This window comes from Suncus etruscus, chromosome 3 (genome assembly GCF_024139225.1).
Source record: "Suncus etruscus isolate mSunEtr1 chromosome 3, mSunEtr1.pri.cur, whole genome shotgun sequence".
Taxonomy (NCBI): domain Eukaryota; kingdom Metazoa; phylum Chordata; class Mammalia; order Eulipotyphla; family Soricidae; genus Suncus; species Suncus etruscus.
This window is the reverse complement of record NC_064850.1, coordinates 92,482,693-92,554,781: the sequence shown is the minus strand read 5'-3', so window position 1 is coordinate 92,554,781 and position 72,089 is coordinate 92,482,693. Positions and strand designations below refer to the sequence as shown.

The window sequence follows — 72,089 nt, the reverse complement described above, 5'->3', positions numbered from 1 at the left end:
TTTATAGACGTCAAAGAAAACACCCATAAAATGTTGAAAACATATAAGTGTCTTTTTTATGCCTTTTAAAATAGTTGGGTGGGTGTTAATTCCAGGGCACCACTTTGGTCTGAGACTTAGGACTCTACAGTACTTAAGTTAGAAAGGGTAAATGAGGAGTAATGATGATAGGAATTAAAGAAGTTAAAGAGAAATATGAACTTATGAAGGGGTATGCAAAAGGGCAGAGTACAAAATGGACATTCTGCATACATAAAAACATAATTCAATGATAGTGAGTACTATTAATATTTCTTGTGTGAGTACTATTAATGTTTCTTGTGCGCGTGGGGGCAATAGCCCCCGTGAGATTCTGAAAATATAGACTGGACAGAGATTACCAGTGACTTCAAGAAGCTGGGAGGCCAGAAGTTCAGAGCCCCACCCAGACCCTTCCTAAGTAGCTGAATGGATAATGGGGGAAGGCCTAGGGTACCTTCAAGCTCCACCAAGGGACCCAACTCACCGGCTTGCCCAGGCATGTGGCCCGGGAAAGCCCTGGAGATCTGGAGCAAGGCGGTAGAGGGGTGCTGGGGTTACCCAAGTCCCGCACCCCCACTAGGCCTGATCAAGCAGACCTCCGGCATGGCGGGGGCCTGCCAGACCTCCTCCTGCTAGACTCCCGGCTCCAAGAAAGGCTCCAATTTACTTTTAAGACAAGGAGAACATACACAAGTTGTGACTTGCCTACGGTTTGGAAATTAATAATGCTTCAGGACTTGGCAGTCTAGGCTGAGGGTTTTACTCAGAGTTTATCACTGCAGCTAGGATTTTATGTCTGATTAACTCCTATTCTGACTAAAACATTTTACCCTCCTCTGAGTGTTACTTCTAATCCCCCTATCTCTTCTTTTGAGTGTCTCTCAACAGCCATAAATGCCTATGTGATTTTCCTGACCTGTTTACTAATTTCTTGCTTTCATTCTGTATGGTTACTTTTTAATTCTTCTCTCTCTAGCTGTGCCTTTCCAGTCCTCCCCTGGTCCTTTATCACAAGGTATTGCAAACACAAGCATGCATCAAGTCACCTGGAGGGCTAGATAAAGTCAGTTACTGGGGCAACATCCCAGATTTTCTAGTGCACATAAAGTGGCCCAGTACAGGGAATTTGGATTTCTAGCGAAGTTTCCAGGTAGGACAGATGCTGTTGACTTTTGTGTTCTCTTTCCAGAATCCCTATTCTTGGATGGGGGTGCAGAAAGACTTCTATTTGATTGTTTTGTCTTGTTAACTGTCTAACTAAATTCTTCCCAATGTTTTGTTTATTTATTGGCCATACTGGGCTGTGCTCAGGGCTTACTCCTCCTGGCTCAGGAGACCATATGGAGTGTCAGATATTGAATCCAAGCTGGCCACATGCAGGTGAACAGCTTACGTACTGCACTAGCTCTCTGGCTATTCTCTTCCCAGTGTTATAGGTAAGAGAATCTGGCTTTCCATGGAAGACCCTCTTCTCAGATTTCTTAGACCTCTGTTGTCAGGCATGAGTAGTTCCCACATGTCTCATATACTTGACTCAGAGATTTCTTATTCCTTCACTCCAATAACCATTTAGAAATGATATGGCAGCACAAAGCAATGTCTTGGCTGTATCTTGTCATTCACCCCCCAATAATAAATAAGATAGGAGTCCCCAGACCACCTTACAGATTATCACCCCACAGCCTATTCATTCCTTCCTGACTTCTAGGCTGCCCAAAATATTCACAAAACCAGGATTAGGTTCATTATACATTCAGACTTGCTGAGCTCAGCTTCACAACTGCTCTATTACCTTTAAAATCCATCCCAGGTTCACTCATATCAAATATCATCTGACTCCTGTTTTAACCCTGCCAGTTCCCACCTGCTCCTACCTCCTCCATACACTCCTCTCTGGGACTTATTTTTTCCTCAAAAATAGTTTATAGACTTGCTTTTCAGATATGTTTTTCTCTTGCACTTTTTTCTATATATATCTTTGCTTGCTTATTTACACTTTAAAGAAGCCTGTGTTCTCTCTTGAACTCATACATCTTCACAATTTCTCCCCTCACATCATTATAAATAAGTTTAATTCAATAAAACTATTTCGCTATACTAAAAAAAAAACCTGACAAAATGGAAATGAATTACCTTAGTCACTTCAAATTTTGCTTCTTAATCCTATTTTTTACCCTCTCTTAATTCAAAAGAAAAGTCTTTCAATACTCTTGGCAAAGAAAATAGAAGAAGAAATAAATAAACAAATATCCATATCAAATTAAGAAGCTTCTGCATGGTGATAGAAACAAGAATACCTGATGACTCAGAGAAAATATTCACTTGTTACACATCTGACAAAGAGTTAAATCAAAGTTCTTTAAAGCATTCATAAAACTTGACAATAGAAAAATGAATAAAACAAAGAACTTCATCCTAAAAATGAAGAGAAGAGCTAAACTTTCTGAAAGAAGACACACAACTCGCCAACAGGTATATGAAAATGTACTATTCATCAGTTGTCATAGAGAAATACAAATCAAAACACTGAGATTTTACCTCACACCAATGAGACTAGCACACATTAAAAAGAAAACAGGACCAGAGGAGTAGTACAGCAGATATCGAGCACTTGCCTTTATGTGGACAAACTATGTTTGATGCCTGGCACCCCATACATAGCCCAAGCACCTCTAGGAGTGATCTCTGAATGAAGAGCCAGGAGTAAGCTCTTAGCACCACCAGATCTGGCTGGCAAGGAAGGAAGGAAGGAAGGAAGGAAGGAAGGAAGGAAGGAAGGAAGGAAGGAAGGAAGGAAGGAAGGAAGGAAGGAAGGGAGGGAGGGAGGGAGGGAGGGAGGGAGGGAGGGAGGGAGGGAGGGGAGGGAGGGAGGGAGGGAGGGAAGGAAAGAAGGAAGGAAGGAGAGAAAGAAAGAAAGAGAGGAAGGAAGGAAGGAAGGAAGAGAGGAAGAAAGAGAGGAAGGAAGAGAGGAAGGAAGGGACAGAGAAGGAAGGAAGTGAGAAAGGAAGAAAGTGAGAAAGAAAGAAGAAAGAAGAAAGAAAGAAAGACAGTCTGTAAGAAAGAAAGAATGAAAGAAAGAAAGAAAGAAAGAAAGAAAGAAAGAAAAGAGAAAGAAAGAAAGAAAGAAAGAAAGAAATACAGAAAGAAAGAAAGAAAGAAAGAAAGAAAGAAAGAAAGAAAGAGGGAGGTAAGGGGACAAGTAGAGAGGAAAGGGAGGAGAGAGGAGCAGAAGGGAGAGGAGGGAAGAGGAGGGGAAGGGAGAAGTGAGGATGAGAGGGGAGAGGAGAGGGAGGGAAGGGGAGGGGAGGGGGAAGGGAGAGGGGAGAGGAGATGATAAGAAAAACGTCTGGAGCAATAGCACAGTGGGTAGGGTGTTTACCTTGCATGTGGCTGAGCCAGGACAGACCCAGGTTCTATCCTTGGTATCCCATAATGGTGCCAAGAGTGATTTCTGAGTGATATTCTAAGCAATAATCTGAAATGTTGCCTGCCAGTTCTTGGCATCTAACCCAAGAATGCAAAACAACATTGAAAATTCTGTACAAAATTATTCTTGCACTCCCCTGTTCATTGTAACACTATTCATAATAGCCAATATCTGGAAACAACCCAAGTACCAAGAACAGCTGACTGAATTAAGAAACTTTGCGTATAAAGACAATAGAATACTACTCAGCTATAAGGGGAAAATGAAGTCCTGTGGTTTTCTGCTACATGGATAAAATTGGAGAGTATCATATTGAGTCATGTCAGAGCGAGAGGGACAAACACAGAATGATGGCTCTATGGGAGGCATTACTTTCCCCAATTTTAAACTGTAGTACAAAGCAATAGTTATCAAAACAGCATGGTATTGGGGCTGGAGAGATAGCATGAAGGTAAGGCGTTTGTCTTGCATGTATAAGGATGGTGGTTTAAATCCTGGCATCCCATATGGTCCCCCGAGCCTGGCAGGGGTGATTTCTGAGTGTAGAGCCAGGAGTAGCCCCTGAGCGCTGCCAGGTGTGACTCCAAAACCAAAAAGAACTAAAACAAAAACAAAAACAGCATGGATGGTATTGGAATGAAGACAGATCCTCAAATCAGTGGAATAAACGTTAGTATTCAGAGAATGTTCCCCAGACACGCAATCAACTAGTCTTTGATAAAGGAGCAAGAAATCCAAAATGGAGCAAGGAAAGCCTCTTCAGCAAGTGGTGTTGGCACAACTGGCTAGTCACTTGCAAAAAAGTGAACAATATCCCCTTCTAACACATAAAGATCAAATCCAAATGGATCATATGCATAAAGATCAAATGCATAAAGATCAAATCCAAATGGATTAAAGACCTTGGTATCAGGCCTGAAACCATAAGGTATATAGAACAACATGTAGATAAAACACTATATGATATTGATACTAAAGGCATCTTCAAGGAGGAAACAGCACTCTCCAAACAAGTGGAAGCAGAGATAAACAGATGGTAATATATTAAGTTGAGAAGCTTCTGCACCTCAAAGAAAATTGTGCCTAAGATACAAAAGCCACCCACAGAATGGGAGAAACTATTCATCCAATACCCATCAGACAAGGGACTAAATCAAAAATATACAAGGTGCTGACAGAACTTAATAAGAAAAAAACATCTAACCCCATCAAGAAATGGGGAGAAGAAATGAACAGACATTTCCTCAAAGAAGAAATACAAATGCCCAAAAGACACATGAAAAAATGCTCCACATCACTAATCATCAGGGAGCTGCAAACCAAAACTGCAATGAGGTACCATCTCAGGAGTAACCTCTGAGCGCTGCTGGGTGTGACCCAAAAAATAAAAATAAAAAAGATTTAGATATAAAAAAGATACATAGTAAGGGAATTAAAAACTATCAATGCTAATAGCCCCTGAGAGTTTATCTACAGAGCTGACTCTGTCAAGGGAATGCAGTAGAGGAGGACCTGGGGATATTGGTTGGGGGATGTTGGCACTCTGGGGGTGTGGAAACAACTTGTGCCTGAAACTACTGATAGTCTATGGTACATAAATACAAAATGGAAAAAAATTTTAAAACAGAGCATTTCTAAAGAATGTTCAAAACAATCTCATACCCAAATGGTTGCTATTAAATTAGAAATAGGCACAAAAGTAATGAGTGAGGGGCCAGAGCGATAGCACAGCGAGTAGGGCGTTTACCTTGCATGCAGCCAATCCAGGTTTGAACCCCAGCTTCTCATATGATGCCCTGAGCCTGCCAGGAGTAATTAGTAAATGTAGAACCAGGATTAATCCCTGAATTCCATCAGGTTTGGCTCAACCCCCCACCACTCAAAAAATAAGTAATGTGTCAGCAATGAGGAGAAATTAGGAATCTCACCTTCTCTTGGTAGGAGCATAAAGTAGGAGGCTGGGCTGGAAAAAATAAGGCCTTCCTCAAGAAGAAAACATCAACTTCCTATCTGTTCCAGTAACTCATCTGAGGCTACACCCAAAAGAACTGAAAATAAGGCCCTAAAGGGATTTCTGTAGCCTCACATTCATATTCACAATAGCAAAACATGAAACCCAAGTATATCAACTGTTAAATGTATAAATGAAATGTTATATATCCAAAAATATATTCATATTATTCAACTTTTAAAAAGAAAATTCTGGCTTGAACTACAAATTAGATGAATCATTAAGAACACTACTTGAATGAGACAAGAATATCAACAAAAGACTAAGGCCATTTGATTTCTTTTATAGGAAATGCTCAGGGGCAGAAAATAGAATAACAGTTGCCAGGGGCTGGAGGGAGGGAAAGCAGGGTTATTTTATTGACACAGAGTTTTGATTTACAAGTTGTAAATGTTCTGGAGACTGGTTTTACAACAATGTGATGATAAACCACTGAACTATGAAGGGAAGATATGATTAAGATGGCAAGTGTTTTTGCTGTGTATATTTTACTACAATAAAAAGAAAAACAAAAGATCATCTGCCTTTATATCTTATCTCATGCCACCTCTTTCAAGAGGATTAGTCCTTCCATTTTCCCCTCTTTAGAATTATTGGAAACTTTTATGAAGGAGGTGTGAAGGGCAGTAAATCCATGTGTAGGTTTCAAGATTTTATAATAAACTCAGATAAAATGCAAGTGGTTTTATGTCTCACTTGGAAATGTACATCCATAGCAACTAAATAAAAGAGAATAAAGCGATACCTGGATTTCGGTGTCTTTGCCTGGTATGTTGGGGGCACTGGGCAGGACAGCTAGCCACAGGCCCCCTGGGCTGAACTAGTCCAGGGGACCAAGATCCCCCCAAACCTGGTGGGTCTTCAGGGCCACGCCTGGTTCATCGGGCCCGGGGGGGGGAGGGGGGAGAAATCCCTTCTTATGCATCCAAAAACTACAGGGGCAGGGCTGGGCTCAGAGCACTCGCATACCTGGATTTCGGTGTCTTTGCCTGGTATGTTGGGGGCACTGGGCAGGACAGCTAGCCACAGGCCCCCTGGGCTGAACTAGTCCAGGGGACCAAGATCCCCCCAAACCTGGTGGGTCTTCAGGGCCACGCCTGGTTCATCGGGCCCTGGGGGGGAGGGGGGAGAAATCCCTTCTTATGCATCCAAAAACTACAGGGGCAGGGCTGGGCTCAGAGCACTCGCATACCTGGATTTCGGTGTCTTTGCCTGGTATGTTGGGGGCACTGGGCAGGACAGCTAGCCACAGGCCCCCTGGGCTGAACTAGTCCAGGGGACCAAGATCCCCCCAAACCTGGTGGGTCTTCAGGGCCACGCCTGGTTCATCGGGCCCTGGGGGGGAGGGGGGAGAAATCCCTTCTTATGCATCCAAAAACTACAGGGGCAGGGCTGGGCTCAGAGCACTCGCATACCTGGATTTCGGTGTCTTTGCCTGGTATGTTGGGGGCACTGGGCAGGACAGCTAGCCACAGGCCCCCTGGGCTGAACTAGTCCAGGGGACCAAGATCCCCCCAAACCTGGTGGGTCTTCAGGGCCACGCCTGGTTCATCGGGCCCTGGGGGGGAGGGGGGAGAAATCCCTTCTTATGCATCCAAAAACTACAGGGGCAGGGCTGGGCTCAGAGCACTCGCATACCTGGATTTCGGTGTCTTTGCCTGGTATGTTGGGGGCACTGGGCAGGACAGCTAGCCACAGGCCCCCTGGGCTGAACTAGTCCAGGGGACCAAGATCCCCCCAAACCTGGTGGGTCTTCAGGGCCACGCCTGGTTCATCGGGCCCTGGGGGGGAGGGGGGAGAAATCCCTTCTTATGCATCCAAAAACTACAGGGGCAGGGCTGGGCTCAGAGCACTCGCATACCTGGATTTCGGTGTCTTTGCCTGGTATGTTGGGGGCACTGGGCAGGACAGCTAGCCACAGGCCCCCTGGGCTGAACTAGTCCAGGGGACCAAGATCCCCCCAAACCTGGTGGGTCTTCAGGGCCACGCCTGGTTCATCGGGCCCTGGGGGGGAGGGGGGAGAAATCCCTTCTTATGCATCCAAAAACTACAGGGGCAGGGCTGGGCTCAGAGCACTCGCATACCTGGATTTCGGTGTCTTTGCCTGGTATGTTGGGGGCACTGGGCAGGACAGCTAGCCACAGGCCCCCTGGGCTGAACTAGTCCAGGGGACCAAGATCCCCCCAAACCTGGTGGGTCTTCAGGGCCACGCCTGGTTCATCGGGCCCTGGGGGGGAGGGGGGAGAAATCCCTTCTTATGCATCCAAAAACTACAGGGGCAGGGCTGGGCTCAGAGCACTCGCATACCTGGATTTCGGTGTCTTTGCCTGGTATGTTGGGGGCACTGGGCAGGACAGCTAGCCACAGGCCCCCTGGGCTGAACTAGTCCAGGGGACCAAGATCCCCCCAAACCTGGTGGGTCTTCAGGGCCACGCCTGGTTCATCGGGCCCTGGGGGGGAGGGGGGAGAAATCCCTTCTTATGCATCCAAAAACTACAGGGGCAGGGCTGGGCTCAGAGCACTCGCATACCTGGATTTCGGTGTCTTTGCCTGGTATGTTGGGGGCACTGGGCAGGACAGCTAGCCACAGGCCCCCTGGGCTGAACTAGTCCAGGGGACCAAGATCCCCCCAAACCTGGTGGGTCTTCAGGGCCACGCCTGGTTCATCGGGCCCTGGGGGGGAGGGGGGAGAAATCCCTTCTTATGCATCCAAAAACTACAGGGGCAGGGCTGGGCTCAGAGCACTCGCATACCTGGATTTCGGTGTCTTTGCCTGGTATGTTGGGGGCACTGGGCAGGACAGCTAGCCACAGGCCCCCTGGGCTGAACTAGTCCAGGGGACCAAGATCCCCCCAAACCTGGTGGGTCTTCAGGGCCACGCCTGGTTCATCGGGCCCTGGGGGGGAGGGGGGAGAAATCCCTTCTTATGCATCCAAAAACTACAGGGGCAGGGCTGGGCTCAGAGCACTCGCATACCTGGATTTCGGTGTCTTTGCCTGGTATGTTGGGGGCACTGGGCAGGACAGCTAGCCACAGGCCCCCTGGGCTGAACTAGTCCAGGGGACCAAGATCCCCCCAAACCTGGTGGGTCTTCAGGGCCACGCCTGGTTCATCGGGCCCTGGGGGGGAGGGGGGAGAAATCCCTTCTTATGCATCCAAAAACTACAGGGGCAGGGCTGGGCTCAGAGCACTCGCATACCTGGATTTCGGTGTCTTTGCCTGGTATGTTGGGGGCACTGGGCAGGACAGCTAGCCACAGGCCCCCTGGGCTGAACTAGTCCAGGGGACCAAGATCCCCCCAAACCTGGTGGGTCTTCAGGGCCACGCCTGGTTCATCGGGCCCTGGGGGGGAGGGGGGAGAAATCCCTTCTTATGCATCCAAAAACTACAGGGGCAGGGCTGGGCTCAGAGCACTCGCATACCTGGATTTCGGTGTCTTTGCCTGGTATGTTGGGGGCACTGGGCAGGACAGCTAGCCACAGGCCCCCTGGGCTGAACTAGTCCAGGGGACCAAGATCCCCCCAAACCTGGTGGGTCTTCAGGGCCACGCCTGGTTCATCGGGCCCTGGGGGGGAGGGGGGAGAAATCCCTTCTTATGCATCCAAAAACTACAGGGGCAGGGCTGGGCTCAGAGCACTCGCATACCTGGATTTCGGTGTCTTTGCCTGGTATGTTGGGGGCACTGGGCAGGACAGCTAGCCACAGGCCCCCTGGGCTGAACTAGTCCAGGGGACCAAGATCCCCCCAAACCTGGTGGGTCTTCAGGGCCACGCCTGGTTCATCGGGCCCTGGGGGGGAGGGGGGAGAAATCCCTTCTTATGCATCCAAAAACTACAGGGGCAGGGCTGGGCTCAGAGCACTCGCATACCTGGATTTCGGTGTCTTTGCCTGGTATGTTGGGGGCACTGGGCAGGACAGCTAGCCACAGGCCCCCTGGGCTGAACTAGTCCAGGGGACCAAGATCCCCCCAAACCTGGTGGGTCTTCAGGGCCACGCCTGGTTCATCGGGCCCTGGGGGGGAGGGGGGAGAAATCCCTTCTTATGCATCCAAAAACTACAGGGGCAGGGCTGGGCTCAGAGCACTCGCATACCTGGATTTCGGTGTCTTTGCCTGGTATGTTGGGGGCACTGGGCAGGACAGCTAGCCACAGGCCCCCTGGGCTGAACTAGTCCAGGGGACCAAGATCCCCCCAAACCTGGTGGGTCTTCAGGGCCACGCCTGGTTCATCGGGCCCTGGGGGGGAGGGGGGAGAAATCCCTTCTTATGCATCCAAAAACTACAGGGGCAGGGCTGGGCTCAGAGCACTCGCATACCTGGATTTCGGTGTCTTTGCCTGGTATGTTGGGGGCACTGGGCAGGACAGCTAGCCACAGGCCCCCTGGGCTGAACTAGTCCAGGGGACCAAGATCCCCCCAAACCTGGTGGGTCTTCAGGGCCACGCCTGGTTCATCGGGCCCTGGGGGGGAGGGGGGAGAAATCCCTTCTTATGCATCCAAAAACTACAGGGGCAGGGCTGGGCTCAGAGCACTCGCATACCTGGATTTCGGTGTCTTTGCCTGGTATGTTGGGGGCACTGGGCAGGACAGCTAGCCACAGGCCCCCTGGGCTGAACTAGTCCAGGGGACCAAGATCCCCCCAAACCTGGTGGGTCTTCAGGGCCACGCCTGGTTCATCGGGCCCTGGGGGGGAGGGGGGAGAAATCCCTTCTTATGCATCCAAAAACTACAGGGGCAGGGCTGGGCTCAGAGCACTCGCATACCTGGATTTCGGTGTCTTTGCCTGGTATGTTGGGGGCACTGGGCAGGACAGCTAGCCACAGGCCCCCTGGGCTGAACTAGTCCAGGGGACCAAGATCCCCCCAAACCTGGTGGGTCTTCAGGGCCACGCCTGGTTCATCGGGCCCTGGGGGGGAGGGGGGAGAAATCCCTTCTTATGCATCCAAAAACTACAGGGGCAGGGCTGGGCTCAGAGCACTCGCATACCTGGATTTCGGTGTCTTTGCCTGGTATGTTGGGGGCACTGGGCAGGACAGCTAGCCACAGGCCCCCTGGGCTGAACTAGTCCAGGGGACCAAGATCCCCCCAAACCTGGTGGGTCTTCAGGGCCACGCCTGGTTCATCGGGCCCTGGGGGGGAGGGGGGAGAAATCCCTTCTTATGCATCCAAAAACTACAGGGGCAGGGCTGGGCTCAGAGCACTCGCATACCTGGATTTCGGTGTCTTTGCCTGGTATGTTGGGGGCACTGGGCAGGACAGCTAGCCACAGGCCCCCTGGGCTGAACTAGTCCAGGGGACCAAGATCCCCCCAAACCTGGTGGGTCTTCAGGGCCACGCCTGGTTCATCGGGCCCTGGGGGGGAGGGGGGAGAAATCCCTTCTTATGCATCCAAAAACTACAGGGGCAGGGCTGGGCTCAGAGCACTCGCATACCTGGATTTCGGTGTCTTTGCCTGGTATGTTGGGGGCACTGGGCAGGACAGCTAGCCACAGGCCCCCTGGGCTGAACTAGTCCAGGGGACCAAGATCCCCCCAAACCTGGTGGGTCTTCAGGGCCACGCCTGGTTCATCGGGCCCTGGGGGGGAGGGGGGAGAAATCCCTTCTTATGCATCCAAAAACTACAGGGGCAGGGCTGGGCTCAGAGCACTCGCATACCTGGATTTCGGTGTCTTTGCCTGGTATGTTGGGGGCACTGGGCAGGACAGCTAGCCACAGGCCCCCTGGGCTGAACTAGTCCAGGGGACCAAGATCCCCCCAAACCTGGTGGGTCTTCAGGGCCACGCCTGGTTCATCGGGCCCTGGGGGGGAGGGGGGAGAAATCCCTTCTTATGCATCCAAAAACTACAGGGGCAGGGCTGGGCTCAGAGCACTCGCATACCTGGATTTCGGTGTCTTTGCCTGGTATGTTGGGGGCACTGGGCAGGACAGCTAGCCACAGGCCCCCTGGGCTGAACTAGTCCAGGGGACCAAGATCCCCCCAAACCTGGTGGGTCTTCAGGGCCACGCCTGGTTCATCGGGCCCTGGGGGGGAGGGGGGAGAAATCCCTTCTTATGCATCCAAAAACTACAGGGGCAGGGCTGGGCTCAGAGCACTCGCATACCTGGATTTCGGTGTCTTTGCCTGGTATGTTGGGGGCACTGGGCAGGACAGCTAGCCACAGGCCCCCTGGGCTGAACTAGTCCAGGGGACCAAGATCCCCCCAAACCTGGTGGGTCTTCAGGGCCACGCCTGGTTCATCGGGCCCTGGGGGGGAGGGGGGAGAAATCCCTTCTTATGCATCCAAAAACTACAGGGGCAGGGCTGGGCTCAGAGCACTCGCATACCTGGATTTCGGTGTCTTTGCCTGGTATGTTGGGGGCACTGGGCAGGACAGCTAGCCACAGGCCCCCTGGGCTGAACTAGTCCAGGGGACCAAGATCCCCCCAAACCTGGTGGGTCTTCAGGGCCACGCCTGGTTCATCGGGCCCTGGGGGGGAGGGGGGAGAAATCCCTTCTTATGCATCCAAAAACTACAGGGGCAGGGCTGGGCTCAGAGCACTCGCATACCTGGATTTCGGTGTCTTTGCCTGGTATGTTGGGGGCACTGGGCAGGACAGCTAGCCACAGGCCCCCTGGGCTGAACTAGTCCAGGGGACCAAGATCCCCCCAAACCTGGTGGGTCTTCAGGGCCACGCCTGGTTCATCGGGCCCTGGGGGGGAGGGGGGAGAAATCCCTTCTTATGCATCCAAAAACTACAGGGGCAGGGCTGGGCTCAGAGCACTCGCATACCTGGATTTCGGTGTCTTTGCCTGGTATGTTGGGGGCACTGGGCAGGACAGCTAGCCACAGGCCCCCTGGGCTGAACTAGTCCAGGGGACCAAGATCCCCCCAAACCTGGTGGGTCTTCAGGGCCACGCCTGGTTCATCGGGCCCTGGGGGGGAGGGGGGAGAAATCCCTTCTTATGCATCCAAAAACTACAGGGGCAGGGCTGGGCTCAGAGCACTCGCATACCTGGATTTCGGTGTCTTTGCCTGGTATGTTGGGGGCACTGGGCAGGACAGCTAGCCACAGGCCCCCTGGGCTGAACTAGTCCAGGGGACCAAGATCCCCCCAAACCTGGTGGGTCTTCAGGGCCACGCCTGGTTCATCGGGCCCTGGGGGGGAGGGGGGAGAAATCCCTTCTTATGCATCCAAAAACTACAGGGGCAGGGCTGGGCTCAGAGCACTCGCATACCTGGATTTCGGTGTCTTTGCCTGGTATGTTGGGGGCACTGGGCAGGACAGCTAGCCACAGGCCCCCTGGGCTGAACTAGTCCAGGGGACCAAGATCCCCCCAAACCTGGTGGGTCTTCAGGGCCACGCCTGGTTCATCGGGCCCTGGGGGGGAGGGGGGAGAAATCCCTTCTTATGCATCCAAAAACTACAGGGGCAGGGCTGGGCTCAGAGCACTCGCATACCTGGATTTCGGTGTCTTTGCCTGGTATGTTGGGGGCACTGGGCAGGACAGCTAGCCACAGGCCCCCTGGGCTGAACTAGTCCAGGGGACCAAGATCCCCCCAAACCTGGTGGGTCTTCAGGGCCACGCCTGGTTCATCGGGCCCTGGGGGGGAGGGGGGAGAAATCCCTTCTTATGCATCCAAAAACTACAGGGGCAGGGCTGGGCTCAGAGCACTCGCATACCTGGATTTCGGTGTCTTTGCCTGGTATGTTGGGGGCACTGGGCAGGACAGCTAGCCACAGGCCCCCTGGGCTGAACTAGTCCAGGGGACCAAGATCCCCCCAAACCTGGTGGGTCTTCAGGGCCACGCCTGGTTCATCGGGCCCTGGGGGGGAGGGGGGAGAAATCCCTTCTTATGCATCCAAAAACTACAGGGGCAGGGCTGGGCTCAGAGCACTCGCATACCTGGATTTCGGTGTCTTTGCCTGGTATGTTGGGGGCACTGGGCAGGACAGCTAGCCACAGGCCCCCTGGGCTGAACTAGTCCAGGGGACCAAGATCCCCCCAAACCTGGTGGGTCTTCAGGGCCACGCCTGGTTCATCGGGCCCTGGGGGGGAGGGGGGAGAAATCCCTTCTTATGCATCCAAAAACTACAGGGGCAGGGCTGGGCTCAGAGCACTCGCATACCTGGATTTCGGTGTCTTTGCCTGGTATGTTGGGGGCACTGGGCAGGACAGCTAGCCACAGGCCCCCTGGGCTGAACTAGTCCAGGGGACCAAGATCCCCCCAAACCTGGTGGGTCTTCAGGGCCACGCCTGGTTCATCGGGCCCTGGGGGGGAGGGGGGAGAAATCCCTTCTTATGCATCCAAAAACTACAGGGGCAGGGCTGGGCTCAGAGCACTCGCATACCTGGATTTCGGTGTCTTTGCCTGGTATGTTGGGGGCACTGGGCAGGACAGCTAGCCACAGGCCCCCTGGGCTGAACTAGTCCAGGGGACCAAGATCCCCCCAAACCTGGTGGGTCTTCAGGGCCACGCCTGGTTCATCGGGCCCTGGGGGGGAGGGGGGAGAAATCCCTTCTTATGCATCCAAAAACTACAGGGGCAGGGCTGGGCTCAGAGCACTCGCATACCTGGATTTCGGTGTCTTTGCCTGGTATGTTGGGGGCACTGGGCAGGACAGCTAGCCACAGGCCCCCTGGGCTGAACTAGTCCAGGGGACCAAGATCCCCCCAAACCTGGTGGGTCTTCAGGGCCACGCCTGGTTCATCGGGCCCTGGGGGGGAGGGGGGAGAAATCCCTTCTTATGCATCCAAAAACTACAGGGGCAGGGCTGGGCTCAGAGCACTCGCATACCTGGATTTCGGTGTCTTTGCCTGGTATGTTGGGGGCACTGGGCAGGACAGCTAGCCACAGGCCCCCTGGGCTGAACTAGTCCAGGGGACCAAGATCCCCCCAAACCTGGTGGGTCTTCAGGGCCACGCCTGGTTCATCGGGCCCTGGGGGGGAGGGGGGAGAAATCCCTTCTTATGCATCCAAAAACTACAGGGGCAGGGCTGGGCTCAGAGCACTCGCATACCTGGATTTCGGTGTCTTTGCCTGGTATGTTGGGGGCACTGGGCAGGACAGCTAGCCACAGGCCCCCTGGGCTGAACTAGTCCAGGGGACCAAGATCCCCCCAAACCTGGTGGGTCTTCAGGGCCACGCCTGGTTCATCGGGCCCTGGGGGGGAGGGGGGAGAAATCCCTTCTTATGCATCCAAAAACTACAGGGGCAGGGCTGGGCTCAGAGCACTCGCATACCTGGATTTCGGTGTCTTTGCCTGGTATGTTGGGGGCACTGGGCAGGACAGCTAGCCACAGGCCCCCTGGGCTGAACTAGTCCAGGGGACCAAGATCCCCCCAAACCTGGTGGGTCTTCAGGGCCACGCCTGGTTCATCGGGCCCTGGGGGGGAGGGGGGAGAAATCCCTTCTTATGCATCCAAAAACTACAGGGGCAGGGCTGGGCTCAGAGCACTCGCATACCTGGATTTCGGTGTCTTTGCCTGGTATGTTGGGGGCACTGGGCAGGACAGCTAGCCACAGGCCCCCTGGGCTGAACTAGTCCAGGGGACCAAGATCCCCCCAAACCTGGTGGGTCTTCAGGGCCACGCCTGGTTCATCGGGCCCTGGGGGGGAGGGGGGAGAAATCCCTTCTTATGCATCCAAAAACTACAGGGGCAGGGCTGGGCTCAGAGCACTCGCATACCTGGATTTCGGTGTCTTTGCCTGGTATGTTGGGGGCACTGGGCAGGACAGCTAGCCACAGGCCCCCTGGGCTGAACTAGTCCAGGGGACCAAGATCCCCCCAAACCTGGTGGGTCTTCAGGGCCACGCCTGGTTCATCGGGCCCTGGGGGGGAGGGGGGAGAAATCCCTTCTTATGCATCCAAAAACTACAGGGGCAGGGCTGGGCTCAGAGCACTCGCATACCTGGATTTCGGTGTCTTTGCCTGGTATGTTGGGGGCACTGGGCAGGACAGCTAGCCACAGGCCCCCTGGGCTGAACTAGTCCAGGGGACCAAGATCCCCCCAAACCTGGTGGGTCTTCAGGGCCACGCCTGGTTCATCGGGCCCTGGGGGGGAGGGGGGAGAAATCCCTTCTTATGCATCCAAAAACTACAGGGGCAGGGCTGGGCTCAGAGCACTCGCATACCTGGATTTCGGTGTCTTTGCCTGGTATGTTGGGGGCACTGGGCAGGACAGCTAGCCACAGGCCCCCTGGGCTGAACTAGTCCAGGGGACCAAGATCCCCCCAAACCTGGTGGGTCTTCAGGGCCACGCCTGGTTCATCGGGCCCTGGGGGGGAGGGGGGAGAAATCCCTTCTTATGCATCCAAAAACTACAGGGGCAGGGCTGGGCTCAGAGCACTCGCATACCTGGATTTCGGTGTCTTTGCCTGGTATGTTGGGGGCACTGGGCAGGACAGCTAGCCACAGGCCCCCTGGGCTGAACTAGTCCAGGGGACCAAGATCCCCCCAAACCTGGTGGGTCTTCAGGGCCACGCCTGGTTCATCGGGCCCTGGGGGGGAGGGGGGAGAAATCCCTTCTTATGCATCCAAAAACTACAGGGGCAGGGCTGGGCTCAGAGCACTCGCATACCTGGATTTCGGTGTCTTTGCCTGGTATGTTGGGGGCACTGGGCAGGACAGCTAGCCACAGGCCCCCTGGGCTGAACTAGTCCAGGGGACCAAGATCCCCCCAAACCTGGTGGGTCTTCAGGGCCACGCCTGGTTCATCGGGCCCTGGGGGGGAGGGGGGAGAAATCCCTTCTTATGCATCCAAAAACTACAGGGGCAGGGCTGGGCTCAGAGCACTCGCATACCTGGATTTCGGTGTCTTTGCCTGGTATGTTGGGGGCACTGGGCAGGACAGCTAGCCACAGGCCCCCTGGGCTGAACTAGTCCAGGGGACCAAGATCCCCCCAAACCTGGTGGGTCTTCAGGGCCACGCCTGGTTCATCGGGCCCTGGGGGGGAGGGGGGAGAAATCCCTTCTTATGCATCCAAAAACTACAGGGGCAGGGCTGGGCTCAGAGCACTCGCATACCTGGATTTCGGTGTCTTTGCCTGGTATGTTGGGGGCACTGGGCAGGACAGCTAGCCACAGGCCCCCTGGGCTGAACTAGTCCAGGGGACCAAGATCCCCCCAAACCTGGTGGGTCTTCAGGGCCACGCCTGGTTCATCGGGCCCTGGGGGGGAGGGGGGAGAAATCCCTTCTTATGCATCCAAAAACTACAGGGGCAGGGCTGGGCTCAGAGCACTCGCATACCTGGATTTCGGTGTCTTTGCCTGGTATGTTGGGGGCACTGGGCAGGACAGCTAGCCACAGGCCCCCTGGGCTGAACTAGTCCAGGGGACCAAGATCCCCCCAAACCTGGTGGGTCTTCAGGGCCACGCCTGGTTCATCGGGCCCTGGGGGGGAGGGGGGAGAAATCCCTTCTTATGCATCCAAAAACTACAGGGGCAGGGCTGGGCTCAGAGCACTCGCATACCTGGATTTCGGTGTCTTTGCCTGGTATGTTGGGGGCACTGGGCAGGACAGCTAGCCACAGGCCCCCTGGGCTGAACTAGTCCAGGGGACCAAGATCCCCCCAAACCTGGTGGGTCTTCAGGGCCACGCCTGGTTCATCGGGCCCTGGGGGGGAGGGGGGAGAAATCCCTTCTTATGCATCCAAAAACTACAGGGGCAGGGCTGGGCTCAGAGCACTCGCATACCTGGATTTCGGTGTCTTTGCCTGGTATGTTGGGGGCACTGGGCAGGACAGCTAGCCACAGGCCCCCTGGGCTGAACTAGTCCAGGGGACCAAGATCCCCCCAAACCTGGTGGGTCTTCAGGGCCACGCCTGGTTCATCGGGCCCTGGGGGGGAGGGGGGAGAAATCCCTTCTTATGCATCCAAAAACTACAGGGGCAGGGCTGGGCTCAGAGCACTCGCATACCTGGATTTCGGTGTCTTTGCCTGGTATGTTGGGGGCACTGGGCAGGACAGCTAGCCACAGGCCCCCTGGGCTGAACTAGTCCAGGGGACCAAGATCCCCCCAAACCTGGTGGGTCTTCAGGGCCACGCCTGGTTCATCGGGCCCTGGGGGGGAGGGGGGAGAAATCCCTTCTTATGCATCCAAAAACTACAGGGGCAGGGCTGGGCTCAGAGCACTCGCATACCTGGATTTCGGTGTCTTTGCCTGGTATGTTGGGGGCACTGGGCAGGACAGCTAGCCACAGGCCCCCTGGGCTGAACTAGTCCAGGGGACCAAGATCCCCCCAAACCTGGTGGGTCTTCAGGGCCACGCCTGGTTCATCGGGCCCTGGGGGGGAGGGGGGAGAAATCCCTTCTTATGCATCCAAAAACTACAGGGGCAGGGCTGGGCTCAGAGCACTCGCATACCTGGATTTCGGTGTCTTTGCCTGGTATGTTGGGGGCACTGGGCAGGACAGCTAGCCACAGGCCCCCTGGGCTGAACTAGTCCAGGGGACCAAGATCCCCCCAAACCTGGTGGGTCTTCAGGGCCACGCCTGGTTCATCGGGCCCTGGGGGGGGAGGGGGGAGAAATCCCTTCTTATGCATCCAAAAACTACAGGGGCAGGGCTGGGCTCAGAGCACTCGCATACCTGGATTTCGGTGTCTTTGCCTGGTATGTTGGGGGCACTGGGCAGGACAGCTAGCCACAGGCCCCCTGGGCTGAACTAGTCCAGGGGACCAAGATCCCCCCAAACCTGGTGGGTCTTCAGGGCCACGCCTGGTTCATCGGGCCCTGGGGGGGAGGGGGGAGAAATCCCTTCTTATGCATCCAAAAACTACAGAACCGCGCGGGGGCTAGCGCCCCCGCGCGTACTTCATATATTAAGAGTATTCCCTACTGTTTTGTTACGTTTTACGTATCCAAAATCTTTAATTTGTATTGTGCCCTTTCCACATCCCTACAAAGCTCTTTTTTATTCCTTTACTCTCTATCCCCCTCAAACATCTCTAATCTACATTACTCTTATTAATCAGTAGTGTACAAGCCTTATCACAGACCCAAGCCGTGTATTGTGTGTAACAACCCCAAACTGTTTCAAGATACATAAAATGGACACGTATTTTTTTAGATTAATTTATGTTTTTTCTCTGACAGCTATAATTCTTACTAAATGATGTCTTATATAGTGACGATTCTAACCACTTTTCATCTTCTATTTTTGAGCTGTTTAACAAGGAATCTTAGAGAAAGAGTCCCCCAGATTAATGCTTATGATTGAATCATAATTGTTCTTATCAACCCCATATGCGCCAAGAACACCACGTGGCATTGCTCCTTTTTTGCATAGGCACATTAAAATGGGCAAATAGAATACATATAAATAAGATCCTATCTAATAGAGATTGGTACAGACAAATCTTGTAGTGCAAAGGGACCTTACACCCTGAACATTGACATAACGACCTGGCACAGACCTCAGAAGAAAGGGCATTTCCCTGAACCAGGGAAGCCATCCACAAAACATCCAGGCTGGGCTATAGCATCACCTGGAAGCAATCCTCTACCAAGGAAGACTCTACACTGCTCAGACATTTCCTGCTCAAAAGAGACTTCCATTAACACTGAGAAGACTTAACAACAACAACAACGACTTGCTTACGGGACAGGGCTCCCTGCATTGCCCTTTGATTGTGAGGTGAAACCAGAGGACGCTCCACATCCTGACTTCAATGTTGGATATACAGATACCAGGATCTTTAATACAGAAGCTTGATACCAACAACAGAGACTGTGTGAAAAATATAAGTGTGTCCTGCACTACAGACAATGTCTTGGATTGATGTCGGATATACAGATACCAGTATCGTTAATACAGAAGCTTGATGCCAACAACAGAGACTGTGTGAAAGGTATAAGTGTGTTGGCACTACAGACAATGTCTTGGATTGGACGATCTAGCGTGCCTGGAGCCTGGAGTTGGTCTTGTGCCAGGAAACTTCAGGGGTCGGGTCTTTGTGTATTTAGGCCAAGGTTATTTCTTTCCATGTCCCTCATATTTTGGTGGGCCTATGCAAAGAACAATTGCCACTCCAACACCATTTTTGCTGTGCTCCTTTGACTCTAATCCTTAAAAAGAACCCAGTTAAGATTTGAGGTTAACTTAAGCTAATATGCATGAATATGGAAATGTAAAAAAAATGCTATGCCTGTAATGTTTAAGGAGTTATGTAAGTTTTATGGCTTTAGATTGCCTTGTGTGCTGTTAAGAAATATTATAGTGTGTTACAATCTTAATGTTCTTTGGATGAAATTTCAAAGTTGGGATATCAGCAAGGGGACTTCTGAGAATTATGTTATGTATTGTCCTTCCACTGTAACTTTACCTTGTCCTCCTTCTTTGCATCCTTGTTCTCATAATTAAAAATAAAAAAAAATTATAAAAAAAAAAAAAAAAAAAAAAAAGAATAAAGCTGCAGTTTCTCTCACACTGTATGTCAGAGCAATTTAGATTCTGCTTTGTCCTTTGGATGTGTTCTGCTCTAGAAACCAGTCCTGCCCAGCAGGTCTCAAGAGTCAAGGTCAGCTTGAACCCTCAAGCAAATTGCATTTACTGAGCATCCTTAGAGATATACAGAGCTAAACTGTTTGCCACATGGGCCTGGTACCCAGAAATGACCCACATTTGGCTTCATGGTCTGCTGCTCCTGTCTTGACTTTCCTCATTTAGGGAGGAGAAGGGACTTGGACTACACTCAGCTGTGCTCAGGGCTGTTCCTAATTATGAGCTCAGGAAAGATACTCTGGGGTGCTGAACTAGTAGGGTAGGCAGAATGCAAGGCAAGTTCCTCAATCCCGATACTAATTTTTCTGGTCTCCTAATAATTTTTGAACAAGGAACTTTGCATTTTCTACTTTTAAGGGCCCAGAAATTATGCAACCAGTTGAAGGAGTTATATGTTCTTGGGGGCAGTTTGGAACCTCAGCTTGAAAATAGGGACATAATGAGGTCAGTCTGAGGGGACACTCACTGGGCTCTTAGTTCTCACCTTTCCAAAGTTTCATAGACTAATGTTAGCTGTTTTACTCCACTTGATTCTACTGAACCCCATTAAAACCTTTTTTTTTTTAACCTCATTTAGTAGTTAACTACCTTCTACTAGTTGACAATTCTTTTTTGTCCCGCTGATTGCTCTAAAATATATCAATTTTTTCTTTCTTTTTTAAATTTTTATTTCAGGGGCAGGAAAGATAGTATAGCAGGTAGGGCTACCCTACCCTGTGGCCTACCTAGTTTTGATCCTCAGCACCTCATATGGTCTCCTGAGCATCGCCAGAAATAATTACTGAATGTAGAAAGTATAGAACCAGAAGTAACCCTTGGACATTGTGAGGTGTAGTCTGACCCCCCCCCCAAAGTAAGTTTTTACTACAACACTAGACTTACCAAGTTAATAGAGTTGTTTCAGGGATTAGTTAGATGTTTTAAAACCAGTTCCACCACTATTGTGACCTTTACTCCACCAGCGTCCTCAGTTTCCCACCTATCACCTCATCCTGCGCCCTTCCAGATACAAACAAATTTATCATATTTTTGTTACAACACAAAGGCAAATGAAATGATCAAAGCTTAGATAAATAAAAGTCAAATTGTAATCATTTTAACTACTCGAGAAGTGACACTTCATTTATAGTAAACTTACGGAGACAAATAGTAAAATATATTATATCATAGCATGATGAGTGCCACAGACAAAAATCAGGAAAGAGTTATGAGAGCTCTGGGGCCATGGGAGAGTGGGGCCAGCCTGCCATTGTAAATAGATGCTGGAAAAGCCACACAGACAATGAAGTTGGATCAACTGTACATATTCGAGCTTTTGTCCCCAGTTTCAACTGAAAGGATATGAAAACATAAATATAGAGTTTCATCTATATAATCCACTAGAAATATACCATCTGAGCCCCCAAGCCATAGGAAAGTCATACTAGGCATCCAGCCTAAGTAAGATCAAAATATCAGTGGAGGGAGATAACACTTATCTCCCAGCCACTTACTGCTTGTTGCACTTTGTCTATTCCCTCTTTTTTTTTTTTTTTTTTTTTTTGGTTTTTGGGCCACACCCGGCGGTGCTCAAGAGTTACTCCTGGCTGTCTGCTCAGAAATAGCTCCTGGCAGGCACGGGGGACCATATGGGACACCGGCACCACTGTGCTATCTCTCCGGGCCCTGTCTATTCCCTCTTTTAAGAGACTCTGAAGGATGATAGCAGAGAAATGAGCTCAATTCCCAAGCTCTAGCTACATAGTGTCCTTTAATCAAGAAAGCAAGGTCTTCATTCATTCATTATCCACTACTCACTTAGCAAATACGTTTGGGGTACTTCCTACTTGCCTGACTCTGCCATGAGCACCATGGAGGCAATGAAATCAAAGATAGATTCTCTTCTTCATAGAGGTGGTGAAATAATGGGAACAGACTGGAGATAAGATATGTTTGCAAGTAGTTATTATTCCAAGTTATGGAGGAAAACAAAGAAGCTTGTTAGCAAATGTAAATTCCAAAAAGTCTCACAGATGGAGCTGACTTTGAAAAAGATTTAAAGCAACACAGCCCAGTTCAAATAGAGATTATTTAGCATTTACTCTAAAAAGAGAGCTCAGAGAGCTCACAAAAGCAGCAGAACATGAGAAATAATCTATAGAACTAAGATTATTAAGAGAAGCTGTTTGGGAGATATCTTGGCACTTTGGAAGAGGCAAGTAGTGGACACGACTGTGGTTGGTGGAGTGTGGAGTTGGAAAGATGTATGTATGAAACTATCATTAAAGGATTGTAGATAATGACACCTCAATCCATGTAGAAAAATATAAACCAAAAGAGAGTCCAGATTTCAAAGAGGGCAAATGTAGGATCACTCACTGCAACTGGAGAGGGCAAAACTATATTTGCCCATGGAAGGCAAGTTATCTCAAATCTCCTTTGCTCTGCACTATATTGGGAGAACACATCATGAAAACACAAAATTTGTTCAATTGATCTCATTTGCTTTGGGCTAGGGATAGACCAAGAATAAGATGAGAGCAGAGGGCCAGAGAGATAGCACAGCAGTAGGGTGTTTGCCTTGCATGCTGATGGATGGTGGTTCGAATCCCAGCATCCCATAAGATTCCCCGAGCCCACCAGGAGCGATTTCTGAGCAGAGAGCCAGGAGTAACTCCTGAGCACTGCCGGATGTGACCCAAAAGCAAAAAAAAAAAAAAAAAAGATGAGATCAAAGACCAAGAATAGTTAGACCACATAATGGTGTTGAGCAATAAAAAAAAAAGAGAAATTAGGGGTAACTTGATAGGAAAACATCTGGTGGGGGGCAAAAATATATATAGTTTTTTCTAGTCAGAAAGAAGCTATTCCACTATTGTGAAAATGTGTATATGCACAGAGGCATGAAAATAAGGAATAAGTAGGAGCCAGCCAAGGAGTAAAACATGTTAGGACACAGAATAAATAGGAAAGTGATGGATATGAGACTGAAATACTGGAGACAACTCAGTAACACTAAGTGATATGAAGGAATATGTGAGACCACCTTGCTTGTAACATCAAATCTAGTCCCACGGTCCCAGAACTGGTTTTCTAAGAATGTTTTGCTTTAACCTAGGAGGAAATGGGGACTTGCGAAGGGCAGTGGTATTAGCTGGTGTGAGGAAGGTGCAGAGAAGAGTTGAGATTCAAAGGGTCCAATAAATAAGCTGCTGGCTCCTAACCGAGTGTGGCTAATTTGAGAAATAGAGTAAAAACTGTATGAAAGCAAAAATGCAGATGAGCTGAAGAATGCTTATCTTTGATTAGAACATCATCATTCTCATAACAATGATGACAATATCAGAGGACAACATCATTGTTTATTAGCTAGGTCAGGTCAGACTCATGACTAGTTGAACTGTGAAGTGGGTGTATTCTTTAGGAAATCTGAGATGTATTGACCAAAAACAGAGATATGGTTCATAAAAGGCATCCTTGTCTATGATAATATATGTTTAATTTATCTATATCCCTATGTGACACCTTTCTAGTAAAACTGATAATACTGTTATGATGAGAAAGTTGAAAGGGAACCCTGAACTTCAATGTTATTATTATTTTTTTAGGTTAGTCAAGTGAAGCAGTGGGAGTGGAGAAAGAACAAAGAAATCTGTAACTGGCAGTGATCAATTAATTGTAAACACCACTGCACTTGGACCAGCCCTTTGATGTTATTTTGAACAAATAATTTTCTTGCTGGATTTTAAATTCTTCCTATAACAAAACACCATAAAATATGAATTATCCTGCCCCACTCCCTGCCTTAAGAATGTTGGCTAATAAATGAGGCAATGTCTGTAAAGAGTTATGGTTTATTTAAAGATAAATGCTGTTAAAATATAGGATCATTAGCCAAGTCACTCAAAAACCAGTTTGAGCATGAATGTATTGGAAACCAAACAGGACTGGAGGAGGGTAATCAGCACCATTTCCAAGGGTCACTTGATTTCTCTGATTCGATGACAATTAGCACCTCACAGTTACCTCCTCACAACCCTACACAGTTGAAAGGGACAGTTTGGCTCCCACTTAGGCTCCCCAAAATGAAAGGTCAAAATGTTTGAAGAGCATAGGGCTGGAGAAATAGCACAGCGGGTAAGGTGTTTCCTTTGTATGCTCCAGGCCTGGTTTCAATCCCATATAGTCTGTCACACAGCACCAGAGTAATTTCTGAGTGCAGAGCCAAAAGCAAATCCTGGGCATTGCTGGGTGTGGCCAAAGGGGAAAAAAAAGGTTTGAAGAGCTGAGCCACCAGAATTCCAAGCAAGCAATTGCCATTTTTGCTGGGAGGCCTTTTCAGAAAAATAAGTGAAAAGAAATAGTTTAGGCTTGCCCTAATTTGTTTTAAAGGTTCTGGAATTCAATAAATAACTGAAAGACAGAATGTGAGTGAGATTAGTGGGAGAGGTATGTGTGTGTGTGTGTGTGTGTGTGTGTGTATGTGTGTGTCTGTCTGTCTGTCTGTCTGTGTGTGTGTGTGTGTGTAAGAGAGAGAGAGAGAGCGAGCGAGAGAGAGAGACACTGACCAATACCTTGCTTTTAAAATTGTAACTTGAGAACTTTGAGGGAATCATCTGTCATTTAAAGTCATTCTATTTGGAATGATTTACAATAGCAGTTTTAGGTAACTAATGCATCAAATGTTACATGTTTTCATACTTTTTAAAAATATGTTTTTCTTGGGGTCAAAGAGATAAATAGTATGGGGATAGGGGTTTGCCTCTCATGTGGCCAAATTGAGTTCGCTCCCCAGCACCACATATGGTACCCAGAGCCAGCCAGGAGTAGCTCCTGAGCACGGAGCCAGGAGTAAAACCTGAGCACCGCGGGCGAGTTTCCAACTATATATATAAACACAATAAATATCTATTACCAGTGGACTATAAGCAATTAGTACTAGCCTGGCATTTAGTGGATTTAGTGGAATCTCATAGGAGAGACTACCTCAATTCAAACTAATCTCTCAAAAGGGTAAAATCTATACGTTTTACAGAATTTCTGACTCAATTTCTCCATCTGTGAAAATGACAAAAGAAGACAAAAATGACAAAAATGCTTTGTTCTTGTTAGGTTTACTTTTTTTTTTTTTCTTTTGGTTTGACACCACACTTAGTGGTGCTCAGGGGCTACTCCTGACTCAATGCTCAAGGGACCATGTGAGGCCGGAGTTCTAATCTGTGCCTCCTGTTTTGCAAAAGCTTGCGCTCCCGCATACAAATCCTCTTTCCAGTTTAGGTTTTCAATGTTTTAGGGTTTCATAATCCTAAAGAGCACCAAGGAAAGAAAAACTGCAGGGATTAAGCACTTTTATTTTGTTGTTATTGGTTTTTGGGCCACACCTGGTATAACGCTCAGGGGTTACTCCTGGCTATGCGCTCAGAAATCAATCGCTCCTGGCTTGGGGGACCATATGGGACGCCGGGGGATCGAACTGTGGTCCGTCCTAGGCTAGCGCTGGCAAGGGAGAAGACGCCTTCCCCCTTACGCCATGGCTCCGGCCCAGGGACTAAGCACTTTCATTTGACGTTGCTCAACCATACAGGTCAGTATCGGCGGTGACCCAGCCAGAGCCCTGATTGGTTACTTCTGGGCCAGCACTTTCCCTTTTGTCATTTACACCGCAACACTGGTGGTGAGCCCTAGGCTTTGCACTCTTTCGCGGACCAGCGGGCGCAGGCCCCGCCCCTACACCAGACCACGCCCCCAGTCCTAACCACGCCCCTCCCCGGCTGCGCACTCCCGACGCAGGCGGTGACGCGGCTCGACCGGGCCCCGCGGCGTGGCTCCGGGCACGGGACGGAGCCGAGCCTCCCGGAACCGGCTGCCGGCTCTCGCCGCTGCCGCCCCGCGCCGAGGCCGTCATGCGGAGGGAGGCTCCCCTCGCGGCTTCTCGCTCCCGAGAGCTGCCGAGCAGGTGAGGCCGTCTTCCCGGCGGGGGCGGGGAGGGCTGCCGCCGGCCGGCTGCGAGTCGCGGGGAGGGACGCGGCGGGACGTGGGGCGCTGCGGGACTCCCGCCCAGGCCCGCGCCTGCCCCGAGTTCTCTCCCGGCGGCCTGGCCCGGCCGCGCGGTCAACATCCGGGGCCCTAGGGTGACAGGTGCTTGTCCCCGGCATCTGGCAACTGGCATCTGGCAGGCGGGGGAGGGCCTGCTCGGGGGCGGGGTTCCCCACCGAGGACCAGCGTGTCCCCCGCAGCCTTCGCGGACATTGCCGCCACGGACCGCAGAGCGGAGGTTTTGCGTGGATGTCACTTCCACGGTTGGGATTTCTCTTGGAAAAAAAATTGTGGGGGCTGGTCAAGGACGATGCTAGATGTTAGGATGTTTCTCAAACCCAAACTCCAGCTAGCTCTGCTCTACGTGGACACTATTTTTAAAGGGACAGCTCGGTCGTGTCCCAGAACTTGACCGTCCTCACACACACCCCCACTTTCACCCACCCTCCGCAGGGAAATAGGATAGGAAAGCAATTTTCACTCCTCCAGAAAGAAGAGGGATACTTTATAATCTAGGAACTCCCCCGCTAGTAGATAAAACCAGAGATGTAACAGAAGTCTAAATCAACATCTCTCGTTTAACACGGCAATCCCATCTTTTCTGTGTCGTGTGTATGCTGTGATGAAGACACTTTGTTATTCCAACCTCTGAAAGACCTTAACAGGATCACATTTCTTGTGACTTAGATGATGCTACATTGTCTCTGATTATCTTTACTGATTTATGGGCAGAATTATGAAATGGAATACTTAATTCTATAAATAGTTTAACCACGTATTTCTGTGGGTATTAATTTCAGGTATTATTCCACATGTTATTTCTGTTATCACGTCCTGTTGCATCGTTAATCTGTGGCTCGCCTGGGTCTAACGCTATGGGAATGCACGGCTCCCACACTCGTTTATAGGGTCGAGAAAAAAGAAATCCAGCTAAAAGGCTGTCTTCAAAGCATAGTCTTTAGCAGACTCATTTCAAATAGTCTATTCCTGAATGAAGAGAAGATTCAGAGTTAAATTTAAGACTTTAGAAATTGTATCAACTTCTATCTTCACCAAGAAAAGCATTGAGTTGTGTCCTGACCATAGTGTTATATTGAGAACAAGAAGCATTAGAAGTGACCTTAGTGAATGCTAGAGGCAAAAATGAAAATAAAAAAACCCACAACATTCTTAGGTGGAGAAGAAATACACCAAATTGTTAGAGCAGAGAGATGCTATCTGGGGCTGCACAGAGAACAAGTTGGGAAGATAAGATGGAACCCTTAAAGAAAAGTAGAGTTTCTATTTGTTTTAGTTTTGGGGTGTTTTTTGTTTGTTTGTTTTTTCTGAGGAAAAGGGAAGGATGACGCCCACTGGCAATGCTTAGGGGTAACTTCTGGCTCTGTACTCAGGAACTACTTCTGGCATTGCTCTGGGGACCTGGATCAAATGCGGCTAGTGCCCTACATACTTTCTGTGTAGTTTTATGAAAATTTCTAGAGGGTTTTCATAGTATGGGCTTCAGGAGATTGGCCCATCATGAGATCTGTGTTCAGGAAATAATGGTCATTTTAAATGTGTGGAGTATTCAAGGAAAAAGTACTGCAGCTAGTGAATGATAATCATCACGGAAGAAGAGAGAACCAGAGTTAAGAACCTGGTGGCCCCAGTCATTGGTAATACCCCTCTTATATCTGGAAAATATGGATGGTGGATTTCACTGTGTCCAGATTATACATGTATTGAGGCATAAAGCTGAAATCACGGAACATGTAGTAATATAAACCAACAGAAATAATAAAAATGTAAGGCAGTTACACTCTTTTTAAAACAAGAAATGAATCTTTTACCATAGCAAGACTCTGGAAACAACCAAGATGCCCTTCAACAGACGAATGGCTAAAGAAACTGTGGTACATATACACAATGGAATATTATGCAGCTGTCAGGAGAGATGAAGTCATGAAATTTCCCTATACATGGATGTACACGGAATCTATTATGCTGAGTGAAATAAGTCAGAGAGAGAGAGAGAGAGAGAGAGAAACGCAGAATGGTCTCACTCATCTATGGGTTTTAAGAAAAATGAAAGACATTCTTGCAATAATAATTTTCAGACACAAAAGAGAAAAGAGCTGGAAGTTCCAGCTCACCCCAGGAAGCTCACCACAAAGAGTGATGGGTTCAGTTAGAGAAATAACTACATTTTGAACTGTCCTAATAATGAGAATGTATGAGGGAAATGGAAAGCCTGTCTAGAGTACAGGCGGGGGTCGGGTGGGGAGGAGGATTTGGGACATTGGTGATGGGAACGTTGCACTGGTGATGGGTGGTGTACTTTACATGACTGAAACCCAAACACAATCATTATGTAATCAAGGTATTTAAATAAAATATATATAAAAAAGAAATAGATGCAGAACATATAATTCAATCTAAGAAACATACTGGTTGGTATGTTAAGAAACATACTGGCTGGTAGTGTTACAGTGCTGGAAGGACAAACTCTTAGAATGCCATAGCTGCAGCACTGTTCTGGTGCTGTAGCCCAGTACTTCTGGGCAGGGCAATGTTTTGCACCCCTAAAAAAAAAAAAGGAAATGAATCCTTGATTTCTTTCCCACAGATGAGTTAACAGGGCTATGTAGCATAGTAAACATTTTGGCCTCACTCTTTTACAAATAGTGACACACCTTGGAGAGTGTATGGTTTCTGTTCCAGACAATTGCAGTAAAGTAAATACAGCAATAGGGTGAATGTTTGCCTGAGGTACATAAGTGTACAGTAGCATTATGTTTAAAATAATGTGCATATTTTAAGTAAGTGTGACAGACACAAGGTGAGCATGCACTGCTGGAAAAATGACACTGACAGTCATGCTTAGTGCAGGTGAACACCAGTCCTCACTTTCTAAACACCTAATCTGTGGGCTGGAGTACTTTCTGAGGGAGAGTACATGGGTTAAGGTGCTTGCTTTGCACCATGTATGGTCTCCAAGGGTCACTCCTGATCACAGAGTCAAGGGTAACTCCTAGGGAGGCCCTAAAACAAACAAAACCAAAGCACTTTAATTTTGTTTATAAAAGCAAAGTTTGCATAATTGCTTATAATATCTGCCTAATGTTGTGGGTTATTTTGATATTTCAAAATCTTCTTAGACACTTATTGAAAGAAATTTAGATTTTTGGGTCACACCCAGCTGTGTTCAGGGCTTACTCCTGGCACAGTTCAGGGATCAATATCTGGGGAACATATGGGGTACTGGAGATTTTTGATCCCAGGTCAGCCACATGCAAGGCAAATGCTCTACCCACTGTACTATGTCTTTGTTCACCATAAAATTTATTTTGGAAGCATCCTTCATAACATCTTACCTTGTCTCCCAGAGATTAATTTGTTTTAGTACTTTGAGTGGGATTATAGCATTCTCTTGGTTTCTTTGCATCCTACACTTTTCTCCAGAAGAACATTTATCTTGTAGATGATTTATACTGTTTCCATTGTCTTCCTTAGTCCTCTCAGAGCTTCACTGACCAAACTTTACGATCTCATTTATCAGGCTTTTCTCCATGACCATCATTCAGCACTAATGCAGCTTAAAGTTTGCCCTCCTAAATTCTGGTGCCAAGCTTCCTAACAGGGAGGTCAGTGGCATTTGTTTTAAGGTCAGATTACATGACTGTTAACTACTGGGTAATTAGCCATATGCTTACCATAAAAAGAAGAAGCTACTTATGCAATTTATAAACAATCTTGTTTCTTCACTTCCTTTGAACATAAATTTCATCACTTTCGATTTAAGTTCTTACATATGACATACACAATTTGACAAAAGTTTATTTTTGTTTTGTTTTCATTTTTTTTGGTTTTTGGGTCACACCTGGCAGCGCTCGGGGTTACTCCTGGCTCTATGCTCAGAAATTGCTCCTGGCAGGCTTGGAGGACCATATGGGATGCCAGGATTTAAACCTTCGGCATGCAACGCCCTATTCTCATGCTATCTCTCCGGCCCCATGACAAAAGTTTTAAGACAAGAACCAGGTTACAGTTTTTGGAGTATGCCAGGATTATTCAAACCTTTGGAATCTCTTTCCTTTCTCCTTTGCTCTCCAGATTCAGCCCCCCTACAACTCCAGGAATCTTTCGGTTAATGACCCTTCACCATGACAGTTTCTGAATCCTTAGAATTTAGCATGATCTTTGTTAGTCTCATAGTGATCTTTTGGGCTTCTCTACACCTTCTTGCCAACACTTTGAAATTTGTAACCACGTTTATTATTCCTCCTGTGCACTACATCTCTTGCATTGCACTCATCACAATCATGCTGGATAACAAAGCTGGGTCTGTTGCATGCAAGGCAAGCACCCTATCCATGATACTGACTCTCCAGCTCAAGAAAGCTCCTTTAACAAAGTGCACACTTTAACTTTGAGGTCAGTAATACAGTGAATTAATGATTCTGTTCCTTGAACCCTGTCAGAAGTGATCCCTGAGTGCTGAGTCAGGAGCAAGCCCTGAGCACCTCAAGGTATGGCCCAAATTTTGTTTTTGTTTTTGGGCGACTCTCTGGGGTTACTTCTGGCTCTACGTCCAGAGTTTACTCCTTGCAGGCTTGGGGGACCATATGGGATGTTGGGTCAGGATCAGTTGCATGCAAAGCAAATGCCCTACTCACTGCTATCACTCTGGCCCAGCCCCCAATTTATTATTTAAAAAGTAGCTGTCTTTTTTTTTTGTTATGTTAGCTGTCATACAATTATTGTTATTGTACTCTCTTAAAAATTCAGATAAGTGGGGCCAGAGAGATAGCATGGAGGTAAGATGTTTGCCTTTCATGCAGAAGGTCATTCATTGGTTCAAATCCTGGCATCCTATATGGTCCCTCGAGCCTGTCAGGAGCGATTTCTGAGCATGGAGCCAGGAGTAACCCCTGAACACTGCCAGGTTGACCCCCCAAAAAACAAAACAAAACAAAACAAAAATTCAGATAGGAATTTCTATTCAGAAGTAACTGACCATGGTTTGTCTCCTTCCCACCTTCATCCTCTGCTGTATTACAGATTCTTTAGAGCAGGGTCCTTATCTGTTTTATCTCCCAGCCACCTTGAAATGTACAGTGGTTGCTCATGACTGGACCTGTCAGTGGGGAAACAGTAAAGTTGTGCTTGCCTTGCAGTGAGAAAGGTAACCTCGATAGGATTCTTTAGCTTGTGGTCATGATGCGCAGGTAGTTACAGAGATAAATACGATGAGTTCCTCATAGAGGATCCTTTCTGACCTGCTTGCCCTGTGGAACACAGAAATTCAAATGATTAGAGGCAGAGAGGGAAGGAGGCAGGAGAGCCAAGAGGAAGAGAAGAGAGGGAGAGAGAGAAAGGGAAAAGAATAAGGAGAGATGGAGAGGGAACGACGGAAAGAGATAAAGGCAAAGAAGAAAAAGAAGGAGGGCAGGCAGACAGTAACCCATACACAGGGATTCAGGGCATTTCCCAGGCTATAGCTGCTAGCAAGGCTGAGCATAGGTGCATGTAGACATCCGCCTGCTCTTGGTACTGATCAGTGCTGTCTTGTATGTGACTACTGAGCACTTGAAATGGACTTAATATGCAACTAAGGATCTGCGTTTTGAGTTAGATCTACTTTAGCTACACATAGCAAGTGGCCACCATATTGGTCAACGTACAGCTAGATTTTCAGGGCATCCTAGACAAACTAGGACATTTGCCTTGAGACAAAGTTAGGAGTGGAGGGTGAGTTGGGGGGCTGGTCATGATTCCTGTGTTTCTGGCAAGATTGCTCTTAATCATTTTGGCTTCCAGCTACTTTGACTACTCTCAGATGCTCTGAGGCAGTGGTCCTCAAACTATGGCCTGCAGGCCACATATTGTATTTGTATCTGTTTTGTTTCTTCATTGCAAAATAAGATATATGCAGTGTGCATAAGAATTCGTTCATAAGTTTTGTTTTTACTATAGCCAGACCCTCCAATGGTCTGAGAGCCCCCTGTTTAAGGACCCCTGCTCTGAGGTCTGTGGTGCTGTGCATGCAGCAGTCAACCAAATAGCTATTATTTCTCCCTGAAGGGGACATGAGCAAGAAAATTCTAGGGCACGTATAATGCACACTGAATGATGATCATAGTGTGTCATCTCACCTACCTCGAGATAGCTGTATGATTTCATTTACCTTGTGTTAGCTGTATAACCTTAGGCAGCTTACTGCTCTGCTGCCACAGTAAAACGTTATACAAATAACTTGTTAGGAATATATTGACTTTAATACAGCATTTTCACAGGGCCTGCCACATAATAAGCACTATGAGTATTTAATAAGTATGTGCTACAACATAGGCCAAGGAGGGGATAAAGGAGAGAGCTTGAAGTCACAGATGGACTTAGAAATTGTTTGAGGTCTCACTCAGAGGAATGGGTGTTGGAACATTGTATGACTAAACTCAAATGTCAACAATTATTTTACTCTGTATCTCATGTGACTTAATTAAAAAACAAAAACAAGTTAAATTAACATGAGAGTAATAGGATCTGAGCCTGAGCTGAGTGCAGAGGTCATGCTGTAGGTGAAGAATTAGCCTAAAGTTGTTGGAGAGAATTACAAGCCTTGGGTTGAGCCTGTAATCAAAGACTGGTGTAGGCTGCTCTTGTGATAGACTAGGCAGACATGTGTGTGCCATACTGATAAGAAAGACAGATTGTAATGGCTGGGGACATGATCTGGGTTCCAACTATCCTGGACTTCAGACAAACTAAGGTTAAGGAAAGTAGGTGTGGAGGATAAGGTTAAGAAAGTAGGTGTGGAGGATAAAGGGCTGGGCGGGTATAGGTAGCTTGTCCTTCAGATTAGAGCCAGGAGTGAACAGGGTGGGAGAGAAAAAGAGGGTGTGATTTAAGAGTTCAGTTTTAAGAATGTTTTTTATGGGCCTCTGCAGTTTTCAGATATAGGTAGTGTTAGAGGATTGCAGAAGAGAAGGCTAGAGTGGAGAAAGAAATTGTTGCATTGTCTGATCATTGAAGCAGTAAGTGAGGTTGGCCAAGAACAGAGCTGAGAGAAGAGAACAGAGCTGAGTAGGCAATCCTGGGGACAGTAGACAGGACGGCGAACACTGAGATTTGAGGGATCCTGAACAGTTGTTTGAGAGCCAAGCAGCAACCAAGGGAAGGCAGCATCATCAAGAAGCTGGGAAACAGTCCCAGGCCAAGAATGAGGTGGCTATCATAGGTCCTTTATGTCTGCAGTCAGAGAAACATCCTGGCTACTGGCCCTTAGCTTTCTTTGCAGTTTGAGGGTTGGAGCTGGAGAAGTAGACATCCACCAGGTTCTGACCCAACATCACTGATAGGCTCTTGGAAACCTGTTGATAGAAATGACACTGAACAAAATCAATTTTTCAATGCACTAATTGATTTTTTTTTAAGTTCCTGCATCCTAATTCTAGTCATAAGAACTCATCAAACTTCTAAATAAAGGTCCAAATTTCTTCTAATATTAAATATTCATGGGCTGGAGAGGAAGTACAGGAGTTCAGGCCTTGCATGTGACCAACCCCTCATTTCAGCCCTAGCTCCAAATGTTCTCCTGAGCCGTGGAGGTACCTAAGCACTGTTGGGGTAGCCCAACTAATCTCTCACTATGAAGGGTCAAGTAACACTATCCTTGAGAGTTTGCATTTACCCACTGGCCTGGTTGGCTTGAATTGCCAGCAGGAGAGCCCCACAGTATATCTGACCACAGTGCTTTGGAGACAGTGGCTCCATACTCCTCAAAAAAAAACAAAAAAAAAACAAAAAACAAAAAAACACCACGTTTTTGTCAACTAAAGCTTATTCAACTGAGTATGTAATATGGCAGGCCCAGGTTTGATCCCCAAGATTCCTGAGCACAACCAGAAAGGAATGACCCTTGAGCACTGCCCCAAAAGTAAAATTAAAATAAGCAATAATTTGCATTAATTTCTTTACCACCATATATATTTCAATCCTGAGATGACTAGACCTTACCCCACAGCTCTATGTGAAATCTCTTCCTTCCATCACAGACTTCACTCTCTCGCAAGCGCGCGCACACACACACACACACACACACACACACACACACACACACACACACACACACACTCTTCAGATTCAGACTTTTGAGATGCCAGTGAACTTCACCACTGACTAGCAGAATGGGGAGGTGACTGATGGTACTAAATCACTAGTATTGTGAAACCAGGGTTTGGGTGCCATAGAAACACATGCTAATGGGAAAGATCTGTTTAGCAATTTTATTTCTTCTGGATTCATGGGCATTCCTGCTGCAGAACGAAAGTTTACCTTGCAGGTAAATTCATCAACTTTGTGATGTTATAGAAAATCTCTGAAGACATAAGGGTTCCTCATAATCACTACATACACTTATAATACATACACTTATAATTAACACACACACTCCAAGAATCCCCATGATTTTTCTCATCAGTATTATGATGGATAGATCTTGAAAGTAACAGTGTTATCTGATGTCTGATGACCAAATGGTGACAACATGCATAAACATCATTTGGTGCATGAAACTTTATACACCAAAGAGACATTATCATTAAGAGGCTATTTCAGATTATCATTGCTAATCTTTCTACCTCTCCACTCCGATCACAATTCTTCCCTTAAAGACATGCTAAAATCGTTACAATCTGTTCGGTAGCCTGATATTTTTAAGTCATGGATATGCCTGTTGGTAGAGATCCTAATAAATAATCGTGCTGTTATCATCTCTTTGGAGGGTAGGTTGGTATCTGAGAAAATGAAATTAACTTAGAAGTTAACTTTCAAATAAATCCAACTACTTCAATGCTATGATAATGGGTCAGATTTTTGCCCAGTTTTATTTAAACAGACACTTGATAAAGAATACATATTTTCTTGTTTTGGTTTGGTTTTTGTGTCACCCACTCAGTGATGCTTAGGGGATACTCCTGGCTCTGCCCTCAGGAATTATGCCTGGTAGTACTTAGAGGACTGAATAGTATGTGAGAGATCAAGCCCAAGTTGGTTGCATACACAACAAGCATCCTACCTGCTGTACTATATAGTTCCAGCCTCATACAGTCATTTTGTTGAATTGTGACATTTTTAATCTTTCTCACTTCCTAGACCAGAAGTGCTCCTTCTGTGGATTACTACCCTGTTTCTTAAAGGTGCATGAATACTGAGGCCTACAACATTGCCTGACCACAGACCACCAGAATGGGGAGGTGAGTGATGGTCCTAAATCACTAGTACTGTGAAACCAGGGTTTAGGTGCCACAGAAACACATGCTAATGGGAAAGATCTGTTTAGAAATTTTATTTCTTCTGGATTCATGGGCATTTCTGCTACAAAACGAAAGTTTACCTGCAGGTAAACTCTGTAAGGGCAAACTCTGTAAGGGCTTCTTGTACAGGACACATGTACAGTTTTAAGTGCATGACTGTTCAGTACTTGAAGTTATATGGAAAGCATGATAAACTTCGTAGAGTGGCCCAAGAACCCATGTGGAGATAAAACCTGTGAAAGGAAACATTCTGCTGGACAAGCAGAATACCCCACCCCTTATACATGAAGCATGCTTTAAGTGGAAGAATGTAAAACTTAACTGGAAAAAATATGTCATTTGAAAACAGTCAAATGAATTTTTAAAGATCACTCATCTCTTGTTTCTGACACAATTGAAAGAAAAGGATTTGCTTGTGTTTTCTCAAGAATATTTCTAACATCACAGGATATTAAAAAAAAGTTGACTGAGTTATGAGAATATTAAAAATACTATTTCTTCGTATTTCTCACATGGGAAAAAGGGAGAAATTTGCCTTGGAATTCATCAATGTTAAGAAAAAGTTTACTGATTAGGCTGGAAAGATTGCTTAGGTACTCAGCCAATGCAGATTCTATCCTTGTTACCACATGGTCCTCTAAGCAATACCAAAAGTAACCCTGTGTATTACAGGGTCTCTCTCTCTCTCTCTCTCTCTCTCTCTCTCTCTCTCTCTCTCTCTCTCTCTCTCTCTCTCTCTCTCTCTCTCTCTCTCTCTCTCTCTCTCTCTCTCTCTCTCTTTCTCACACACACAGAAAAAAAAGAAAAAAATCTTTCTGAACTATCTTTATTTCTCATCTCATAGGCTGTTTTGCCTTTGCCTTTGGGAGCCTCAGACACTTTGCAGGTCTACTTTATTTATTTATTTATTTTTTGGATTTTGGGTCATACCCAGCAACGCTCGGGTTACTCCTGGCTCTATGCTCAGAAATCGCTCCTGGCAGGCTCGGGGGATATTTGGGATGCTGGGATTCGAACCACGACCTTCTGCATGCAAGGCAAACACCTTACCTCCATGCTATCTCTCTGGCCCCAGGCCTACCTTTTAATGTTCTTTTCTTTATACTAAATTTACATTTTATTTTCTTATCCTTAAATCTCATTAGTATCAATTTACATTTATCTTTTTTCTGTTTGTTTTGTTTTTTGGGGGTCACACCCAGCAGCACTCAGGGGTTACTCCAGGCTCTACACTCAGAAATCACTCCTGGCAAGCTCAGGGAACCATATGGGATGCTGGGATTTGAACCACCGTCCTGCTTGAAAGGCAAACGTTCTAGCGCCATGCTATCTCTCTGGCCCCCATTTACATTTATCTTGTTGAACTTAGTCTTGTAAGCTTTTTTTTTTTAATTTTTATTGATTGATTAGTTTTTGGACCACACCCATTTGAACTCAGGGGTCACTACTGGCCCTGCACTCAGAAATCACCCTTGGCAAGCTGGGGGACCACATGGATGCTAAGAATTGAACCAGGTTCCTCCCAGGTTAGCCGCATGAAAGGCAAATGCCCTACCTCTGTGCTATCTCTATGGCCCCTTATAAACTGTTTTTAATTCTCCATTTTGACCAGACAGGGGTACAAATGAAAATCGACAAATGGGACTGGAGAGATAGCATGGAGGTAAGGCATTTGCCTTGCAGGCAGAAGGACAGTGGTTCAAATCCCAGCATCTCATATGGTCCCCCAAGCCTGCCAAGAGCGATTTCTGAGCATAGAGCCAGGAGTAACCCCTGAATGTTACTGGGTGTGACCCAAAAACCAAAAAAAAAAAAAAAAAAAAAAAAAGAAATTCGACATACTGTTCACAAGAAAGGTTAAAAATAGAAGTGTCCTGGGGCTGCAGTGATGGCTCAATGGTAAGGTATTTGCCTTGCATGCAGCTGACCCAGGACGGACTGCGGTTCAATCCCCAACATTTCATATGGTCTCCCAAGTCAGGAACGATTTCTGAGCACCTAGGCAGGAGTAACCCCTGAGCATCACCAGGTGTGGCACAAAATTCAAAAAAAAAAAATAAGTGTCCTAACTTTCATGCCCTAATTTTCATTCATGTGATTTTTGTAATAATGAGTTATGCTGAAAATGAGCATTGTGGAAGAGAGTGGGATACAGATACCTACTAGGGGTAGCTCAAGTTGAGTATTTTCTGAATGGACAATCTAAGGGAGGGGAGGCCTTTTTGGACTAGATTGCATTAAACTCTTGTCTTTGTTTTTATTTCAGGATTGGCATCTCCTGTCTTTTTCCTGCTTCTTGGCATTTTAGCATCTCTCCAGTGGGGTGTCCTCGGATTCTGAATATCAGCTTACGCCAGGTCATTGCTCTTGGCATTGTGGCAGCTGCTGCTTCACTTTTATACTTTTCTGTTGTCATAATCCGTAATAAGTATGGGTGGCTATCAAGAGACAAGAAATTCCAAAGGTAAGAGAGAGAAATATTCATTTTTTAGATCAGATACCGCACTTCCCTTTGGAGATTAGGTTGAATTTAAGGAACATGTAGATCTAGATTCTGAGCTGAAAGCAGCCTTAAATGAAATGTTAAACTCTGCAAGTCCATCGCTAACCACTAGATCCACATTATAAGAGACCCGGGAGTAATTATTTTAAGCTAAGCTTCACATAGTACCTTTTAAGTTTTTTTTTTGGTTGTTAATATTCATGGTTTGGTACCAGAGCTTTGTTTTTCAGAACTTCTTTAAGTGAATAAAATTAATAATAGTTGTCTATCTGATTTAGATTATCACTGATACTTATTTTCTTTTTCCTAAATAAATTATTTAATTGTATCACTGTGAGATTTGCAATTATAGTTGTTCATGATCAAGTCACAGTCAGACAGTGTCCAGCATCATTCACCAGTGTATATTTTCTGCCACCAGTGTCTCCAGCTTTCCTTCCATTTGCTCTCTGCCCTCTCCACTGCCTGCCCTGTGGCAGATAGTTTTCTTTTCTCTTTCTTCCTTTTTATTTTTATCTTTAGACATGTGGTTTCAATATTGTTACTGAAAAAGTAATGTGCATATCACTTTATCTCCATTTATTTATATTTTAAATAAATATAGGGGGGGTGGTTTTTTTGGGCCACAACCGGAGGGACTCAGGGATTACTCCTGGCTCTGCACTTAGAAATTATTCCTGGCAGGTTCTTGGGACCATATGGAATTCTGGGAATTGAGCCTGGGTCAGCTGTATGCAAGGCAAATGCCCTACCCTCTGTGCTATCGCTGCAGCCCACATTTTATCTCCTTTCAGCAACTGATTCATATCTAAACTTTCTTGTATGACTATCATTGTCTTAGTGGTTTCTCCTCTGCCCTAACTGCACTCCCCTGAAATTTGTACTTTATTGTCTCTGTATATTATTATCATACTTTTTCATTTTTACATCCCACAAATTAGTGTGTTTATTCTGTCTGTTCCTCTCCCTCTGACTCATTTCTCTTAGCATAATACTCTCCATATCCATGTCTAAGTTAAATTTTATAACTACATTTTCCTTAACAGTTACACACTGTTTTTGGATCCCTTGGGTATATTTCTAGAAGTGGTATTTCTGGGTCACAGAATTTGGAAGTTCAATTTCTAGTATTTTCGAGGAATGTCCATATAGTTTTCCAAAAAGACTGGACCAGTAGACATTCCTACCAGGAGTTCATGATAGTCCCTTGCTCCTCGCATTATCCATACCAGCACTGGTTGTTCTTGTTCTCTGTGATGTGTGCCAGTCTCTGTGGTGTAAGGTGATTCCTCATTGTAGTTTTGATTTGCATCTTCCTGATGACTAATGATGTGGATCATTATTTCATGTACCTTTTGGCCATCTCTATGCTTTGAAGAAATGTCTGTTCATCTCTTCTCCCATTTTTTGATGGGTTTATGTGATTTTTTTCTTGTTAAGTCTACCAGTACCTTATATGTCTTAGATATTAACCCCTTATCAGATGAGTATTAGGTGAATAGTTTTTCCCATTCCAGGGGCAGTCTTTGTAGCTTGGTCCTCATTTCATTTTTTTTCTTTTGGCTCTTTAATCATTTGGCAGTTGTACAAATGATCTAGTAGTAATGATTTATAAGCTACAAAGTAGCTTATAACTCACTTGCAAATCACTTGAGTTTGCTTTATTGTATTGTCTCTGGTAGGTTATTTACTGTGGAAATAAGTGCATGTTTTATCTAAACAAGGTACTTGGCACGAGTCACTGACATTGAAGCCACAGACATCAGTAACCCCAATGTGAACTATGGTATTGTGGTGGACTGTGGGAGCAGCGGGTCTCGGATATTCGTTTATTGCTGGCCCAAGCACAATGGCAACCCTCACGATCTCTTGGACATCAGACAGATGCGGGATAAGAACCGAAAGCCTGTGGTTATGAAAATAAAGCCTGGTATGTAAAGAGAGATTGTCTGATTGAGCTCCAGGTTCTGCCTTTTGTTCCTTGATGTCTCTCACACCTTTCTTTGTCTGTCCCTGCAGCCACTACCCTGATTCACAGTTCACTGTGCAGTCTCATGATATTCTTTGTCTTTTTCTTTCTCCTCTCCATCTTGTGTTAGGTGGCTGGCATCTTCGTATATGGCCCAAACCCATGTCTTTCTGGTTCCTGCAGCATTTATCAGAGCACTTTGTTCTCGTGTTTGTTCATTTGTTTGCTACTTGATGCTAATTTTACAAAATCTTTTTCTGATTAGTAGCCAAAGATAGGTCTCTATCTTTGATGACAAGATATGTTAAATGATTTATGGAAATCTATATTCTGATATAATAATATATATTTAAATTAGTCACTAGAAATTTTGCTCTGAAATAAAGAAGAAAAATTAGCTTTATGAAAACTGTAATGATTATGAGAGGAAAAGGAGAAAGGAATATTTTTGGTGATGAGATGCACTGAAACTTTGGTGGTGGGAGGGGTACATAAAGGGGAGTGAAGTTACACCCTTGAATTTAATACTGTAAACCAGTAAGAAGTAAATAAAAAGATATAAAACTTAAAATTTGTGCCCTGGTGTCGGAGTAATAGTACAGCAGGTAGGGACATGGTCGATCCAGGTTCAATCCCCAGCACCCCATGTGCCTGAGCTTGCCGGAAGTGACCCCTGAGCTGAATACCAGGAGGACCCCTGAGCACAGAGCCAAGAGTAAACCCTGAGCATTGCTGGGTGTGGTCCCCCATCCAAAAATAAATAAAAATTTATGACACAATATATTGATCATCATTTAGTTTAGTTAATAATAGTGATCATGAAGCTACATCTGACTTCTTTATACTCAGCTTTTAAAAGATTTTAGGACATTTAAGTCAGCATGTTATGTAATTTAAATCAGTATTTTTCAACTTTTATCTGTGTTGACATCCTTTTTATGGGCAGTTTCCTTTGGAAAGTTAGAAAATGTAAGGAATGCCTTGCATTTTGCATAGACATTTCACATTTATTTTTAAATTGATTTTTGGTCTTTATTTGGGATTTGGAGCCATGTCCTGCAGTGCTCAAAGGCTACTTCTACCCATGGCTCCCAATAATGTTCTGGGGACCATGCAGTGTGGGGTCTGAACCTGAAATTCCTACATGGAAATCCTGTGTTCTGAGCACATTGAGCCATCTCTCTGGCTCCTGGTGATCTATGTAAAAGTAAACAATGAAGGTCTGGGACATGCCCAACCCTACATCATCTCCAGCAGCCGCAGCAATAGCAGCAGCACTACTTGGAAATGTTAAAAAATGTTAAAAAATGTTAAAAATTTTTTCAAATGTGAGCCTGGGACTTGGGGGTCTAAAAAGAAGAGAGCGTGGGACTGAATACCTAATAGCCTCATCAAATTTAGGAAAAGGATATGTGTGGTAGGAGTTACCAAAGGGGAAGGAAAAATAGGAAAATTTAGTACATGGTTTGAACTGTCCCTGATTAGACACATGAAGGAAGCAGTATGTGGTAGCTACAATATCTACTGTTCTTCATGATATATCCTGTTTCCCTAGGCATTTCAGAGTTTGCTACCTCTCCGGAGAAAGTCAGTGATTACATTTCTCCACTCTTGAACTTTGCTGCCCAGCATGTGCCACGAGCAAAACACAAGGAGACTCCACTCTATATCCTCTGCACAGCTGGAATGAGAATCCTTCCTGAAAGGTGACCTTCTGCCTAACCCAAAAAAGTCGGTGCCAGTGGTGCTGGCTGTGTGTTCGTTCCCCCATATTCCCGCCCCCCCCCCAGCATCTTTAAAGGGAAGATTTTTAAAATGTCTCTTCAAATCTGGACTAATATCAGAACTGTTTCCTTTGCTAGAACTTATGAAACCTATTTTAATATATTTGCTAATGACTGTAAATGCTAAATTATAAGAGCTATCATTTAAAAAAAGTTTTATTAGATTAAGGAATGCATAATTTAAATCAAGTAATACTCAGCATTACATAATATAATTCAATCAACTGAAAATTCCTTTTTAAATGTAAATTATGAATTAATTTCTTTAGTTTGACAATAGATGGTTTCATATAGGATATACTAAAGTTGTCTATATTTTTTTGTTTCAAAAAAATAAAAAAATGTTCCAAGAAAATGTCAGGATGGGGAACTAGAGTTATAGGCAGTGGGTAGGGTGTTTGACTTGCATGTGACTGATATGGGTTCAATCCCCAGCATCTCATATGATCTGCCAAGCACCACAAGGAGTAATTCCTGACTGAAGAGCCAGAAGTCACTCCTGAGCATGGCCAGATATGGCCCAAGGCAAGAAAAGAAAATGTCAAGAAAGATTGATTTAACATGCTTATGTCTGGCTTGTCTTGCAGCCAGCAGAAAGCCATCCTGGAGGACCTTCTGACGGATATCCCAGTACACTTTGACTTTCTCTTTTCGGACTCTCATGCAGAAGTAATTTCAGGGAAACAAGAAGGTTAGGGAAACCTGATTGTGCTTGCTACCTATTCCTGTACTCCCTCACCATTTTTCCTAAAGCATGCTTTGATAGAGTCCTCTTAACTTCTAAAAATTTGATAAACTATAACCTTGAAATATTGTAAGTTTTGAATGGTAAGATTTTATCTTATCTGACCTATCTTTATTATTCAAATATTAAGCCATTAAAATAATTATTTGCTATTAGAAAACATTTTGAATTTATTTTGAAAGAATCTACATCCAAGAGAAAAAGCTGTATAGAATTTTGGTAATTACTGAGCTAATTGGGTTTTCTATTTACTAGAAAGGAAAAATTTTTTCTTGGCTTTGATACATTAAGATTATATTAACTCAGTTCAGAAAGTACAGAAAGTACAGAGGTTAAAGTACTTGGCGACTCCATTTCATTCCTTACTTAGGGTCCCAGTCACTGCCAGGATGAATCTCTGAGCACTGAGCCATGTGCAACCCCTGATCACCCCTGGTGTGGCCCAAAAACAAACAAACAAAAATTAAAATATTAGCTCTGTTTTTAGATAAGTAATTTTAGTTGAGAGAAGGAAATGGCAATCATAAAATTATTGGAGGATTAGCTTACAGTTTTGGAAACCAATAAGCATTGATTTCAAAGTCATTTACTGGACACATCTTCTGTGAAAGAAGCTGTAGGAAAGATAGAATTGGAGGGGATATAGATATTGCCAATTAATTGTTTAAAACTAGGGAGAAGTAGCTCAAAAACTAGGGGCGGCCTAGGAGATGGCTCTGAGGCTTCAGGAAAGCAAGCATAAGACTAGCCTTGAGTTTCATCTCTCTTCCTGCCCTCTTGCTACTAAGTAGGTCCCAGAGCCTTACCTAGTATCCTGTTTGGGACACACACCACCACACAGACACACCAGCACACACTGCCCCAACCAGCTAGCTGAACATGTCAGCTACAGGGCACAGCTCTGAGGCAGGCTTATAATCCCTGTGACACACACTGATGGGTATGACTAAAAAAAAAACAAAACAAAACTCTCCAAGTAAACAAGTAAAATGGTTCCACTTATGTCTGTTTTTTACACTCTTATACTCCAGCTGCTCCTATAGATAGCTGTGAGCCAGCTGTGACAGCACTTTTCTCAGAAAGCTCAAAAGTTATCAAATATAGGTGCTACAAGAATAAAGTGATTGGTTTAATAGTTGGAGACAGCACACTTCAGAAAGGATGTATTATGGATAGAAGGACAAAAATTGTCATTTTGGTATGGCCCTTTTGAAAGACACTGGTTGTATTTAAAAAATCAGGCTATGGGATTGCTTTTCATTCATAGAGGAGTCCAATAGCAGAGGAAAGCAGACTGCAGAGGAAGCATCCACCAGGACTGACTAGCTGGGCTGTTACATGGCCTCTCTCTGAATTAGTTTCCATTCAGGTGACAAAGACACAGGTGCAAGTTGGGAAGCATGAGACACTATAAAATAATAATAATAATAATAACATATAAAATAATAAATAGTAATAAATGATAATCAGTCTTGGCACAAGTGAGATAAAGGACAAAAACAAAAGAATCAAAGTTCAAGGGCCGGAGAGATAGCATGGAGGTAGGGCATTTTCCTTGCATGCAGAAGGACGGTGGTTCGAATTCCACCATCCCATATGGTCCCCGAGCCTGCCGGGAGCGATTTCTGAGCATAGAGCCAGGAGTAACCCCTGAGCGATACCGGCTGTGACCCAAAAACAAACAAAACAAACAAACAAAAAAGAATCAAAGTTCACTTGTTTCTGAAAATTAAGGTATGATTTTGGCTTATCTTTGTAAAAAAGTGAAAAATTCACTACTTCGAAACAACCCATAAATTTCAAAGAATGTGTAGCACTTTGGGAATTACATTTTCAACTTAGGTAAATGATGTTTAGCTATGATTATTTAAATTGAGAGTTTCTGTAAAATCTAGGGAAAGGTTTATTAGTTCAGGTGGCATTTTTATGGAATGTGAGGGATATTTGCAAATACTGCATTGATAAAGAATTACGCAAAATTTTTTAAAACTGTATTCTTGTCCTTCCCATGTGAAATATCTGTAGGTGTATATGCTTGGATTGGCATTAATTTTGTTCTCGGACGCTTTGAGCATATTGAAGATGGTAAGTATCATCTTTCCAAATAAAGTGTCTAATAGGAATTAGGATTTTATTTTCAATTTAAGGACAGAAAAGGGGGCTAGAAAGATTACACAGCAGGCAAGTTCTTACCTTGCATATGGTTGACCTAGGTTTGAACCTGGCATCTCATTATGGTTCCCCAAGCACCACCAGGAGTGATACCTGAGTGCAGAGCCAGGCATTAAACCCCTGGGCATTGCCAGGTATAGCTCCCCGCAATCCCCACACCTCACAACAATAAAGCTAAGAATAGGAGCTAAATTTGTGACACAGCTCTGTGTGTAGGAATAGAAAAGAGAAACTGCTGTTGGGGCCGGAGAGATAGCATGGAGGTAAGGCGTTTGCCTTTCATGCAGAAGGATGGTGTTTCAAATCCCGGCATCCCATATGGTCCCCCATGCCTGCCAAGGGCGATTTCTGAGCATAAAGCCAGGAGTAACCCCTGAGTGCTGCCGGGTGTGACCCAAAAACCAAAAAAAAAAAAAAAAAAAAAAAAAGAAAAGAAAAGAAAAGAGAAACTGCTGTTTCATACAATTAGTTTGATTTTAATTGGGAGGACTAGGCTGATTTGCCTGATAATGCAGACCCTGAAACCAAGATGAATCCTAGAAGTTCCTATTCACACAGAACTTAGTGGCCTTATTTTGAAGGGCTTCCCGACGCTCTGGCTTGCTTTGTTGTCTTGTTGCTGGTTCAATTTATCTGCAAATCCTCCTCAGAATTTCTGGTTCTGTTTCTTTGCAGATGACGAGGCCGTTGTAGAAGTTAACATTCCCGGTAGTGAAAGCAACGAAGCTTTTGTCCGTAAAAGAACAGCTGGTATTCTCGACATGGGAGGCGTGTCGACTCAGATAGCATACGAAGTCCCCAAAACTGTAAGCTTTGCCTCCTCACAGCAGGTTATTATCTGTACAAATTCCTTCTGTTTGGTTTATTTTTCATTTAACATGTTTCCATCCATTTTGTTTTGTTTTCTGAGTCTGAACACATCTTTACTGAGCTTGCTGAGGTACCACCTTCTCAACCCAGGAGAAAGGAGACAGGAGGAAACCAAGGCAAACTCCACTAAATCGTTTGTTTGTTCCCTGAAGTCAGCTGGTTTGTTTCCTTAACTCAGAGTTTTCATTTGGTATATGTCAGTCACTTGAGTTCTTGTTTATACTTTTGTTTTTCACTCATTTTCTCAACAGATAATGTAAAACTCATTAGTATCTAATTTGCAGTTTTAATTAGGGAAAATTGGGTTAGAGCAATAGTACAGTAGGTAGAGAGCTTGCCTTGTGCACAACCAACCCAGGTTTAATTCCTTGCATTCCATATGGTCTCTTTAACGCTGCTAGTGATCCCTGTGTGCAGAGCCATGAGTTAAGCCCTGAGCACTGCTGAATGAGGCCCCCAAAAGAAGGGAGGGGAAGAGGTAGGGAGAGAGGGATGGAGGGAAATCAGGGAAGGAGAAAGGGAAGAAGAAAGGTAAGTAGGATGTTGGTTAGTTTTGTTATGGCTCAGGCAGCTTTCTTTTCTGGATAGGAAAGTTTGCATCCACTACTTCCACCTTTCTGGACCTTATTTTACCTTTCTTTTCTCTCTTTCCTTTCAGTGGGCCTAGTTACTGTTTATAGTTGCACAGAGGACTGGGTGATCTTGTACTTTTTTGTTTGTTTGTTTCCTGACTCCTATTCCTGAATTTTATTACTCTGTTTCTGTTTATCTGAATTAAATCCTAAGCCTGGATTCCTATGCTTTGCAGATAGTAGGGATGCAGCAAAGCATGGTGGCTACAAAAGACCAGAGCTGGATAAGCCTAGGCTACACCATCATACTATCCACACCAGTGAGACGTTAGACAAGGCATTTACCTTCTTTGAGCTAGTTCTTCATCTGCAGATGTGAAAATGAGGCTCTCTAATGCAAGTTTACCATGTTTAAATTAGATAATAAGCATGTTCTCAGGCACCTAATGTGAGCTTTATTAGATATATTGTTAAGCTTCTTAGAACATTTTATTTTCTCCGTCAAAAAGTAAAAAATATATATATGGAAAGCAAGTTTGGGGAAAAAATGAGAATAAAAATTCATGGGGCCAGTGAGATAGCATGGAGGTAAGTCATTTGCCTTGCATGCAGAAGGACGGGGGTTTGAATCTCGGCATCAAATATGGTCCCCTGAGCCTGCCAGGATCGATTTCTGAGCAGAGAGCCAGGAGTAAACCCTAAGCACTACTGGGTGTGACCCAAAAACCAAAAACCAAAAAAAAAAAGAATTAAGAATTCATGAGGGGCAGGAGCAATAGCACAGTGGGTAGGGCATTTGCCTTGCATGTTGCTGATCCAGATTCAATGTCTGGCATCCCATATGGTTCCCCAAACCTACTAGGAATGATTTCTGAGCGCAGAGCCTGAAATAATCCCTGAATGCTGCTGTATGTGGTCCCCCCAAAAAAGAGTTCGATAATTCAAAACAATTGTCAGCATTCTGGTTTATTTCTTTTCTCTGCTTTTCTTTCTGTTTATAGTTAATAAGAATATGGTTGATATAATATTACTGCTTAAATGATTTAAAATCCTTACTGAATGACACATAAGCATGCTTCTCAGTTGGCTGCCATATTTAATTAGATGCTCTTTTGGTTAATAGATTTATTGACATCTAGTTATTTTAATATTAAAGTACAAAGACCACTATGTGATGATTTTTTTCCCTATGTTTTCAATTATTCCCACAGGATAGGCTTCTGTTGTTAGATTTATTAGAACATATTGCTAGCTTTCTTTTTCCAAAAGTCTTAACATTATTAAAAAAATTTATCTCATCAGTAATTTAAGTCAAAATTGTCAGATTGTATTAGAAAGAATGCTCAAAGGGGTCATTGTGGAATATAAAAGTAAACATTTTCTCTGAGACTAAAGCCTTTTTCAATCTTTTTAAATAGGAGGTAGTTGTTGATTCCATGTTACTAAAATATTGAACTAAACTAAATATTAAACTAAAATAGTTTCTTTTATCTTTGTGTTTGCAGGAGGAAGTAGCTAAGAACCTATTAGCTGAATTTAACTTGGGCTGTGATGTCCACCAAACGGAGCATGTGTACCGAGTCTACGTGGCCACATTTCTTGGATTTGGTGGCAATGCTGCTCGTCAGAGATATGAAGACAGGTTGTTTGCCAACATGGTTCAGAAAAACAGGTACAACCCTTCCACTGCATGGTCATCGCTTTCAAACCTAGATCTCTGATCAGATAAAGTATATGCACACAAAGGAAGAGACTTCAGTCAGCAGAGCATGTTGCCCTGATAGCTTTCATTCCCTTCCATGTAGGCATATGATCTTGCCCTCAGCCCTCTTCCTACCAGTGAGAGCATTGGTCCCACCTACTGGATGGCACAGAAAAGTCTCTGTCAGGGAGTAACATGTTAACCCTGGAGAATGCCATTCCAAATGGCAGAGACCTGGGCCATTTCACTGAGGTCCAGGATCTACATTGAGTGTGTTCATGCCCTGGAGGGTAAAAATAAGTTCTGTGATGTTCTGGTCAGGATGGAAAAACAGGCTGGGAATCATCACAAAGGCAGTTATTCAAAAGAAAGAAATTACCTAGAAGTGAGAGTTAGTAATGGTAAACATTTTTAGTTGTGAATTTTAAGAAAATTATTTTATAAAGAAATTTAATTCCAGGGGCCAGAGTGATAGTAGGGCAGTTGCCTTGCCCGCGGTCGACCCTGGATGGACCTGGGTTCAATCTCCAGCATTGCATATGGTCCCCCCAAGCCAACCAGGAGCTGAATGCAGAGCTAGGAGTAATTCCTGAGCACCGTCAGGTGTGGCCCAAAAAAACAACAACAAAAAGAAAAACAAAAAAATTTAGATTCCAAAAATGTATAAAATAACAGGCTGGATATGGCTGACCCAATATGATCCCCAGCATACCTATGGTTCCTCGAGCCCTATATGAGTAATCCCTGAGTACAAAGCCAGAGTAAGCCCTGAGAACTGCTGGGTATGGCCTGAAAAGAAACAACTAAACAACAATAGCAACAAAATACATATAGATATATAAATTAAATAAAAGCAACACATTACAGTTGATTTTGTAAGCTTAAGGTTGTAGCAATTATTTATTTGAAATTAGAACTTCATAACAGAAAAATCATTTAGATAAATATTAAAATCTGAAATGTGGAGTTATATAAGATATCCCCTTACTGTGTTTTGTTTTAATGAAGCTTTTTGAAAAAAGTTCTAACTCATAGATGTAAATAATCACATCTTTCCTTGCTCATTATTATAATGAATTTTAATTATAATGAATTATATTTAATATAACTAATTATATATTATATAAGCATATATAATATATATTTAATTATAATGAATTTTTAGAAGCCTGAACTTTAACAAAGAACAAAGTCATAGTCATCAACATATTTTCTAGAAGTTCACATATAAGTACAGAAAAAAACCTTTTTCTCCAGATATTTATTGAATTGTATTAGTTAAGAGATTGATAGTCTCCTACTTTTTTGCAAAATGATAGCCATTTTGGTATAATTGTTATTTATTATGGTTTAAAGTAGAACTATTTTATTAATGAATCTGAATAAATGTTGAAGAAAAATCTGGGATTTTTTTTTTTAATTAACTTTAATTTTTTTGTGTGTGGTACCAGGCCTTCCCCATGAAAAAACAAGTTTCCTCCCACTGAGCCACATCAGTAATTTCCGCTACCTTTTATAATATTAAAAATTGTATAATAAATAAGTTTTATGAGACATAATTTAATTTAAAGGACAACTAAAATTGTAGTTTGAGGTATATATTTGATTAATTTTGTACTTTTTTCTTTTTTTTTTTTTATAAAGCAAAGTAGTTTTTATTGAATGAAACTTAGAAGATGTGAGGTAGTGGGGCCAAAGAGATAGTACAGCAGGTAGTGTACCATACTTGCACATAGATGATCTGGGTTCGATCCCCAGCATGCCATAGGATCACATAAGCATCACCAGGAGTAATTCTTGAGTATTGCTGGGCGAAACCCAAAAACAAAAACAAAAAAGATGTGAGAGAAAGAGGAAGTACATGTTCAAAAGAACACAAATTTCTCCAGAGTGGAAAGCAAGCAAAGGGGCAAGTGAGATGTGTGTTATGTCATGAATTAGGCCTTGAAATTAATTTTTCTCTTAACCATCAATAGTGATGATTAATTCCTTTCAATTAAGTAAGCATTATAAATGGTAGAGACCTGCTGTTTGTTGCATTTAAGAGCATTTCCATTTGCACTGATCTTCAGAAGGCTTCACCCATAACTCAGCAGCAGGTGTGGTTCCCTTCCTGCAGTGACTGAATTCAGACAGTACCTTTAGATCTACACAGGCCTAAGTGATTCTGGGGTATCAAACTTTGACACCACTTCAGTTTCTTTAAGATCTTTTCTGGTTTGAATTGCCTAAAGGTGATTACACACACTCTGATGACAGATCTTAAATTGAAGACGTTTTCACAGGGATGTGGTAAGCCTTTCTGTGGACAAATCTAAGGACTCATATACAGGACTTCGCAGAACCTATTACTATAGCAGTGGATGGTTCCTTTGAAAATCAGTTAGTATGGGGCTGGAGTGATAACACAGCGATAGGGTGTTTGCTTTGCATTCGACTGATCCAGGACAGAACTAGGTTCGATTCCCAGGATCTCATGTGATCTCCCCAAGCCTGCCAGGAGCAATTTCTGAGTGCAGAACCAGGAGAACCCCTGAGTGCCTCCAGGTATGGTCCAAAACCCAATAAATAAATATTTTAAAAAAAAAAGAAAGAAAATCAGTTAGTGGTAGGGGAGATACTCACAGAGTTTAGTCCCTAGGACTACATGGCCCCTTGAGCAATGCCAGCCATAACCCAGGGCTATTGCACTAGAGCAGCCCTTTGTTGCTGCACCAGATTCTAAACCAGGGGTCTCAAACTCACGGCCCGTGGGCTGCAAACAGCCCTCCATACAACATTTTGTGTCCCTGCCTAGAGGAATCTTGTTTTGTTTTGTTTTAGTTGTTTGGGTCACACGCCCCAGTGTTCAAGGCTTACTACTGACTTTGCACTCAAGGAGCATCCCAACTTTGCTTCCTGCGGCCCCAGCTAAATTGAGTTTGAGACCCCTGCTAAACTGACAGGATGGTTAAGAATGACCTTCAGGCCCTCAGTCATCTCTAGGAGGAACACAAGCCCCCTCCAACAAATAAAGAAAAATTTATTGAATAGGAACACAGAAATACAATTCAAAAATCCCTTCCTCATACCTATATTCATTACAGCACTATTTACAGTAGTCAGACTCTGGAAGCAACCAAGATGTTCTTTAACAGATGAATGGCTAAAGAAACTGTGGTACATATACACAATGGAATATTATGCAGCCCTCAGGAGAGATGAAGTCATGAAATTTTCCTATTCATGGATGTACGTGGAATCTATTATGATAAGTGAAATAAGTCAGAGGGAGAGAGATAAACACAGAATAGTCTCAATCATCAATGGGTTTTAAGAAAAATTAAAGACATTACAAGTATTGTAATAATGCCCAGGGACAATAGAGATGAGGGCTGGAAGGACCAGCTCAGAATATGAAGCTCACCACAAAGAGTGTTAAGCACAATTAGGGAAATAACTACACTAACAACTATCATGACAATCTTAATGAGTGAGAGAAGTAGAATGCCTATCTCTAATATAGGCAGGGGTGGGGGAGGGCACTGGTGGTGGGAATGTTGCACTGGTGGGGGGAGGTGTTCTGTTTATGACTGAAACCCAACTACAATCATGCCTGTAATCATGGTGATGCTTGCCATCTTCTTTTTCCTAAGGGTTGCTTTAGCTACTCTTGGACATTTATTGTCCCCAATGAATTTCAGGAGTATTTGATCTACTTATTTGAAGAATGTCCTTGGTATCCTTAGAGGGATAGCCTTAAATCTGCATAATGCTTGGGGTGGGGGAATATTGTCATTTTAATGATGTTAATCTTCCTAATCCATGAATAGGGTATATGTCTCCATTTCCTTGTATCCTCTTTTATTTCTTATAGTTTTATGTTTTATAGTTTTCTTTGTATATGTCCTTCACTTCTTTAATTAAGTTGACTCTAAGGTATTTGAATTTCTATATTCAATTGTGAATGGGATTTTTTAAAATGTCTGTTTCTTCTATATCATTATTTATAAGAAGACCATTGCATTTTGTGTGTAAATTTTGTAGCTGCCACTTTGCTATATGAATCTATTGTTTCTAGGAGCTTTTTGATAGACAGACCCAGGCTTGACTCTGGCATAGTGCTGGGCTGTCAGCCATCTGGTTTGTGGCTTCACTGAGCTGCTGCTGTCACTATTGCACTTCAGTAGCCATGCAGGCCCTTCAGGATGCCCTGGGTGGGTTTTTCCTGAACCCTGTGGGTCACCATCATCTGCGTTCCTGTTGTTCCCAAAGGATCTTACAACCACATCACTGGAGCTTGTCACTGTGCTGCTCTCATGGTGAAGCTGATCTTTGTCCTGCAGGCTCTTAGGGAAGCAGACTGGCCTGACTCCTGATGCGCCCTACCTGGACCCCTGCTTACCTCTGGACATCAAAGATGAAATCCAGCAAAATGGACAGACAATGTACCTCCGAGGCACTGGAGATTTTGACCTATGTCGAGAGAGTCTCCTGCCTTTCATGAATAGGACGAATGAGACCCAAACTTCCCTCAACGGTGTCTACCAGCCCCCCATTCACTTCCACAACAGTGAATTCTATGGCTTTTCTGAATTTTATTACTGCACTGAGGATGTGTTGCGGATGGGGGGAGATTACGATGCTGCTGCATTTACTAAAGCTGCAAAGGTACCTTCACAGAAGCATTGCCATGTGCTATGGAGAGGCTGAGGGCCATGGTATCCCATGCCCCTTCCCGGGTTGCCTAGGTCGAGGGAAGGAGCCAATGAAGAGTGGCATGTGGGACCCTGCATTCTGGGAATCCTCTTTCCTTATTGGGGAGAGATGCTGACATAGAGTGTAAGTCCATTGACAGCCCCTGCTGCATGGACTGCTCTATGTACCCGTCATTCCTTCCTCCCTCCTGGACACCCTTTAGAAGTTGATCATCAGCCATGCTAAGATGTCATAAACATTTCTCAACCCCTGCTTACCATCTCTCCAACCAGTTCACACTCCAGAGCCCCAGTGTTCTGTCTGAAACTCAAATGTGAAATCTTCTCCTTCTTCCTTTTGCTTCCAGGACAAGTTTCTAGTACCTTAGCACTCTACCTTCTTTGCTTCCCACCCAGTACCTCATGTGACTGGCTGTCAAGAACCTTCTCATTTTTGCTACTTCTACTTTTTTTTGGGGGGGGGAGGGGGCCACACCTGGCAGCACTCAGGGTTTACTCCTTGCTCTGAGCTCAGAAATGACTCCTGGCTGACTCAGGAGACCTTATGTAATAATGGGGATCAAACCTGGGTTGGCCACATGCAAGGCAAATGCCCTACCCAATGTTCTATTGCTCTGGCCCAGCTACTTCTACTTCCTTTTTTTCTTTCTTTCTTTTTTTGAATGTGGGGGGGTGTCACACCCAGCAGTGCCTAGTGAATGTTCAGGACCTGCTCTAGCAAGTCGTCAGAGGTGGTTTCCCATGGGGACCATGTTGTAGCAAGGATCAAATCCTGCCTCCTATATTATGCAGGAGCTCTTTGCATGCTCTTCTGCCCAGCTCCACTGAGGCAATAGTCTTTGTGGTGTTTTTCTGCCTGAAATGCCAGGCCTTGCTTATCCTTAGCTGAGCTTCTTTCTCCCTGCATTACCTACCCCTCTGGCTATACTTTCTTCACTCCATAAACAGAGAATAGAATAATGATCATAATTGAGAATTGTTTTAAGTAGTATGCTTTGGGGAAAGCATTTATACTGTTCATGACCTAATGTTAGCTATAAATATTCTTGCACCCCAGAAAAGGCTATGCCTCTTCATAAAGACAGTGCCATTTGTAATCTGTTTCCAGAATGTTGCCTTAGGCAGCTGTGGCATAGACACATAGTCTAGGAAGTTGCCTTTTACCTTCAGGCAGGGAAAGGAAAGCTAAACTGCTGGAGAGGCTTATGTGGACAGTGAAATTCTCTAACAAGATGTTTGGCAGAGCTTTAGGACAACAGGCATATGGGCTGAAGAGATAGCATGGAGGTAGGGTGTTTGCCTTGCATGAAGAAGGACTGTGGTTTGAATCCCGGCATCCTATAGAGTCCCCCGAGCCGAGCCTGCCAAGAGCAATTTCTGAGCGTAGAGCCAGGAGGAACCCCTGGGTGCTGCCAGGTGTGACCCAAAAACCAAAAAGAAAAAAAAAAAAGACAACAGGCATAGTCTGTACTAAAGAAGTGTTCACTAAATGTCTTGCTTTCATGGTACATGGTACATGTATTTAAATTAAGGTGATGTTTTTTAATTAGAAGGCTTTGGTTGTTTTCAGCGTTAATTTAGCTTTTTTCAGTTAAAATATGTTTAAATAAACTTTTATTAACACACATTTGGGGGGAAATTTCTTTTAGGATTATTGTGCAACAAAGTGGTGGATTCTTCGAGAACGCTTTGATCGAGGGTTGTATGCCTCTCATGCTGACCTCCACAGGCTGAAGTAAGTCATAGATGGCCAAGTCCCAAGATTTTTTAAGAAATTTTGGTGATCGGTGTAGGCCTCAGCCCACCTTATATCCTTCTTAGCTTACCTGGATGTTCACCTAGAACAAATATTTGTGTCCCACATGCCATGTAGTTTTCCCTCCATTTTGTTTTTCTTTCCATCTGAAAGTTTCCTGCTCATTCTTTACTTAAGTCCTGCCCATATGTCACAGGCTAGATACTTGCCTTTTGTTTTCAACACTCAACCAGGATTTACAATACTGGTGATTATGTTTTTCTTTTTTTCTTTTTTCATTTTTATTGCATCATCATCAATTACAAAGTTACAACGTTATCATAAGTAAGTTTTAGGTATACAGTGTTCCAGCATTCTTTTAAGTCTTGTCTTCCCAAGCAGATTCTATATCCCTCTCAATTTGGCATCTGTATGCTCTGCCTTGTTTGTTGCTTTCTAAAAATCCTTTGAGGATTTGGAGTCAAAATAGGTCAAACAGGCTGTAGTCATGCTTTGCATACTGGAACTTGTGGTTTGATCTTTGGCACTGCACGGTCCACCAAGCACTGCCAGGATTGCCGAGAAGCGGGGTGGGGGGAGAGAGAGGGAGAGAGGAGAGAGAAGAGAAAGAGAAGAGGAAGAGAGAGAGAGGAGAGAGAGACTGAGTTCTGAGCAGGAAGAGAGAAGAGAGGAGAGAGAAGAAAAGAGAAAAGAGAGGAGAGATAGAGAAGACAGAGAGAAGAGAGACAAAGAAAGTACAAGACAAAATTCCTCAGAGGGGGTAGAGCACATGCCTTGCTTACAGCAACACCAGGCCCAAGCACTGAAGTGAGATTCACATTGCTGGGCCATAGATCACAGACACTGGTCTCCAGGTCTCCCAGCACCCTGTGGGAGACCCTCCATTAAGTACTTTTTCTTTTTATGTAATATATCTTATTGTATAGCACTGTGTCTTGCAAAACTGTGAGCCTCTAGCCAGTAGAATGACAGGTTTCCAGATCTCCGATGGCCCCTTCTATATGCTCTTGTGCTGAATCTCAGCCCAGCCCAAGTTCCTGCCTTCTCAATTTAGAATAAAGAAACAAAGGTCAAAAAAGTCAGACCTTGTTCTGATTTACTGGGTGAATGAACAAATTATGGAATGCCAAGGGAACAAACTGTTGGTCTTTGTGAGTGACTAAATTTGGCAAATGGCTTATTCTCTGTTGTGAGACCATGAGACATAGACCAAGTAAAGGCACTTGATGTGGAGGCAGTTGGCATGGCAGCTCAGCATGCAGACCTGATGCAGTCTTGCCATGTGGGTTCCAGAACAAAGCTGTCCCTGTGGGTGCTCTTGGTCATGTTGTCGGTCCCACTGAGGCTGTGCTTGGTGTTTGTAGGTATCAGTGCTTCAAATCTGCCTGGATGTTCGAGGTGTTCCATAATGGATTTTCATTTCCTGTCAACTATAAAAATTTAAAGACAGCCTTGCAAGTTTACGACAAGGAAGTTCAGTGGACACTTGGTGCAATTCTTTATAGGACCCGCTTCTTACCTTTAAGGTAAGACTGTGAAACTGGTAAGAAAATCATCCAAAAGTGTTTTGCCACAGTTATGATACATGAGGGCAGCCATGTTTATGGGGTCTGTGGGATGGTGCTGAGCACTGACCCTGGGTCGAATCAGAGTGGTCAGTCTGATTTGTCTTCCCCACATCACCACAGCCATTGTTTATCATTCTCCCATTTCTTCCCTCAACCCTATGTGAAAGGGTTAAATAATTCCAGAAGTCTTAACTTTTAGGGCTTGAGACTGCTCCTCAAAATAATTTTTGCTGTTGTTTTGTTTAAAAGGCCACAACTGGCCATGCTCAGGGGTTACTTCTGACTGTGTACTCAGGAATCACTCCTTGTAGGAGCCACATGGCAAGCCAGAGATCAAACCCAGATTGTCTGCATGCAAAGCAAGCACCCTACTCACTATGCTATCACTCTAGCCTCTAAATGGTTTTTGTTTATTGGGCTACACCTGATGATGCTCAGGAGTTACTCCTGGCTATGAACTCAGAAATTTCTCCTGGCTTGGGGGACCATATGGGACGCAGAGGGATCAAACCTCAGTTTGTCCACTAGCAAGGCTAACGCCTTACTGCTGTGCCACCACTTTGGCCTCACTTTAAATGGTTTTGAATGCACACAGATACAGAAACACACAGTTTTTTGTTTTTGTTTTTCCGCTCCGCCCTGAAACACATAGTTTTTAAACACAGAGCCAGATACAGAAGAAACCATTTTAGGGAAGTATGTTTCTTACAATATTATAGAAAATAATATGGTATTATTCTTTTTTATGAATTTATTATATAACAAGGCCTAGAGTAGAGTTTGCCATTTAAAAACTTTTTAGTGTAGGATTCAGTTTTTTTATATACATTTCAAAATTGACAAATATAAACTTTGAGACAGCTGTAAAGCATCATAATGTGATGCAATAAAATGGCGATTTTCAACCTTTCATACTAGCAGACTGGTGAAACTAGGAGAGATAACTTGTAATTAATGGCAAAAGTAAAAGTATTTATGAAAAGAATATGTATATATTTATTATTGCATCACTACATGATTTGGACAGACCACGTATTAACAGCAGTAGTTTTTTGGTGAACCAGCAGGAAACTTCTGTAGCCTGGCACTGGTCACTGATAGAAAAGTTTCCTTAGGACACAGTTCGAGGTCCTGGTCATGCAGGCTTATTTTCTGACCTCATGATTAAAAGAAATGCTGTATTCAGACAGATGCGCAGAATAAAGATGTATGTTTTCTCTACTCCACTTCAAAGATCTAGTTGTAAGCTTATCCCTGTGTCCAAATCCCAGCTCACTGATAATGAAACATTTGCTTTAGGGGATTTTTCTCTTTTTCCTATAATCAAACAACTCCCCCCCACTACCTTTACAAAACTGGGGAGTCATGGGTCATTGATCATGAATGTGGTTTGATTGCATGTAAATCCCTCAGGGTTCTTCTCTATTTCTCTGACTTAAGCTACCCAAATGATAAAGATGATAACTAAGGAAGTTTATGACTGTGCTTCACATAGTCCAGACCCTCTGTTTAGACCATGTTTCTAACACCCTTCTAAGAAGAAAACTAAATCTAAGTACTGCGATGTTAAATCACAGAACTGTCCAGCCCATGTCCTGTGATCTGTTCCATCCTGCTCCTCCCCCCTTGCTCACTTTGCTGCTTTTCTTTCCCTGTGGTAGAGATATCCAGCAGGAAGCCTTCCGGGCCAGTCACACCCACTGGCGACGTTTCTCCTTTGTCTACAATCACTACCTGTTCTGGGGCTGCATCCTCGTGGTCCTGCTGTCCATCCTGCTCTACCTGCTACGGCTGCGGCGTATTCACCACAGGATGCTCCGCAGCAGCTCTGCCAGCGCCCTCTGGCTGGAGGAAGGCCTTTCCCCCCAGAAGACTGCCGGTCCCCCATGAGCTCCCAGCTGCTCCCTCCCAGAAGACATTCTGAAGGAAAAGCCATTTTGCCTCAGGGTTTCTCCTCTGTTTTCCTCCTTTGGCTTTATTTTTCCTTCCCTCTATTCTTCAGAACAAAACACAATCCATTGTTGTGTTGAGTTGTGTTGACTTATGTTGTCCTAGAGATATTTATGCATCATTTTGTGGACAGCTTTCAGTTGACACAGAGGGAAAGGGAAAATCACTTCAGTTTGGCTGCTTGGGACTTCTAGGTTTTCTTAAGGTATGTTCAGTTTTTAACAGATTGCACTTTGATGTTGTCAGGAAATGCAAAGAGATGTTTTCTATCCACAGAGGTAAGACTGAAGAGTACAAATAATGCACAACCAAAAAATATATTTAGACTGAAATTGTATTTAATTACCCCCTCTATTTTGAAAGTTTTAGCATAGGGAGTTATATTTGTTAAGTTTTAATTTATTATTTAGCATCTTGCAGATTAAAAAGTTGAAAATCTTTTAGTCCATCATAGAGAAATATAGGTACCAGAAGGCAACGCTTTTTAAATGGATAGTGAAGAGACCTGAAAAGATGAAACACTGTGTGTCAAACTGCCAATGGAAAAGAATGAGAGAATTCATGCACGAGATTTTCTTTTTTATTATTTAAAATCCCCACTACCATTATCTTGTCCCGAGCACAAGTAATTACAAGTAATTACTTCAACGTAATCTCCCAGCATCCCTAGAACACTTTGTTTTGGAAAGATTTGGAAGTTTGATCATAAAGTTTTATTGTTGTTGGAATGAGAGTGCTTGCACACTGGCAGGATCCTTCTTGAGTCTTCTCAGTAATACACTTTGTTGTTTAATTGTGTTCCTATTTTGTCTAACTTCATTCCTTCCTTTGATTAACTGTCTAGAGGGCTTGAAATGACTGTACAGTGATTAGGGCCTTGCCTTGCACATGACAGTCCTTTGATCCCCACCTCGTGCCAGCTGTGATCCATAAGCATAGAGCCAGAAGTAAACACTGAGAACCCCCCCCAGGAGTAATCAAAAAAAAAAAACAAACTCTGTAGTTTTCTTTGAGGGGGCTCTCCCCTAGCTTGCTCAGCTCTCAGCTATGCTGTGCTCGTGCCCGTCATCACAGCACAACAGCTCCTGACCCCTGCCCAGAGAAAGAACTGTAAAGTAAATTCATATTTTGAAAAAATAAAATAAAATGACTTGGGCCTTTGAAGCCAAAGCCTAAAAGGAAAACTGATTGGCATGAGTGAGATTAGTAACTTTTCACCTGTTCATTTAACAACACTTTGGGAATTCTCACACAATGAGTTTTTTTTTTTTTTTCAGAGATGTTTTCTGAGCCTTCATGCAAATTCTTATCCCCCAGAGAGTTAAATTCATCTAGTTGGTAGCAGAGAACTATTTTAAGAACATCAGCTGCCAAAAAAAAAAAAAAGTAAGAAAAGTTCCTAATTAACTTAGGAAAAACTTTTATTTTCCTTTATTAAATAAATTGATATACTATAGTATATATTAGTGACTTGAAAGATTGCAAATGTGCAGGGAAATGCAATTTTGTAAACTTGCTCTTCAGAATGGATAATCCAACACTGGCATTAGCGGAGGAAGGTTTGCTCCACCAGGTCTCCAGAGGTTGGAGGACCTCTGTGTGGCTCACAAATCCTTGTTCGTCTCAGTTCAGAGGAGCGGGCTAGGCCTTGGGAGAGCTCCAGCTCCTGAACTTCACTGTGAGTGCTCTTTCTCATCAAGCACAGTCCCATGAGCATCTGTGTTAGAGGCACCCTAGAAGCAGAGTTAGCTAGCAGACATGCTTCTCAAGCGTCCTTAGATTGGCTTTGACTTGTAGACTGGGGTGACACGTCAGCTCTTCTGTTGCCAACCAGTTGCAGTAGTGAAGCTCTGCCAGGCAGGATGAATATTTTCAAACACACAGTTGGACTGAGCCTTTAAAATCTAGGCCAGGGATAAGCTAGCATAGGCAGGAACTTGCATTGTCCTTTTATAAAGCTTCCTAGAGTAAAAAGCCACATTTGAAAATAAAATTGCCGGGCCAGAGAGATAGCACAGAGGTGTTTGCCTTGCAAGCAGCCTATCCAGGACCTAAGGTGGTTGGTTCGAATCCCAGCATCCCATATGGTCCCCCGTGCCTGCCAGGAGCTATTTCTGAGCAGATAGTCAGGAGTAACCCCTGAGCACCGCTGGGTGTGGCCCAAAAAACAAACAAAACAAAAAAAAAAGAAAGAAAGAAAGAAAGAAAAGAAAATTGCCAGTTTTGTCCTGTTCTGCACTGTTTGTCAAGCAGAATAGAGATCAATGCCAAGGAAATCAGCTTTCAGTCGGGCCTTCATAGTTTCTGCAAGGACCTACCTACCTACCTCCCAAAGAAACCTCGAGTTAGGGTTCCAAGAACCATATACAATTGAGGGTGCATGTCTCTCTCCAAGCAGTACCTGGGGCAGAATTTGGCATTGTCAAACTACACAAGAAAGTTTAGGAGACCTTGAGCTGAGAATAGTTTTAAAGGGTTATTAAAGAAAGAAATGAGAATGCTGGGGTGATACTGTAGCAGGTCAGGCATTTGCCTTACATTCAGGCAGCTATCCCTGGCCCCCCCACATGGCCCCTTACCACTGCCAGGAGAGATTCCTTTAAGTGAAGAGCCAGGAGTAACTACTGAGTACAGCCATGTGTGTCCTCTCAAAAGAAAGAAAGAAAAAAAGTGAACAAAACACAACAGGGACAATAGGTGGCCTAAAGAATTTACCTGAAGGTTCTTTCCAGAAAATGCTGGTCTTTGTGAGCAATTCAAGAAGATAGACTCACATCTCAGAGTTACTGTAGGAACCACCACGGTAAAGAAATAGTACAGTAATGTGAGTCGCAGTCTGTTCTCATTGGTATAAAAGTTATTTTTACATAACATGGTAGTCCATTAAGTGTGCAATAACATGTCAAATACAAACAATCATATAGACCTATGTTTAAATGTCACATAATGCAGTAAGCACCTACTGCTGGTAAATGGCATAAGTAACATTCTCCATATCAAGGTTGCCACAAACTATTAATTTGTGAGGGGAAATGAAATATCTGCAAAGCACAATAAAACAGTATACACCTGTATACAGTAGCATTCTGCTTCAGAAAGGGGGGTCACTATTAGTGGGCACAAAAATAGTGCAAGAAAAATGACTACACTTCAGTCTTAAAATACTTGAAATCATTGTTATAAACTCAAATTTTACTTAGCTTTTCCTCTGGGTTATTTTCAGCATCAGTGTTCTAACAAACAATGAAATACAATTGCTCCCACTCCTGAACATTAAATGGGCTATTTGAGGAGGGGGTGGCAGAGGCAGCTTACGAGCCCTTTAGAGCTAGCCAAGAAGTCAGCAAATTCTTAATGTTTGTAAAGAAAGCAAATGAAAGGCCAGAGAGATAGTAAAGGGGTAAGGTGCTTGTTCTGCACACAGCTGACTCCAGTTCAATCCCTGACATGTGGTCTCCCAAGCACTGCCAGAAGGAACCCCTGAACAGAGCCAGGATTAATCCTTGAGCACAACCATGTGACACAAAAGAAAAAAAAAGGCAAAAAAAAAAAAAAAAAATTGGACCGGGGAACCAGCTAAAAGCTTTGTCACTTAAGGAAAAGTGGCCTGGCAAAACCTGTTCCCTGCCACTGGGTGCAGTACTATGTCAACACCCAGAGGCTGGTCTCGAACCTCTTGGCCTGTTTAAAGACATCAAGTACATGTGAATTATATTAACTCATACCTATGGTCTTGTCCATGTTCACTACTGGATTTAGGTGCCATGTTCCTCCCTGGGGAAATTGAGGCAACTGCTTATGGGTCAGTCCTGCCCAGGAGGCTTTGATCACAGGGTCATATTTTTAGTCACACCTGTGTACACAGGTGGACCAGCTCTTGATGAACAGGTATTTTTTAGTGAATGTTTTATTTTGTTTTGAAGAGTACACCTTGCAGCGTTCAGGACTATTCCTGGCTCAGTGCTCAAAAGTGATTCCTGGCTTAAGAGATGGTATGTGATGCCAGGGATACAAGCCAGGATCAGCAGATGTAAGGCAAGCACTCTAGCCGCTGTACTATCTCTTCAGCCCCAAGATTTACATTTTAAACTCAGGCAAGCCTGCACAGAATTGCTTTTTTCTTACAAAAAAATAAAAAAAGGGGGCTGGAGAGATAGCATGGAGGTAGGGCGTTTGCCTTTCATGCAAGAGGTCATCGGTTCGAATCCCAGCGTCCCATATGGTCCCCCGTGCCTGCCAGGAGCAATTTCTGAGCATGGAGCCAGGAGTAACCCCTGAGCACTGCCGGGTGTGACCCAAAAACCACAAAAAAAAAAAAAAAATAAAAAAAAAAAATAAAAAAAGAAAGAAAGAAAAGGCAGGTATGTTCCAAACGAAAAACAATCAGCTTTAGACTCATGTGTACAATGATGTAAGCTACCTATAAATAAATTATTTCATTATTTATTTCTGATTTGTGTTATGCATTTTGTGGTAATGATTTCCTTTATAATAATGAATGATTCAAGCAATCAAGACTGATTATTTGTTCTATTATTAAATTATATTTTAGTTATGAATTGATAAAAATGAAAGGAACAGCATTCAGCGTTTTCATTTACTGGTGTTTTCTCTTCATGGTAAGATCAGTGACCTTGGGGGGGGGGTCTTTCATCAACTAATCTTATTTCATACCCTCATGTTGTCATACTTGTACAAGATAAGTATTGAACCTCAATAAAATCCAACTTCATCTGATGGCCCATGGGCTGCATGAGCTTGCTTTCTTGTGATTTAACTAGATTTTTCTAAAGTGTCCAAATCTTGTCACTTTTGTAAATGAATAACTGAACTTTGATGTAAGGAGTGACCCATGTTGTGTGAGCCCCATAGTTAAAGTTCTGTGTGCACTGTGGAGGAAAGGGTCTGTCTCCCAGGAGAAAGACCTTGCCAGTGCCATCTGCAGCACTGCTCAACCACATGGGCCACCTGGGACCAGAACAAAACTTCATGGGAAGGGCACTTGCCTTGTAAGCAGCCAATTCAGATTCATCCTTTAGCATCCCATGTGGTCCCCCATCCACAGCTAGGAATGATTCCTGAGTATTGCTGAATGTAACCCAAACCAAAAAGTAGCAGACAAACAAAAACTATACAGGCACATCAGGAGTTTCTGAAGATTCACATTTTAAAGTTCCTATTAACTAAATGTATAAATCAGAAAAAAAGAGAAACAACTTTTTTCTTTTGTAAGTACTAAAATGCTTTTTCACTACACCATTTTACACTATCTCTAAGCTTAAAACCACTGAACGTTTCTAAAGAAATACTAATGTTGGGGGCCAGAACCACAGGTTCCTTTGCCTTGCAGGCTACCAACCTGGATTAGATCCTGGTATTTCATATGGTCCCCCAAACCCATGTGTTGAATACAGAGCTAAGAATAAACCCTAAGCATTATGAGGTGTGCCCTCTGCAAAAAAATACTCATTTTGTTATTAAAATTACTAATGGGGGCCAGAGTGGTGGCACAAGCAGTAGGGCATTTGCCTTACATGAGCTAACCTAGGACTGACTATGGTTTGATCACCTGGTGTCTCATGCGGTATCCCAAGCCAGGAGCGATTTCCGAGCACATAGCCAGGCGTAACCCCTGAGTGTCACCGGGTGTGGCCCAAAAAAACAAAAATAAAATAACTAATGGCTTCTAGGAGCTATTGTTCCAACTGTTGGAGGCTATATAAATAGACAGTTCCTGCAGGAGAAAGGCAGTGGGCTTATAACTAGCCCATAACTGAAAATAGATGATAGACAGATGGATGGACGAAAAGACCAGTTGTGAAGAACAAGAGTGAAATTATGAGAGGGACCAGGAGAAGCGGGGAGATGGAGAGTAGATGTGAGCAGAAGGACACTTGCCTGCTCACAGCTGATCCAGGTTTAGTCCACAGACCCCATAATGCTCCTCTGATCACTGCCAGGAGTAACCCGTGAGCATCGCCAGATATGGTCAAAAAACCAACAAAATAATAATAATTGGGCGTAGGAAGCAGACAGCAGCCACCGACAGCAGGAAGTGGAAGGATAAACAGGACTCACTCAAGAACCGTTTAGGGGAGTTGGATAAATATAGAGTTCTGTGCTTGAAAATATCTAAGATGTCTAAGTGTAACTTGCAAGGAAGCGCCCATTTCAGGGGCTGACCTTGTAAACAGATTCTGAAAGGCACTGGCTCCATCACCATGTGTTTTGAGGTCCATCTGCTCCCTAGTTATAAAAGCACACCCACAAGTATTTTTTGAGATCTAGGTAAGCTGTTGATTTCTAGGATCCACACTGGCCTACACCAGTCTGGGAACAGAAAAGTGAAAGCTGGAGCCAGGGCCAGAGCTTGGGTGAGGAACACAGCAGCACCAAGACTCACATTGCATCCCAGGCACAGTCTACCTCTGAGCACTATCTGGAAGCACCTTGTACCCCCAGCACCACTGGGACCAAGCAGTGCTACATCACATATCCCACATCCAACTTTCCCACTGGCTTGGCCCAATGTCTCCAGGACCTCTCATCATTCATTGCTTCAGAGTCCTGGCACCACCCACCCCCTAACAAGTGAAAGCCTTCTGAGTATGCTGCCTTCTATGGAAAGCCATAAAGATTAGAGGAGTACCCAGCTGGCAGCTTCCAGAACATTGAGAGTAAACACACTCAGATCCTATTCAGCTCCACCCTAAACGAAGCTCATCTGTTGGTGCTTTCATTTGTTTTCCCCTGGTGCCCAATCATGTCTTACTAGCACCAAACTTATCATGCTATCTCAATTCTGCCTACCATGAGAGACTGGCCTGGGTTGGGCCCTCCATGCATCTCACCCTTGATCTTATTTGGGAGGTAAATTGCATCTTAGCTCCAGACTTATTGGCCACTTGAATATTTCATCAACATTCCATTGTGTGTGACCTCAGAAAAATACTGAAAGCATCTTCCAGAATGTAATGCTAGTGGCTTTTTGTTTAGATATATAAACTCAGTCCAATGGAGGAAGAATATGTATCCTTCTGCAAGAAGTAAGATATGTAGTGTATGTAGCCTGGTCATCAGATGACAGAAAGTTCCTAATTCCCAGCATGGACCTTAACTCTCATATATATTGTATCTAGAAAGTATTCTGTGCTGACTCTTCTTGCTGTTCTCTCAGGTTGACAGGGTTTTTTTTTTTGGGGGGGGGCAATTTTTGTTTGTTTGTTTAATATTATGACCACACTAGTGATGCTCAGGGATCATTCCTGGTGGTGCTTGGAGGATCATATGGGAGCCAGGGATCAAACCTGGGTTAGTTGCATGTAAGTCAAAGGCCATACCCACTGTAGTATCATTTTGGCCTCTTTGCTGACACTTGATACCACCTTTTACCCTGAGACTATTAGGTTTCTATTTATCTTGAAAATATTCATCATTCTCACCTGTGATCCCACATGACTTCATCTACAGTGGCCAGATCCAGGCTTCTCAGAGTCCATTTGTCTGCTTAACACCCACTTGAATTATTAAGTTTTAGGTTCAAAAGGATTAAGACATGTTAACCTCTCATGATCTCTAATCAGCCCTGAAATTCTTTTAGTCTGCATATGGCAGCACAGGAGAATCTCTGGAACTTCCCGTTCATTCTTTCTGATGTTCAAATTACATTTTAAAACACTTTGGCGAGTTTGAACAAGATGTCAGAAGGGTGAAGCCCCAGGCTCATCTAATCCCTGTATGTACAACAAAAGGCCAAACTTAGAAAACTACAGTTACTGGAAATAGACCAGAAGAAGGAGAAGCATGTCTTCCAGGCAAGGCCCCTGCATCCTAGTTAGGGCAGGGAATCCATAAAGTGTGTCATCTGGGCCCCAAGCCTGGGCGAAGGGAGCAGCTGATGAGGCCATTGGAGATATTGGGAGGGGCCCACATTCCCACACTGGGGATCTGGGGCCCCTATCAGGGTGGTGAACTGCCTTCGCTGGGGTCATAGAGGTTGGGAATACCACACTGCCAGCAAACAGGTAAGGGACCAGACCTGAAGAAGAAGAAAAGACCCACGTCCTAGCTAGTGGGTTTCTGAGGTCACAGGATGGTTCACATGGCTTCTCATGCCCCACTTGGTCAAGGCAGTGACTGGGAGCCCCAAGAGGCTTGTGTGGGTGGGGATAGTGGACCTAACTGGTGTGAACATCCTTATAGGTGCCTTTGTTCTGCATCTGGCTTCAGGCCATGCCCCCCCCACTTCCTGGTCCCTCCTGAGGCTGTTGTGCTATGCTCACTTCATACATTAAACCATGAAGCACAAAACAAACCTGGAAGAGGGTTGAGCCCCAGCATTGTCACTCTCCCTCCTTGAAAAGTTCTAAACAGGGTGGTCTGTAAGAGCTCATCCAGCCTCATTTCAGTAGATATGCTGTTTTTCACATTTTTATAGCAAGTAAAGAGTTTAACAATAGGTTCACAAAGCATAATTAAAACCAGAAGCCAACTCCAAGGCAGCTAGCCAAACAAAGTAGCCCAGAAGACCAATGCTCATTAGATGCAACTTGCTAGAACAAGTGCACTTATTTCTTAATGATATAAAATTACCAGCCTACTTCTCTAAAGCATTTATCCATGTGCAATGGATAGTGTTTTCTCTCACCATAAGGTAGGTATCTCCTATCTCAGCAGTAGATGATCAAGAGCATTATGATATTCAAAAGTATTTCAGGGCCTGAATGATAATAGTACAGCAGGTACTGCACACTTGCCTTGCATGTAGCAGAGCCAGATTTAACCCCGAGCCCTCATATGATTCCCTGAACCCTTCAGGAGTGATCCATGAGCACAGAGTCAGGACTAAGGCCTGGGCACTCTCAGGTGTGGCCCAATTAAACAATTAAAGTGAAGTGGTTATTGACCAATCTTCAAAAATCTATTTATCTTTTTATTTTGCTTTATCTCATTTTGAAAAGCATATTTAATATTTAAGACTCGCTCCATTTTGTAATAGAGAAGTTAGAGAAGTAATACAGCAAGTAGGGCCTTTGCCTTGCACGTGGTTGACCAGGTTTAATCCCCAGCATTCTATATGGTACTCTGAACCTGCCAGGAGTGATACTTGAGTTCAGAGCCAGGAGTAAGCCCAGATTATCACCTTGTGTGGCCACCCTCTAAACAAATACATTCTGTTATGGACTGAAAGATGCTAAAAAGCAATGTCTGAGGAGGGAAGGGAGGAAGGAAGAGAGAGATTGCTGCTCCAGGTCCACATTCAGAGAAGGTGGGATGTCATTTATTCAATCCTGAATTCTGAGTTAATCTGAAACTTTTTATTTTGTTGGGGCTAGAGATAGGGTACAGCAATCAAGTTTACTTGTATGCATCTGACCCAGGTTTGATCCCCAAGCCCCACCAGGCATGATCCCTAAGCACAAAACCAGAAGTAAAAATTGAGCAGCACCAGGTGTGGCTCCCAAATAAAAACAAATTTATTTGCATATGAACAATTTTAGACTATTGTTATAAGATTTCAGAGATCAAACTCAGCGGTGTTTGAGGGCTACTCCTAGCTCAGTGCTCAGAGGAACATGTAGTGCAGGGGATCAAACCCAAGGTCTGGCATGCCCAGGTGTGCTCCTACCCTTTGAATTTTTTCAACTCTTTTTATTTTTCGTTTTCAATTCTTATCCAATTCCATTTTAAGAAAAGTTTGAGAATTTCAAAAGTTCCCTGTAATGCCATTGAAGTTCTGAATCATTTTCTTTAATTCTATACACTTAGTTATAAATGCTTGTGATGAAGAAGACAATTCTGGAATATCAAGCTCATAGAATTTTCTGAAGGAAAAACACAAACACCATTAAAACAGTTTATTCTCGGGGCCGGAATGGTGGCGCAGCAGTAAGACATTTGCCTTGCATGCACTAACCTAGGACAGGCTGTGGTTCAATTCCCCAGCATCCCATATGGTCCCCCAAGCCAGGAGTGATTTCTGAGTGCATAGCCAGGAGTAAACCCTGAACATCACTGGGTGTGGCCCAAAATTAAAAAAAAAAACAGTTTATTCTCTTGGGACAAAATGTTCAGTAGGCTAGAGGCCTGGGTTCAATTCCTGGCATCACACGGTGCCTAGGGTACTACCAAGAATGACCCAAGCACTATGTGTGTGGTGTGGCCAAAAAACGAGTTGTCTTGGATTTTGTTTTCTAATTATTAGGGCCAGAAAATTTTAAATAATCCATCCCCTTAAAATAGCCAATTCTCATAAGGAAATTGGGTTGAGGCAAAACTGAACACTCACAGAAACTGAGCAATTCCAGTGGAGCAGTCAGTTCATTCCCTGAAGGATCAGTCCAGTTCAAATCTAAACAAAAGCAACCTCAAGTTGTAATAATCCCCAGGTGACTGCCTGAGGCCAACATGCTCAGTTCCACCAGCTGAATTCCAGGAACATGTTCTAGATGGGCACAGTCCCAGCTGGATAGCACACAAACCAGAGGAGGTATCCCAGAGTATACAAGGCCTTATACAGGTAGAAAAATCATGAAGATCCACGCCACAACTCTCAGATCTCAGAGAAGACTTTTCCCTAAGCTCCCATTGAGAAAGCAAAGATCCAGCGACACCAGTGTTCCACTCTCTCCAGATGTTCAATGTTCTCTCTCCAAAAGTCGGGATGGGCCACTAACACTGTTAAACTCAAGAAAAAAAGGAAAAGTTATTCCACCAACAAGGAGTTTGATTGGACACAACTGGGAAGCAGTTGGGCAAGTTCTGGCCTGACTCATGGTCACTAACGAATCACAGCCCAAACACCAGCTGCCTGGTGATGGCCTTTCTACCTTCGAAGGACCCAGAAAGCAATTCCACTTCCTATTGGCATGCCAGGCCTGCTGGGGACCTGTAGTCTGCTGACACATGTCTAGGCACACTCTGTTCTAGCCCCTCAACTTACTTAAATTGGATTTTAATACAGTCATTGTCACATACCTTTACCCTTCCCTTTTTTTTTTTTTTTTTTTTTTTTTGCCTTCATGATGATTGGTTTGCAGTAGGCAATTTTGGAAAGATTACTATGTTCTTGCCTGTGATTACCTGGGACTCCAGTGTTAGGTACCAGACTCAGCACTTTCTCATCCAAAGAGCCCCTCTTCACCTCTCGGCCCAAAGAGCTTTCAGCACCTAGACTGAAGATTGAGACCCTTAAATGTGAAATGGGGTTCTGTCTCTATCTCTTTGTCTCTTTTCTGTCTCTTTTTCTCTCTCTTCTATGCCTAAATAGACTACAGAATAATGCAAGACACTAACCCTCACTCAGACAACTGACTGGAGAACAGGAATCTCACCCACACATATATAACTGTGGCCAGAGACTTCAAGAAAGATGGGAAATTAAGGAACCACTGGGGTACAGTCCAAAAGAGGCCCAGTGATAAGAAATCAGACTAGAAGAGTCTACATTTGGGAAGAGACAAGAATAGGTCATCTTATACTGGAGATGAGCAGATGGTGAAGCATAGGACTTAGAAAGGTGTACACTGGACCAAGTATCAAGGGAGAGAACACCAGACATCATACATGAGCAGGAGAGGCCTGGACATTGGGAACAAACCCAAATCCATCTACTTGAACTTTATCATAAACTAACTGCTTTTTTAAAATGTGGAAAGAAGGGCCGAATTTGTAACGCAGCAGTAGGGCGTTTGCCTTGCACGTGGCTGACCTAGGACGGACCACAGTTTGATCCCCTGGCGTCCCATATGGTCCCCTGAGCCAGGAAAACAATTTCTGAGCACATAGCCAGGAGTAAACCCTGAGTGTCACCAGGTGTGGCCCAAAAATACCCCCCCCCTAAAAATGTGGAAAGAATTTTACTCACCTTTGAAAAGTCTTTTTTTTTTTTTTTTGGTCATGACAAATTATGAGAATCTTTAGAATTTTTCTGCAATTTGTCTTAATGTTCAAATTACATTTAAAAACCTTCTGGGCCAGATATATAATACATGAAGTTTAGGTATTTACTTTGCACATGGCTGACTTCAGTATAATCAATCCCTGATGTTGCATTTGGAACCCTGGGTGCTGCCAGGAGTGATCCCTGAGCATAAAGATGGGAGTAAGCCCTGAACATTAACCATTTTGGGGTTACACCAGGTATAGTCCAATTATCACACATACATATATACATACACACACCTGCACCCTCTCTCAAAAATATAGGTTGTTGTTTGGGCTAGAAAGAAAAAGGTCAAAGTGCACTTTCCTGCTGGCACTAGTTTGAGTCTCTGGCACCACATACAGTCTCCAAGTACTACCAGGGAGCAATTATGAGCATGGAGCCTGGAATAGCTCTGAGTACTGCCAGGCATGGCCCAAAACCCACAAAAGGAAAAAAATTCTCTTCAGCTTCCAGTGTTCTGCTCTGCTCCATTCCTGAACCTTCTTTTTTTTTTTTTTCAGGCCACACCCATTTGATGCTCAGGGGTTACTCCTGGCTAAGCGCTCAGAAATTGCCCCTGGCTTGGGGGGACCATATGGGACGCCGGGGGATCGAACCACAGTCCTTCCTTGGCTAGCACTTGCAAGGCAGAAGCCTTACCTCTAGCGCCACCTCACCAGCCCCCCTGAACATTCTTGAACATGGATTATGATGGGTTTTGTACCTCTATATTTATAATGAATTTAATAAAAATGTGGCATAAATTACCTACATGTATAAATATTTATCACTTAATAAAAATCTTCAAAATCACCTCTTTAGGTGTCTGGTATTTGTAAAGCAAATATTTAAGAATCTTCTCATTAGTCTTCTTCCTTCTTTCCAGGCTGCAGAGAGTGTCCAGTTCGGAAGCTCCTCGTACTGGGAACTGAGGCTGCAGGGGCTCCTAGTTCCCTGCGCAGTCATCTGTCTACTGCTTCCCTCCTGCTGCCATGAGGCTTAGAAATGAGAATTGTTTCATTTTATTATGATTTATTGGTTTGGAGACTACATCAGTCCATGCTCAAGGTTTACTGCTGTTCCTTTGCTCAGGCAGCACTCCTGGAAGTGCTTGAGGGATCATATGTGGTAGGTACCAAGTTGAAACAAAAGCTGGTCACAAAGACAAAGTGACTTACGTACTGTACTGTATCTCCAGCCTCAGGTGGTATTTAGTAAAACTTAAAAGAACTTTTAAACTTCATGTTATCCACCTGCTAATTTTTTTGTTATTGTTATCTTTGCCAGTGGAGTTAGGCCCCTTTGAAATCCAGGGCTTGCAGATTCTGCCTGTTTTTCTCAGCAAGAGAACAGAATTGATGCACATTTATCTAAACACAGATTGGATTTCTTTCATTTGCATGATTTTTAAAGGTTGGTTCATTTTCAAAGCCCCCAAAGCACACAATATAAGGAAAGCAACGGTTGAATTTAGATATGTAAAAGGTCATTTATCTGTGCAACAAATATCATAGTATGTTGGAACACTGAGAAGGGATGAACACAGATAAGGGTCTTGAAAATCAGCAACAAAAAAGAAAACCAAATAAAAAATAGTCTTCCTTATCAATGTTATTCATAAAAGAACATCCTGAAAAGTAAGGAAGAAAAGAGAAACAGAGATCCTGAGAAAAGCCAATGAAAATAGAGTCAGTACCATGGGCCCTGAAGAACTGAAAACTTAATGTATTTGCAGGATGTAGAGACAGTAGAATATGACTGGTGGTGGTTGGACACTCAGAGGCAGCCTGGAAAGCAAAATGGCAGCACTTTAAAGTTAACCGGGCATATGCCCAAGATCTAGGAAACGTCCTACCTGAATCCATAAGAGTACACACTACTGAAGGCAGTTCTCAGCAATGTTATTTACATGACTGTATTATTGGAGGTGTGTGAGGCCTTGGATAAATAAAAGATGGCAGATGTGTATTATGGAATAACATGCAGACACCAGAAACAAGATGCTGGAGATTAGTATGTACAGCAAATGGTAGATGTTAAAAATAGTGTGGAGTTTTCACAAGATAAGAGAGGATTTGTGTGTCATATATGCCATTGGTGGACATCTAAGGTGCATTTAACTATATGCTGTAGTTTCGCTTTCCCTTTTTCTTTCTAAGTTCTTTTTGTTCTAGGTTTCAAGGAGGTTGGAGATTCAATCCAGTCACAAAGCAAAAAATTCAACCAATGACGCTTCTAATGAAGCTTGGACACTGGCTTTTGAGGATGCTTTCTGGTTGGTGATGCAAAGTGAAGAAGCAAAAAAGTACATTGTCCTAGAAAGGAAGAGCATGGACCTCTGTAGGCCTTGTCTTCTTCATCTCCATGGAACTGGTCCAGACTGAGTTCTTCATTATGATACTGTCACTGCAAGCCTTATACTTTCCTGAATATTATGAGTTATTCTAGGAATTCTTGAACCTGAGGGAATCCTCAAGGCAGCTACCCTGTCTACATGGTCACAAGAGGTTTTTTTTTTTTTTGTTTTTTTTTTTGGGGGGGGGTCACACCCGGCGGTGCTCAGGGGTTATTCCTGGCTCCATGCTCAGAAATTGTTCCTGGCAGGCACGGGGGACCATATGGGACGCC

General features: G+C 44.5%; 1 protein-coding gene across 2 annotated transcripts; it reads left to right on the top strand.

Annotated features, from left to right (window-relative positions):
• Nucleotides 1-25,724: 25,724 nt before the first annotated feature.
• ENTPD4 (ectonucleoside triphosphate diphosphohydrolase 4) lies at nt 25,725-57,605 on the top strand. Of its 2 annotated transcripts, none has more exons than XM_049769450.1 (13): nt 25,725-25,874; nt 35,087-35,187; nt 37,514-37,711; nt 39,475-39,680; nt 41,275-41,425; nt 42,091-42,194; nt 44,274-44,333; nt 45,096-45,226; nt 47,368-47,534; nt 51,890-52,214; nt 53,911-53,996; nt 55,382-55,543; nt 57,247-57,605. In XM_049769450.1, exons 2-13 carry the CDS (start codon nt 35,180-35,182, stop codon nt 57,473-57,475), a joined length of 1,827 nt encoding a protein of 608 aa, XP_049625407.1. In that variant the 5' UTR covers nt 25,725-25,874; nt 35,087-35,179; the 3' UTR covers nt 57,476-57,605. The 2 variants fall into 2 exon arrangements, with proteins under 2 accessions (XP_049625407.1, XP_049625406.1); XM_049769449.1 differs by having other exon boundaries at nt 45,096-45,250.
• Nucleotides 57,606-72,089: the final 14,484 nt, after the last annotated feature.

Coding starts and splice junctions, on each gene's coding strand:
- ENTPD4 (XM_049769449.1), top strand. Junction 45,251..47,367: donor GCTTTGCCTCCTCACAGCAG/GTTATTATCTGT, acceptor TTGTGTTTGCAG/GAGGAAGTAGCTAAGAACCT. Junction 47,535..51,889: donor AACATGGTTCAGAAAAACAG/GTACAACCCTTC, acceptor TTTGTCCTGCAG/GCTCTTAGGGAAGCAGACTG.